General features: G+C 45.6%; 1 protein-coding gene across 1 annotated transcript; it reads left to right on the forward strand.

The window, feature by feature from the left end:
- The first annotated feature begins 4002 nt into the window (after window positions 1-4002).
- On the forward strand, window positions 4003-58427 carry LOC137426290 (protein shisa-4-like). The gene is made up of 5 exons (XM_068114945.2): window positions 4003-4151; window positions 18761-18950; window positions 20104-20231; window positions 22690-22821; window positions 57877-58427. The coding sequence occupies exons 1-5, from the start codon at window positions 4106-4108 to the stop codon at window positions 57888-57890; spliced, it is 510 nt and encodes a 169-aa protein (XP_067971046.1). The 5' UTR covers window positions 4003-4105; the 3' UTR covers window positions 57891-58427.
- The last annotated feature ends 13662 nt before the right edge of the window (window positions 58428-72089 follow it).

Below are 72089 nucleotides of genomic sequence, written 5' to 3' on the forward strand. Positions count from 1 at the left end.
GATGTCTTGGTTTTCCAGATGTGTTGGTTTGGCGGATGTGTTAGTTTTGCGAATGTGTAGGTTTGTCGGATATATTAGTAAAGTGGATGTCTTGGTTAGCCGGATGTGTTGGTTCCGTGCATGTGTTGGTTTGGCGGATGTGTTGGTTTGGCGGATGTGTTGGTGCGGCGGATGTTTTGCTGTGGTGGATGTGTTGGTTTGGCAGATGTATTGGTTTGGCGGATGTGTTGGTTTGACGGATGTGTTGGTTTGGCGGCTGTGTTGCTTTGGCGGATGTGTTGCTTTGGCGGATGTGTTGCTTTGCTGCATGATTTGGTTTGGTGGATGTGTTGGTTTGGCAGATGTGTTAGTTTGGCGAATGTGTTGGTTTCGCATTTGTGTTGTTTTCGCGGATGTGTTGGTTTGGCGGATGTAGTCATTGAGTGGATGTCTTGGTTTGCCAGATGTGTTGGTTTGGCGGATGTGTTGGTTTGGCGGATGTATTGGTTCCGCTCATGTGTTGCTTTGGTGAATGTGTTGGTTTGGCGGATGTGTTTGTGAGGCGGATGTTTTGGTTTGGCGGATGTGTTGGTTTGGCAGATGTGTTAGTTTGGCAGATGTGTTAGTTTCGCGATTTTGTTGGTTTGGTGGATGTGTTGGTTTGGTGGATGTGTTGGTTTGGTGGATGTGTTGGTTTGGTGGATGTGTTGTTTAATGCATGTGTTGGTTTGCCGGATGTATTTGTTTAGTGGATGTCTTGGTTTTCCGGATGTGTTGCTTTGGCGGATGTGTTTGTTTGGTGGATGTGTTGGTTTGGCGGATGTGTTGGTTTGATGGATGATTTGGTTTGGTGAATGTGTTGGTTTGTCCGATTTGTTGATTTGGTAGATGTGTTGGTTGGTGGATGTGTTGGTTTGTCTGATGTATTTGTTTGGCACATATGTTGGTTTGGCGGCTGGTTTAGGTTGGCAGTTGCGTTGTTTTGTCGAATGCATTGGTTTCGCGGATGTGTTGGGTTGGCGGATGTGTTGTTTTGGCGGATGTGTTAGTTTGGCGGATGTGTTAGTTTGGCGGATGTGTTGGTTTGGTGGATGTGTTGGTTTTGGTGGATGTGTTGGTTTGGTGGCTGTACTAGTTTGGCAGATGTTTTGGGTTGGTGGATGTGTTGGTTTGGTGCATATGTTGGTTTGGTGCACGTGTTGGTTTGGTGCATGTGTTGGTTTGGCGGATGTGTTGGTTTGGCGGATGTGTTGGTTTGGTGGATGTGTTGGTTGGTGGATGTATTGGTTTGGCGGCTGTATTAGTTTGGCAGATGTTTTGGTTTGGTGGATGTGTTAGTTTGGCGGATGTATTGGTTTGGTGGATGTGTTAGGTTGGCGTGGGTGTTGTTTTGGTCGATTTGTTAGTTTGGCGGATGTGTTGGTTTGGTGGATGTGTTGGTATGGCGGATGTATTGTTTTGGTGGATGTGTTGGTTTGGCTGATGTATTAGTTTTGCAGATGTATTGGTTCGGTGGATGTGTTAGTTTCACAGATGTATTAGTTTTTGTTGATGTGTTAGTTTGGTGGATGTGTTAGTTTAGCGGGTGTGTTGGTTTGGTGGATGTGTTAGTTTCGTGGAGGTTTTAGTTTGGTGGATGTGTTGGTTTGGTGGATGTGTTCGTTTGGCTGATGTGGTGGTTGGTGGATGTGTTAGTTTGGCAGATGTGTTGGTTTGGCAAATGTGTTGTTTTGGCAGACGTATTGGTTTCGCCATTGTGTTGGTTTGGTGGATGTGATGGTTTGGTGGATGTGTTGGTTTGGCGGATGTGTTGGTTTGGTGAATGATTTGGTTGGAGAATGTGTTGGTTTGTTGGATTTGTTGGTTTGGCGGATGTGTTGGTTTGGTGGATGTGTTGGTTTATCTGAACTATTTGTTTGGCAAATGTGTTGTTTTGCCGGATGTATTGGTTTGGCACATGCGTTGGTTTGGCGGCTGGTTTATGTTGGCAGTTGTGTTGTTTTGGCGAATGAATTGGTTTGGCGGATGTGTTGGTTTTGCGAATGTGGAGGTTTGTCGGATATATTAGTAAAGTGGATGTATTGGTTAGCCGGATGTGTTGGTTCCGTGCATGTGTTGCTTTGGCGCATGTGTTGGTTTGGTGCATGTGTTGGTTTGGCGCAAGTGTTGGTTTGGTGCATGTATTGGTTTTGCGCATGTGTTGGTTTGGCAGATGTGTTGCTTTGGCGCATGTGTTGGTTTAGCGAGTTCTTTGGTTTGGTTCATGTGTTGGTGTGGCGGATGTGTTGGTTTGGTGCATGTGTTGGTTTGGCGGATGTGTTGGTGAGGCGGATGTTTTGGTTTGGCGGATGTGTTGGTTTGGCAGATTTGTTGGTTTGGCACATGTGTAGGTTTGGCGCATGTGTTGGTTTGGCGCATGTGTTGGTTTGGCGCATGTGTTGGTTTGGCACATGTGTTGGTTTGGCGCATGTGGTGGTTTGGCGCATGTTTTGATTTGGCGCATGTGTTGATTTGGCGCATGTGTTGGTTTGGCGCATGTGTTGGTTTGGCGCATGTGCTGGTTTGGCCGATGTGTTTTTGTACAGTGTTTAAAATGTTTATTTTATTTTCAATTGAATTGAATGCTTGAACACTTTGGAACACAAATTGCCTTATTAGTCAGGTTCACTATGTTTTTTCGTTCAAAATCATGGTAGATTAGCAAACCTATACATTTTTGGAAACGTTATTACATGGAAAATCTGAAAATCAATGTTTACATTTGCCAATTCCGACCAACTCGAAATCGACCAATTCGACCAATCGACCAATTCCATTCGACCAATTTGACCATTCGACCAATCGCTTCGATCGACCATTCGACCATTCGACCAATTCGATTCGATTCGATCGACCATTCGACCAATTCGATTTGCCAATCAATTTGACCGACCTTTGCTTGTGTGGAACGGACTGTGAAAACGATGCGGACTATATTGTCGGATACGACACACAGGACAGTGATGACGAACTCTAAATGGCATATTCTGTAATCGTGTATGTTTGATGCCATTGACTGCCTGTGTATATTTTGTCATTGACTGCCTGTGTAGATGTGAAGTTATACTGACTGCATGTGTATACATGATTTTGCTGACTGCCTGTGTATGTTTGGTGATATGAATTATTGTGACACATTTTGATGTTATTAACTGCCTGTACAAAATGATAACATGTATTTGATTATGCAACTTATCGCGAATATAAAGACAGTATTTTGCAATTCAAAACCTTTGATTCGTGTCTTACCATTCCCCATAGCACTAATTTGATACTTTCATTGGATTCCTTGTCCCTGAAAATATAGGTTTAGTATATTTTTTTAAGTTTTTCGGGTAATTAGAGGCAGAAATAGAACAAAATATGTATTTTACAGTGGCCATTTTGAAAATCCAAAATGGCCGCCATACAGGTATCTCTCCAAATGTAAACATTGATTTTTAGTTTCCTTGTGCTACAACCTTTCCAAAAATGTATAGGTTTGCTAATCTACCATGATTTTGAACGAAATATAATTTATTGACATCGTGAACCTGACTATATTTGCACTTACAAAAAGCAGTACTTCAGAAAAATATTGTGCCATCTCAACCAATCAAATTTTCCGCTCATCGTGATTCATCCAAAATGGTGGTCATGCTTGGAAACGCAAATTAAAAGTTGAAAAGCTTCTTCCCATGCACTTTTCTCAATACTTTGTGTGGTAAGGTCTTCTGTAATGTCTCTGGTTTAATCTGGTGGTGATTCATGTGGCACAGGCATGAATCGGTGAATGGCCTTCTGCGTCAAATTTCCTTGTTATACCAAGACCACCTTCCAAAGGGGGCAAAGGCTGCCAAAATTGAAGTCAACCCCCTCACCGGCTCGGAAGGTGTTTCTGTGTTTGTTACTTTGACTGAGGAAAGGTAAAATTAATATTGTTTCAAAAACATGTGGTTTCCAAAGAAGCGGAGGCTCGAGTTACACAATCTCCGTGTCACCAAGGTGCCGCAAAGTGATGACACAAGGCCAGGGAGGAGGACACTGTCCAGTGACAACTTTCTGGGTGTTCTTCATGCAGACCAGTCTGACGAACCATTGATTGAACATGCGGATTTATCTTTGTCTCTTGCTGCTTATTCTGATCAGCTTTGGTAAGTCCGTGAGTTGTCATGCAATGTTACAATCATTACCTTCTGATTTTTTTAAGTCAAATTTAATTCCCTTTTTATATGTAGGAAAGAGCTTTGTCAGCAGTTGATATTTACTGATGTAACTTTGTGATCAACAATGTAAGTGCAGTCCTTAAAAGGTTGTGCGAACTCTTAAGATCTCGTGACGTATGATGTATCACCCGTATCATACCACAATCTTGTCTACTCTCGCCAATCCTGTTACCTCGACTGCATCTACCTGCAGCATACTAGATCCTCTCACCGATCTTTATTGGATGCGTGTGATCCATCCATTGACTGTATTCCCCATTGCATTGTCAGTACGGTCACCTTCTCCCATTCCTTGTGAAATATCTATTTAATGATCCTCAATCTCTGTTTTATACCCAAGTACTTAAGGTCCCAAATATTGTTCAAAAAGAGACTGTAAGACGTATAAGGCATTAAATTCGAACAGATATATTAATTAAATTCTGCAATAAATTCCATTTGGAGCTCAGGCGAAGTGGAAATTCTCAGGAAATCAGATTATTTTGGAGTCTCCCCAGAAATTTTTTAGAAACCTTGATCCTAGTGGGAAACAAACACCTCAAGATGGGGTCCCTTGAGCCGACTGTTCCATGTGCCTCTAGGTTGTGAACATCTCTTAGAAATTGTAGACCAGTGTGTGCCGGACACTCCGGCTAAAAATCCTTCTTGGGTACTAAAAATCCCAGCTTGGGTACTTAAAATCCCTGCTTGGGGACAAAAAATCCCTGCTTGAGGAATAAAAATCCCTGCTTGGGGACTAAAAATCCCAGCTTGGGTACTAAAAATCCCTGCTTGGGTACTAAAAATCCTAGCTTGGGTACTTAAAATCCCTGCTCGGGGACAAAAAATACCATGCTTGGGGAATAAAAATCCCTGCTTGGGGACTAAAAATCCCTGCTTGGGGACTAAAAATCCCTGCTTGGGGACTAAAAATCCCTGCTTGGGGACTAAAAATCCCTGCTTGGGTTCAAAAATCCCTGCTTGGGGACTAAAAATCCCTGCTTGGGGACTAAAAATCCCAGCTTGGGGACAAAAAATCCCTGCTTGGGGAATAAAAATCCCTGCTTGGGGACTAAAAATCCCTGCTTGGGGACTAAAAATCCCTGCTTGGGTACTAAAAATCCCCGCTTGGGTACTTAAAATCCCTGCTTGGGGACAAAAAATCCCTGCTTGGGGACTAAAAATCCCAGCTTGGGTACTAAAAATCCCAGCTTGGGTGCTTAAAATCCCTGCTTGGGGACAAAAAATCCCTGCTTGGGGACAAAAAATCCCTGCTTGGGGACTAAAAATCCCTGCTTGGGGACTAAAAATCCCTGCTTGGGTACTAAAAATCCCAGCTTGGGTAATAAAAATCCCTGCTTGGGTACTTAAAATCCCTGCTTGGGTCCTTAAAATCCCTGCTTGTGGACTAAAAATCCCTGCTTGGGTCCTAAAAATCCATGCTTGCGGACTAAAAATCCCAGCTTGGGTACTAACAATCCCTGCTTGGGTACTAAAAATCCCTGCTTGGGTACTAAAAATCCCTGCTTGGGTACTAAAAATCCTAGCTTGGGTACTTAAAATCCCTGCTTGGGGACAAAAAATACCGTGCTTGGGGAATAAAAATCCCTGCTTGGGGAATAAAAATCCCTGCTTGGGGAATAAAAATCCCTGCTTGGGGACTAAAAATCCCTGCTTGGGTTCTAAAAATCCCTGCTTGGGTAATAAAAATACCGTGCTTGGGGAATAAAAATCCCTGCTTGGGGACTAAAAATCCCTGCTTGGGGACTAAAAATCCCTGCTTGGGTTCTAAAAATCCCTGCTTGGGTACTAAAAATACCGTGCTTGGGGAATAAAAATCCCTGCTTGGGGAATAAAAATCCCTGCTTGGGTTCTAAAAATCCCTGCTTGGGTAATAAAAATACCTGCTTGGGGACTAAAAATCCCTGCTTGGGTTCTAAAAATCCCTGCTTGGGTACTTAAAATCCCTGCTTGGGTTCTAAAAATCCCTGCTTGGGTACTAAAAATCCCAGCTTGGGTACTAACAATCCCTGCTTGGGTCCTTAAAATCCCTTCTTGAGGACTAAAATTCTCGGCTTGGGTACTAAAAATCCCTGCTTGGGTACTAACAATCCCTGCTTGGGTACTTAAAATCCCTGCTTGGGGACTAAAAATCCCTGCTTGGGGACTAAAAATCCCTGCTTGGGTTCTAAAAATCCCTGCTTGGGTACTAAAAATCCCAGCTTGGGTACTAACAATCCCAGCTTGGGTACTAACAATCCCTGCTTGGGTACTTAAAATCCCTGCTTGGGGACTAAAAATCCTTGCTTGGGTTCTAAAAATCCCAGCTTGGGTACTAACAATCCCTGCTTGGGTACTTAAAATCCCTGCTTGGGGACTAAAAATCCCTGCTTGGGTACTAAAAATCCCTGCTTGGGTACTAAAAATCCCAGCTTGGGTACTAACAATCCCTGCTTGGGTACTTAAAATCCCTGCTTGGGGACTAAAAATCCCTGCTTGGGTACTAAAAATCCCTGCTTGGGTACTAAAAATCCCTGCTTTGGGACTAAAAATCCCTGCTTGGGTTCTAAAAATCCCTGCTTGGGTACTAAAAATCCCAGCTTGGGTACTAACAATCCCTGCTTGGGTACTTAAAATCCCTGCTTGGGGACTAAAAATCCCTGCTTGGGTACTAAAAATCCCTGCTTGGGTACTAAAAATCCCAGCTTGGGTACTAAAAATCCCTGCTTGGGTACTTAAAATCCCTGCTTGGGGACTAAAAATCCCTGCTTGGGTACTAAAAATCCCTGCTTGGGTACTAAAAATCCCAGCTTGGGTACTAACAATCCCTGCTTGGGTACTTAAAATCCCTGCTTGGGTACTTAAAATCCCTGCTTGGGGACAAAAAATCCCTGCTTGGGGACAAAAAATCCCTGCTTGGGGAATAAAAATCCCTTCTTGGGGACTAAAAATCCCTCCTTGGGTACTTAAAATCCCTGCTTGGGGACAAAAAATCCCTGCTTGGGGAATAAAAATCCCAGCTTGGGTACTAAAAATCCCAGCTTGGGGACTAAAAATCCCTGCTTGGGGACAAAAAATCCCTGCTTGGGGAATAAAAATCCCTTCTTGGGGACTAAAAATCCCTCCTTGGGTACTTAAAATCCCTGCTTGGGGACAAAAAATCCCTGCTTGGGGAATAAAAATCCCAGCTTGGGTACTAAAAATCCCTGCTTGGGGACAAAAAATCCCTGCTTGGGGAATAAAAATCCCTTCTTGGGGACTAAAAATCCCTCCTTGGGTACTTAAAATCCCTGCTTGGGGACAAAAAATCCCTGCTTGGGGACTAAAAATCCCTGCTTGGGGACTAAAAATCCCTGCTTGGGGACTAAAAATCCCAGCTTGGGTACTTAAAATCCCTGCTTGGGGACTAAAAATCCCTGCTTGGGGACTAAAAATCCCTGCTTGGGTACTTAAAATCCCTGCTTGGGGACTAAAAATCCCTGCTTGGGGACTAAAAATCCCTGCTTGGGGACTAAAAATCCCTGCTTGGGGACAAAAAATCCCTGCTTGGGGACAAAAAATCCCTGCTTGGGGACTAAAAATCCCTGCTTGGGTACTTAAAATCCCTGCTTGGGGACAAAAAATCCCTGCTTGGGGAATAAAAATCCATGCTTGGGGACTAAAAATCCCTGCTTCGGTACTTAAAATCCCTGCTTGGGGAATAAAAATGCCTCCTTGGGGACTAAAAATCCCAGCTTGGGTACTAAAAATCCCTGCTTGGGTACTAAAAATCCCTGCTTCGGTACTTAAAATCCCTGCTTGGGTTCTAAAAATCCCTGCTTGGGTACTAAAAATCCCTGCTTGGGTACTTAAAATCCCTGCTTGGGGAATAAAAATCCCTGCTTGGGGACTAAAAATCCCTGCTTGGGTACTAAAAATCCCTGCTTGGGTACTTAAAATCCCTGCTTGGGTCTTAAAAATCCCAGCTTGGGTACTAAAAATCCCTGCTTGGGTACTAAAAATCCCAGCTTGGGTACTAAAAATCCCTGCTTGGGTACTAAAAATCCCTGCTTGGGTACTAACAATCCCTGCTTGGGTACTTAAAATCCCTGCTTGGGTCTTAAAAATCCCAGCTTGGGTACTAAAAATCCCTGCTTGGGTACTTAAAATCCCTGCTTGGGGACTAAAAATCCCTGCTTGGGTACTAAAAATCCCTGCTTGGGGACTAAAAATCCCTGCTTGGGTACTTAAAATCCCTGCTTGGGGACTAAAAATCCCTGCTTGGGGACTAAAAATCCCTGCTTGGGGACTAAAAATCCCTGCTTGGGTACTAACAATCCCAGCTTGGGTACTAAAAATCCCTGCTTGGGTACTAACAATCCCTGCTTGGGTACTTAAAATCCCTGCTTGGGGACTAAAAATCCCTGCTTGGGTACTAAAAATCCCAGCTTGGGTACTAAAAATCCCTGCTTGGGGACTAAAAATCCCTGCTTGGGTACTTAAAATCCCTGCTTGGGGACTAAAAATCCCTGCTTGGGTACTAAAAATCCCAGCTTGGGTACTAAAAATCCCTGCTTGGGTACTAACAATCCCTGCTTGGGTACTTAAAATCCCTGCTTGGGTCTTAAAAATCCCTGCTTGGGTACTAAAAATCCCAGCTTGGGTACTAAAAATCCCTGCTTGGGGACTAAAAATCCCTGCTTGGGGACTAAAAATCCCTGCTTGGGGACAAAAAATCCCTGCTTGGGTACTAAAAATCCCTGCTTGGGGACTAAAAATCCATGCTTGGGTACTAAAAATCCCTGCTTGGGTCCTAAAAATCCATGCTTGCGGACTAAAAATCCCAGCTTGGGTACTAACAATCCCTGCTTGGGTACTAAAAATCCCTGCTTGGGTACTAAAAATCCCTGCTTGGGTACTAAAAATCCTAGCTTGGGTACTTAAAATCCCTGCTTGGGGACAAAAAATACCGTGCTTGGGGAATAAAAATCCCTGCTTGGGGAATAAAAATCCCTGCTTGGGGAATAAAAATCCCTGCTTGGGGACTAAAAATCCCTGCTTGGGTTCTAAAAATCCCTGCTTGGGTAATAAAAATACCGTGCTTGGGGAATAAAAATCCCTGCTTGGGGACTAAAAATCCCTGCTTGGGGACTAAAAATCCCTGCTTGGGTTCTAAAAATCCCTGCTTGGGTACTAAAAATACCGTGCTTGGGGAATAAAAATACCTGCTTGGGGACTAAAAATCCCTGCTTGGGTTCTAAAAATCCCTGCTTGGGTACTAAAAATCCCAGCTTGGGTACTAACAATCCCTGCTTGGGTCCTTAAAATCCCTTCTTGAGGACTAAAATTCTCGGCTTGGGTACTAAAAATCCCTGCTTGGGTACTAACAATCCCTGCTTGGGTACTTAAAATCCCTGCTTGGGGACTAAAAATCCCTGCTTGGGGACTAAAAATCCCTGCTTGGGTTCTAAAAATCCCTGCTTGGGTACTAAAAATCCCAGCTTGGGTACTAACAATCCCAGCTTGGGTACTAACAATCCCTGCTTGGGTACTTAAAATCCCTGCTTGGGGACTAAAAATCCTTGCTTGGGTTCTAAAAATCCCAGCTTGGGTACTAACAATCCCTGCTTGGGTACTTAAAATCCCTGCTTGGGGACTAAAAATCCCTGCTTGGGTACTAAAAATCCCTGCTTGGGTACTAAAAATCCCAGCTTGGGTACTAACAATCCCTGCTTGGGTACTTAAAATCCCTGCTTGGGGACTAAAAATCCCTGCTTGGGTACTAAAAATCCCTGCTTGGGTACTAAAAATCCCAGCTTGGGTACTAAAAATCCCTGCTTGGGTACTTAAAATCCCTGCTTGGGGACTAAAATCCTTGCTTGGGTACTAAAAATCCCTGCTTGGGTACTTAAAATCCCTGCTTGGGGACTAAAAATCCCTGCTTGGGTACTAAAAATCCCTGCTTGGGTACTAAAAATCCCAGCTTGGGTACTAACAATCCCTGCTTGGGTACTTAAAATCCCTGCTTGGGTACTTAAAATCCCTGCTTGGGGACAAAAAATCCCTGCTTGGGGACAAAAAATCCCTGCTTGGGGAATAAAAATCCCTTCTTGGGGACTAAAAATCCCTCCTTGGGTACTTAAAATCCCTGCTTGGGGACAAAAAATCCCTGCTTGGGGAATAAAAATCCCAGCTTGGGGACTAAAAATCCCTGCTTGGGGACAAAAAATCCCTTCTTGGGGACTAAAAATCCCTCCTTGGGTACTTAAAATCCCTGCTTGGGGACAAAAAATCCCTGCTTGGGGAATAAAAATCCCAGCTTGGGTACTAAAAATCCCTGCTTGGGGACAAAAAATCCCTGCTTGGGGAATAAAAATCCCTTCTTGGGGACTAAAAATCCCTCCTTGGGTACTTAAAATCCCTGCTTGGGGACAAAAAATCCCTGCTTGGGGACTAAAAATCCCTGCTTGGGGACTAAAAATCCCTACTTGGGGACTAAAAATCCCAGCTTGGGTACTTAAAATCCCTGCTTGGGGACTAAAAATCCCTGCTTGGGGACTAAAAATCCCTGCTTGGGTACTTAAAATCCCTGCTTGGGGACTAAAAATCCCTGCTTGGGGACTAAAAATCCCTGCTTGGGGACTAAAAATCCCTGCTTGGGGACAAAAAATCCCTGCTTGGGGACAAAAAATCCCTGCTTGGGGACTAAAAATCCCTGCTTGGGTACTTAAAATCCCTGCTTGGGGACAAAAAATCCCTGCTTGGGGAATAAAAATCCATGCTTGGGTACTAAAAATCCCTGCTTCGGTACTTAAAATCCCTGCTTGGGGAATAAAAATGCCTCCTTGGGGACTAAAAATCCCAGCTTGGGTACTAAAAATCCCTGCTTGGGTACTAAAAATCCCTGCTTCGGTACTTAAAATCCCTGCTTGGGTTCTAAAAATCCCTGCTTGGGTACTAAAAATCCCTGCTTGGGTACTTAAAATCCCTGCTTGGGGAATAAAAATCCCTGCTTGGGGACTAAAAATCCCTGCTTGGGTACTAAAAATCCCTGCTTGGGTACTTAAAATCCCTGCTTGGGTCTTAAAAATCCCAGCTTGGGTACTAAAAATCCCTGCTTGGGTACTAAAAATCCCAGCTTGGGTACTAAAAATCCCTGCTTGGGTACTAAAAATCCCTGCTTGGGTACTAACAATCCCTGCTTGGGTACTTAAAATCCCTGCTTGGGTACTAAAAATCCCTGCTTGGGTACTAACAATCCCTGCTTGGGTACTTAAAATCCCTGCTTGGGTCTTAAAAATCCCAGCTTGGGTACTAAAAATCCCTGCTTGGGTACTTAAAATCCCTGCTTGGGGACTAAAAATCCCTGCTTGGGTACTAACAATCCCAGCTTGGGTACTAAAAATCCCTGCTTGGGTACTAACAATCCCTGCTTGGGTACTAACAATCCCTGCTTGGGTACTTAAAATCCCTGCTTGGGGACTAAAAATCCCTGCTTGGGTACTAAAAATCCCAGCTTGGGTACTAAAAATCCCTGCTTGGGGACTAAAAATCCCTGCTTGGGTACTTAAAATCCCTGCTTGGGGACTAAAAATCCCTGCTTGGGTACTAAAAATCCCAGCTTGGGTACTAAAAATCCCTGCTTGGGTACTAACAATCCCTGCTTGGGTACTTAAAATCCCTGCTTGGGTCTTAAAAATCCCTGCTTGGGTACTAAAAATCCCAGCTTGGGTACTAAAAATCCCTGCTTGGGGACTAAAAATCCCTGCTTGGGGACTAAAAATCCATGCTTGGGTACTAAAAATCCCAGCTTGGGTACTAAAAATCCCTGCTTTGGGACTAAAAATCCCTGCTTGGGTACTTAAAATCCCTGCTTGGGTACTAACAATCCCTGCTTGGGTACTTAAAATCCCTGCTTGGGGACTAAAAATCCCTGCTTGGGGACTAAAAATCCCTGCTTGGGTACTAAAAATCCATGCTTGGGGTCTAAAAATCCCTGCTTGGGGACTAAAAATCCCTGCTTGGGGACTAAAAATCCCTGCTTGGGGTCTAAAAATCCCAGCTTTGGTCCTAAAAATCCCTACTTGGGGAATAAAAATCCCTGCTTTGGTCCTAAAAATCCCTGCTTGGGGACTAAAAATCCCTGCTTGGGGACAAAAAATACCATGCTTGGGTACTAAAAATCCCTGCTTGGGTACTTAAAATCCCTGCTTGGGGAATAAAAATCCCTGCTTGGGGACTAAAAATCCCTGCTTGGGTACTTAAAATCCCTGCTTGGGGAATAAAAATCCCTGCTTGGGGACTAAAAATCCCTGCTTGGGTACTTAAAATCCCTGCTTGGGGAATAAAAATCCCTGCTTGGGTACTAAAAATCCCTGCTTGGGGACTAAAAATCCCTGCTTGGGTACTTAAAATCCCTGCTTGGGGAATAAAAATTCCTGCTTGGGGACTAAAAATCCCTGCTTGGGTACTAAAAATCCCTGCTTGGGTACTTAAAATCCCTGCTTGGGTACTAACAATCCCTGCTTGGGTACTTAAAATCCCTGCTTGGGTACTTAAAATCCCTGCTTGGGTCTTAAAAATCCCAGCTTGGGTACTTAAAATCCCTGCTTTGGTCCTAAAAATCCCTGCTTGGGGACTAAAAATCCCTGCTTGGGGACAAAAAATACCTGCTTGGGGACTAAAAATCCCTGCTTGGGGACTAAAAATCCCTGCTTGGGTGCTAAAAATCCCTGCTTGGGTACTAAAAATCCCTGCTTGGGTACTTAAAATCCCTGCTTGGGGACTAAAAATCCCTGCTTGGGTGCTAAAAATCCCTGCTTGGGTACTTAAAATCCCTGCTTGGGGAATAAAAATCCCTGCTTGGGGACTAAAAATCCCTGCTTGGGTACTAAAAATCCCTGCTTGGGGAATAAAAATCCCTGCTTGGGGACTAAAAATCCCTGCTTGGGTACTAACAATCCCTGCTTGGGTACTTAAAATCCCTGCTTGGGGAATAAAAATCCCTGCTTGGGGACTAAAAATCCCTGCTTGGGTACTAAAAATCCCTGCTTGGGTACTTAAAATCCCTGCTTGGGTACTAACAATCCCTGCTTGGGTACTTAAAATCCCTGCTTGGGTCTTAAAAATCCCTGCTTGGGTACTAAAAATCCCAGCTTGGGTACTAAAAATCCCTGCTTGGGGACTAAAAATCCCTGCTTGGGGACTAAAAATCCCTGCTTGGGTACTTAAAATCCCTGCTTGGGGACTAAAAATCCATGCTTGGGTACTAAAAATCCCAGCTTGGGTACTAAAAATCCCTGCTTTGGGACTAAAAATCCCTGCTTGGGTACTTAAAATCCCTGCTTGGGGACTAAAAATCCCTGCTTGGGGACTAAAAATCCCTGCTTGGGGTCTAAAAATCCCTGCTTGGGGACTAAAAATCCCTGCTTGGGGACTAAAAATCCCTGCTTGGGGTCTAAAAATCCCTGCTTGGGGACTAAAAATCCCTGCTTGGGGACTAAAAATCCCTGCTTGGGTACTAAAAATCCCTGCTTGGGGACTAAAAATCCCTGCTTGGGGACTAAAAATCCCTGCTTGGGGACTAAAAATCCCTGCTTGGGGTCTAAAAATCCCTGCTTGGGGACTAAAAATCCCTGCTTGGGGACTAAAAATCCCTGCTTGGGTACTTAAAATCCCTGCTTGGGGACTAAAAATCCATGCTTGGGTACTAAAAATCCCAGCTTGGGTACTAAAAATCCCTGCTTTGGGACTAAAAATCCCTGCTTGGGTACTTAAAATCCCTGCTTGGGGACTAAAAATCCCTGCTTGGGGACTAAAAACCCCTGCTTGGGTACTAAAAATCCCTGCTTGGGGACTAAAAATCCCTGCTTGGGGTCTAAAAATCCCTGCTTGGGGACTAAAAATCCCTGCTTGGGGACTAAAAATCCCTGCTTGGGTACTAAAAATCCCTGCTTGGGGACTAAAAATCCCTGCTTGGGGACTAAAAATCCCTGCTTGGGTTCTAAAAATCCCTGCTTGGGGACTAAAAATCCCTGCTTGGGTTCTAAAAATCCCTGCTTGGGTACTAAAAATCCCTGCTTGGGTACTAAAAATCCCTGCTTGGGGACTAAAAATCCCTGCTTGGGGACTAAAAATCCCTGCTTGGGTACTTAAAATCCCTGCTTGGGGACTAAAAATCCCTGCTTGGGTACTAAAAATCCCAGCTTGGGTACTAAAAATCCCTGCTTGGGTACTAACAATCCCTGCTTGGGTACTTAAAATCCCTGCTTGGGTCTTAAAAATCCCTGCTTGGGTACTAAAAATCCCAGCTTGGGTACTAAAAATCCCTGCTTGGGGACTAAAAATCCCTGCTTGGGGACTAAAAATCCATGCTTGGGTACTAAAAATCCCTGCTTGGGGACTAAAAATCCCTGCTTGGGTACTAAAAATCCCTGCTTGGGGACTAACAATCCCTGCTTGGGTACTTAAAATCCCTGCTTGGGTCTTAAAAATCCCTGCTTGGGTACTAAAAATCCCAGCTTGGGTACTAAAAATCCCTGCTTGGGTACTAACAATCCCTGCTTGGGTACTTAAAATCCCTGCTTGGGTCTTAAAAATCCCTGCTTGGGTACTAAAAATCCCTGCTTGGGTACTAAAAATCCCTGCTTGGGGACTAAAAATCCCTGCTTGGGGACTAAAAATCCATGCTTGGGTACTAAAAATCCCAGCTTGGGTACTAAAAATCCCTGCTTTGGGACTAAAAATCCCTGCTTGGGTACTTAAAATCCCTGCTTGGGTACTAACAATCCCTGCTTGGGTACTTAAAATCCCTGCTTGGGTACTAAAAATCCCTGCTTGGGGACTAAAAATCCCTGCTTGGGGACTAAAAATCCATGCTTGGGTACTAAAAATCCCAGCTTGGGTACTAAAAATCCCTGCTTGGGGACTAAAAATCCATGCTTGGGTACTAAAAATCCCTGCTTGGGGACTAAAAATCCCTGCTTGGGGACTAAAAATCCATGCTTGGGTACTAAAAATCCCAGCTTGGGTACTAAAAATCCCTGCTTTGGGACTAAAAATCCCTGCTTGGGTACTTAAAATCCCTGCTTGGGTACTAACAATCCCTGCTTGGGTACTTAAAATCCCTGCTTGGGGACTAAAAATCCCTGCTTGGGGACTAAAAATCCCTGCTTGGGGACTAAAAATCCATGCTTGGGGTCTAAAAATCCCTGCTTGGGGACTAAAAATCCCTGCTTGGGGACTAAAAATCCCTGCTTGGGGTCTAAAAATCCCAGCTTTGGTCCTAAAAATCCCTACTTGGGGAATAAAAATCCCTGCTTTGGTCCTAAAAATCCCTGCTTGGGGACTAAAAATCCCTGCTTGGGGACAAAAAATACCATGCTTGGGTACTAAAAATCCCTGCTTGGGTACTTAAAATCCCTGCTTGGGGAATAAAAATTCCTGCTTGGGGACTAAAAATCCCTGCTTGGGTACTAAAAATCCCTGCTTGGGTACTTAAAATCCCTGCTTGGGTACTAACAATCCCTGCTTGGGTACTTAAAATCCCTGCTTGGGTACTTAAAATCCCTGCTTGGGTCTTAAAAATCCCAGCTTGGGTACTTAAAATCCCTGCTTTGGTCCTAAAAATCCCTGCTTGGGGACTAAAAATCCCTGCTTGGGGACAAAAAATACCATGCTTGGGTACTAAAAATCCCTGCTTGGGTACTTAAAATCCCTGCTTGGGGAATAAAAATTCCTGCTTGGGGACTAAAAATCCCTGCTTGGGTACTAAAAATCCCTGCTTGGGTACTTAAAATCCCTGCTTGGGTACTAACAATCCCTGCTTGGGTACTTAAAATCCCTGCTTGGGTACTTAAAATCCCTGCTTGGGTCTTAAAAATCCCAGCTTGGGTACTTAAAATCCCTGCTTTGGTCCTAAAAATCCATGCTTGGGGTCTAAAAATCCCTGCTTGGGGACTAAAAATCCCTGCTTGGGGACTAAAAATCCCTGCTTGGGGAATAAAAATCCCTGCTTTGGTCCTAAAAATCCCTGCTTGGGGACTAAAAATCCCTGCTTGGGGACAAAAAATCCCTGCTTGGGTACTTAAAATCCCTGCTTGGGTACTTAAAATCCCTGCTTGAGTCTTAAAAATCCCAGCTTGGGTACTTAAAATCCCTGCTTTGGTCCTAAAAATCCATGCTTGGGGTCTAAAAATCCCTGCTTGGGGACTAAAAATCCCTGCTTGGGGACTAAAAATCCCTGCTTGGGGAATAAAAATCCCTGCTTTGGTCCTAAAAATCCCTGCTTGGGTACTAAAAATCCCTGCTTGGGTACTTAAAATCCCTGCTTGGGGAATAAAAATTCCTGCTTGGGGACTAAAAATCCCTGCTTGGGTACTAAAAATCCCTGCTTGGGTACTTAAAATCCCTGCTTGGGTACTAACAATCCCTGCTTGGGTACTTAAAATCCCTGCTTGGGTACTTAAAATCCCTGCTTGGGTCTTAAAAATCCCAGCTTGGGTACTTAAAATCCCTGCTTTGGTCCTAAAAATCCCTGCTTGGGTACTAAAAATCCCTGCTTGGGTACTTAAAATCCCTGCTTGGGGAATAAAAATCCCTGCTTGGGGACTAAAAATCCCTGCTTGGGTACTAAAAATCCCTGCTTGGGTTCTAACAATCCCTGCTTGGGTACTTAAAATCCCTGCTTGGGGAATAAAAATCCCTGCTTGGGGACTAAAAATCCCTGCTTGGGTACTAAAAATCCCTGCTTGGGTACTTAAAATCCCTGCTTGGGGAATAAAAATCCCTGCTTGGGTACTAAAAATCCCTGCTTGGGTACTTAAAATCCCTGCTTGGGTACTAACAATCCCTGCTTGGGTACTTAAAATCCCTGCTTGGGTCTTAAAAATCCCTGCTTGGGTACTAAAAATCCCAGCTTGGGTACTAAAAATCCCTGCTTGGGGACTAAAAATCCCTGCTTGGGGACTAAAAATCCCTGCTTGGGTACTTAAAATCCCTGCTTGGGGACTAAAAATCCATGCTTGGGTACTAAAAATCCCAGCTTGGGTACTAAAAATCCCTGCTTTGGGACTAAAAATCCCTGCTTGGGTACTTAAAATCCCTGCTTGGGGACTAAAAATCCCTGCTTGGGGACTAAAAATCCCTGCTTGGGTACTAAAAATCCCTGCTTGGGGACTAAAAATCCCTGCTTGGGGTCTAAAAATCCCTGCTTGGGGACTAAAAATCCCTGCTTGGGGACTAAAAATCCCTGCTTGGGGTCTAAAAATCCCTGCTTGGGGACTAAAAATCCCTGCTTGGGGACTAAAAATCCCTGCTTGGGTACTAAAAATCCCTGCTTGGGGTCTAAAAATCCCTGCTTGGGGACTAAAAATCCCTGCTTGGGGACTAAAAATCCCTGCTTGGGTACTAAAAATCCCTGCTTGGGGACTAAAAATCCCTGCTTGGGGACTAAAAATCCCTGCTTGGGGACTAAAAATCCCTGCTTGGGGTCTAAAAATCCCTGCTTGGGGACTAAAAATCCCTGCTTGGGGACTAAAAATCCCTGCTTGGGTACTTAAAATCCCTGCTTGGGGACTAAAAATCCATGCTTGGGTACTAAAAATCCCAGCTTGGGTACTAAAAATCCCTGCTTTGGGACTAAAAATCCCTGCTTGGGTACTTAAAATCCCTGCTTGGGGACTAAAAATCCCTGCTTGGGGACTAAAAATCCCTGCTTGGGGTCTAAAAATCCCTGCTTGGGGATTAAAAATCCCTGCTTGGGGACTAAAAATCCCTGCTTGGGTACTAAAAATCCCTGCTTGGGGACTAAAAATCCCTGCTTGGGGACTAAAAATCCCTGCTTGGGGACTAAAAATCCCTGCTTGGGGACTAAAAATCCCTGCTTGGGGACTAAAAATCCATGCTTGTTGGCTAAAAATCCCTGCTTGGGTACTTAAAATCCCTGCTTGGGGACTAAAAATCCCTGCTTGGGGACTAAAAATCCCTGCTTGGGGACTAAAAATCCCTGCTTGGGGTCTAAAAATCCCTGCTTGGGGACTAAAAATCCCTGCTTGGGGACTAAAAATCCCTGCTTGGGGACTAAAAATCCCTGCTTGGGGACTAAAAATCCCTGCTTGGGGACTAAAAATCCATGCTTGTTGGCTAAAAATCCCTGCTTGGGTACTTAAAATCCCTGCTTGGGGACTAAAAATCCATGCTTGTGGACTAAAAATCCATGCTTGTGGACTAAAAATCCCAGCTTGTTGGCTAAAAATCCCTGCTTGTTGGCTAAAAATCCCTGCTTGGGTACTTAAAATCCCTGCTTGGGGACTAAAAATCCATGCTTGTGGACTAAAAATCCCTGCTTTGGTCCTAAAAATCCCTGCTTGGGGACTAAAAATCCCTGCTTTGGTCCTAAAAATCCCTGCCTTTTGTCCGTACGCGTGAAACCCGTTCGGAGTATGATATGTTTCAGACATTTTCTGGGACAAGCATCCGCAGTGCAAACACCACTCAAGGCAGGTAAGAATGTCACGGTTCCTCGGACAATGATTTCTTGTTTTCTTGCCCCAATAACATCTTTTTTTGCTGTCCTTCAGGATGGACGCCGACACGAGCAACAGAGAGTTGCCTATGGTACCGGAACCTCAATGGAATTGACATACCCACTCGCTCCTGTGGTCGTCTGGAGTTCTGCTGTGGGACGTGCCACCAACGATACTGCTGCACTACTCATGCCAGAAGGATCAAATGGATCACTCAGAGAGCGTGCAACTCGTCGGGCTTAAGGTGCACACTTTCACCTGTCCTAACTCTTGTATCTATTACAGCAACAACGTCTTTACGCACATCACACAAACATGTCTTTCCAAGTCAATTTTTTTTTGTTCCTGTTGTTCAAAAATATTGATCGATAACTTTGAAACTTGTTAAAGGAGGAAATCAAACAATTTCTGCTGCAATTTGGAACACCCAAACAAAACAAAACTCACGACCTCAAGCGAGCAGTAACACTGGCAGGGAATAGATAGTCTGGGTGGCTGTGGGTGGGCAACTGAATGGGTGAGATAACAAGGTTGGTTTACCACTTTAACCACTACCTCTGTGTCCTTGTTGAGAAAGTACATTTGGTAACAGAACATTTTTACCCTGCGCTCACAAAGCAAAAGGCAGGGTTGGGCAATCAGTTGCGTTTGTGTGGGGTACGTGTGGGGTACGTGTGGGGTACGTGTGGGCTGTGGGGTGTGTGCGTACGTGCGTGTATGCATTTTTAAAATTCATTTTCTTGACAACCGTTGTCAACCTTTATATCTCTGAAACTGCTCAATGGAGGAAATTGAAACAGGGCTCATTGTCAAGTACTCCCCATGGGGAATAAGACATGTTAATGATGATGTCATCATGCTTTCACGATGACGGTGCCTTCACTTCACTATGAAATATGACGTCATATTTCGATAAGTACAATGCTTGATCTGATCAGCATGAAAAATTATTTTCTCTGCAACTGTTAGTCCAATGGACACGAAATTTTGACCATAGCAGCGTCTCCTACGGTAGAATATTTTAATGATAATTATGACGTCATACCACCAGAGGCCTATTTCCTATTTTGTTTTTGTATTTCCTATTATTTGTATTTCCTTTCTGTTCTATTCCTGGTCTGGGCGTGTAATTTTCCCACATATATCAATTTAATTATCTATGATCCTGTTTATAAATGTAATTAATTAACTTCATGAAAACTTTGTGAAAACTTTTTGAAACTTGACTGAAAAATTTGCATTACCTTCATCATGTATCGTGGATGTAATAATACCTGCATGCATTATGACCATCATGGTACCTGCATATACCGTGGTCACTATGATACGTGCACGTATTATCACTGCAATGTTACCTGCTTGTAATCTCATCACACCTCCTGCCCCTCTCTTTGTAGCTTGCCAATGCTTGCTGGGGTCGTGGTTTCCATTCTGTCGTTCATTGTCGCCCTCATCGTTATTGGCTGCTGTTGCTGCTGTCCGGCCTGCTGTCTCTTCCGAGTCTGCCGTGACAAACCCACTAAGAGTATGTACACCAGAAGCAACTTACATTGCTGATACTTTTGGAGTTGATGGTGAAGGTTGTTGTTGCTACCTTCACCACCGAAGGTGGGAGGGAGGAGGTTATGTTTTTCCCCCTGTCTGTTTGTCTGTTTGTGAACAGGATAGCTCAAAGAGCTGTGGACGGATTCGGACGAAATTTTGTGGAGAGGTTGGGTTTTGGACAAGGACGAAATGATTAGATTTTGGTGAAGATCCAGATCCGGATACGGGAATTTTTTTTAATTCTTAAGTGATTTAGAAATCATAATATAAATTAAATATATCTCAAAAAGTTGTGGACGGATTCGGACGAAATTTTGTGGAGAGGTTGGGTTTGGGAAAAGGACAAATCGATTCGATTTTGGTGAAGATCCGAATACAGATGGAGATGCGAGATTTTAAAAATTATTTTCTCTGTGATTATTTACCATTGAGAAATGGGGCCAAAATAATATATAGCACGATATTTCAAAAAGTTGTGGACGGATTCGGACGAAATTTTGTGGAGAGGTTGGGTTTGGGAAAAGGACAAATCGATTCGATTTTGGTGAAGATCCGAATACAGATGGAGATACGAGATTTTAAAAATTATTTTCTCTGTGATTATTTACCATTGAGAAATGGGGCCAAAATAATATATGGCATGATATTTCAAAAAGTTGAGGACGGATTCGGACGAAATTTTGTGGAGAGGTTGGGCGTGTGACAAGGACAAATCCATTCGATTTTGGTGAAGATCCGAATACAGATGGAGATACGAGATTTTAAAAATTATTTTCTCTGATTATTTACCATTGAGAAATGGGGCCAAAATAATATATGGCATGATATTTCAAAAAGTTGAGGACGGATTCGGACGAAATTTGGTGGACAGGTTGGGCGTATGACAAGGACAAATCCATTCGATTTTGGTGAAGATCCGAATACAGATGGAGATACGAGATTTTAAAAATTATTTTCTCTGTGATTATTTACCATTGAGAAATGGGGCCAAAATAATATATGGCATGATATTTCAAAAAGTTGAGGACGGATTCGGACGAAATTTGGTGGACAGGTTGGGCGTGTGATAAGGACAAATCCATTCGATTTTGGTGAATATCCGAATACAAATGGAGATACGAGATTTTAAAAATTATTTTCTCTGTGATTATTTACCATTGACAAATGGGGCCAAAATAATATGTAGCATGATATTTCAAAAAGTTGAGGACGGATTCGGACAAAATTTGGTGGACAGGTTGGGCGTGTGATAAGGACAAATCGATTCGATTTTGGTGAATATCCGAATACAGATGCAGATACAAGATTTTAAAAATTATTTTCTCTGTGATTATTTACCATTGACAAATGGGGCCAAAATAATATATGGCATGATATTTCAAAAAGTTGAGGACGGATTCAGACGAAATTTGGTGGACAGGTTGGGCGTGTGACAAGGACAAATCGATTTGAATTTGATGAAACTGAATACAGATGGAGAAACGAGATTTAAAAAATTATTTTCTCTGTGATTATTTACCATTGAGAAATGGGGCCAAAATAATATAAAGCATGATATTTCAAAAGGTTGTCGGCGGATTCAGACGAAATTGGGTGGACAGGTCGGGCGTGTGACAAGGACAAATCGATTTGAATTTGGTGAAATTCTGAATACAGATGGAGAAACGAGATTTTAAAAATTATTTTCTCTGTGATTATTTACCATTGAGAAATGGGGCCAAAATAATATATAGCATGATATTTCTAAAAGTTGAGGACGGATTCGGACAAAATTTGGTGGACTAGTTGGGCGTATGACAAGGACAAATCGATTCGATTTTAGTGAATATCCGAAAACTAATGGAGATACGAGATTTAAAAAATATATTTTCTCTGTGATTATTTACCATTGAGAAATGGGGCCAAAATAATATATAGCATGATATTTCTAAAAGTTGTCGACGGATTTGGACGAAATTTGGTGGACAGGTTGGGCGTATGACAAGGACAAATCGATTCGATTTTGGTGAAACTCCGAATACAGATGGAGAAACGAGATTTAAAAAATTATTTTCTCAGTGATTATTTACCATTGAGAAATGGGGCCAAAATAATATATAGCATGATATTTCAAAAAGTTGTGGACGGATTCGGACGAAATTTGGTGGACGAGTTGGTTAGTTGTAACAATACGAAGCCGGTTAGATTTTGGTTCATGTCCGGATGCAGATCTGGCCTATCTATGGCCACCAGTATGGTACAAAACGTAAACTGTTCAGCGTGGAGGAGTATGTGCTCTCCCGAGTGCCGTTCTATATCGAGTGCACCGAGTGCCGTTCAAGCTTCAGATGTGATACCTCCTGTAGACTATATAACCTGTAGACCTGTAGACTATATGTAGATATAAGTAGACTTGTATGATCATAACATGCTACCTGCTACATGTATCGTGGATGCAGAGACTGCACCTCCAGATGCAGTTAGTGTTGCTATCTCCGAGGAAAAGACAGCAGCGGAAACAGAGGAAGCAGACCCACAAACCTCAAAACCAGTGCCTGATGCAGATCCTCCTCCTCAGGTCTCAACCCAAGGTATAAATAGATAAGTGAAACATTTCCAAAACAGTGGTGATACCATGGCATTTTGGTGGGGCAGATGGGTATACCATTTAGTTTAGGATTGTTACTGATTGCTGGATTACTCAATGAATATCTAATATCTGAATATCTGAATATGAATATCTGAATATCGCAAGACCACCCAAGGACTTTGCTGATGACTCCACTCTCTGCAGATCCATACCTCATCCCTCAGATCGGCTGTCTGCAGCCTCCTCACTCTCTGCAGACCTGAACAAAATCACAGACTGGTCAAACAAGTGGAACATGTCTTTCAATCCTGACAAATCTCACACTCTTACGATGTCTATTCTAAAAGACCGACTGGCCAACCCTCCCATCTACTTTCTGAACAAACCTCTCTAAGAAGTTCTGTCACTGAAGCTTTTGGGTCTCACTATCTGCCATGATCTTTCCTGGGAAAACCGCATTTCCAAGCTGGCCTCCAAAGCCAGTCGCCGACTGGCCATCCTCCGTCATGCGAAGTCCTTCCTTGGCACACCTGAGCTCCTCACCATATACAAAGTTTCATCCACAGCTTGATGAAATACTGCTCTCCCCTCTGGGCTGGTGCTCCTGCCTCACACCTAGCTCGGCTTCACGGTGTTGAAACCAAAGCTTTCAGAATCATTGGAATCTCCCGCGATGAAGCTGATTCTGAGGGCCTTTCACTCACTCACCACAGCAGGTTGGTGGTCTTTCTGTCTTCTACCAACTCCTCTCCGGCCTTGCTCCACCAGCTCTCTCTGTGCTCTGTCCCCCAAATATTCCTACAGGTCGCACAAGATCTGCCAGCAACCCTCTTCTGGTGAAACTGCAAAATCTAGGCTCTCTGCTCACCTTCACTCTTTCATTCCTCTTTTCTCCCGCCTCTGGAACAAACTCCCTCACTCTTCAATCCCACTCCTCCCTCCAGGTCTTTAAAACACCTGATCACCATCATCTCTTGTCTTCCCCCATCCAAAACCTTGATCTTTTCTACCCCCGTTAATTCACACCAGATCCACTTTTTTGAAATACCGACTTCTTTCCTGGAAGTCCAAGCAGTGTCCATGTGGTTTATACCTCTCCCACCCCCTCCCCCCTTCCCGTGCCTCCTCCCCCCAAGCTCTCTCCTTCCCACAGATCTCCCGATGTCCCTGTTCTCTACTGTTGTACTTGTGTGCTTCCCTCTCTCTCCCCATTTTGTCTCCCGCTCCCTTTATCTTATGTTTTATGTGTCAGTTTGTCTTTTTGTGATGAATGTTAACTCTTACACGAGCCTCGATCTTGTATACAAAATTATTTTTTGTCTCTACAGAACTGTACCAACCATGGCTAAGCTTGAGCTTTTCTCAAAAGCCATTTGTTTTTGTCGTCCAGAAATCAGTTAAGATGTCATTCTGAAAGGTGTCCATTGGAATTTTTTATGAACCACCAGCAGGTGCTGAACTTGTAAAGTTACCCCCCAGAAAAACCTGGTAGCGACATTATCTGATGGGTTTTGTCAAGGTCCAAAGTTTTGACCACTGGTGACCCTCAGCTGGGACCTGGTTGATCCCTCCCTTGAAATATGGTCTAAATCACAGCATCTTGGTCCGTCTGCATTTCTTTGTGCAATCTTACAAATGGCTGTGGTTTTGTTTGGAAAAGAAAACATTTCACACGAAGTCGTGGAAGCACTGGTGAAAGTTTTATTGATTAGAGATGGAGGAAGCAAGTCATCTGTTTGTGAGCATATCGGGAGTAAGACACTCTGTGTCCTGTATATGGACCTTGATAGATCTTATTGAGGAATATAAGAGTGACAGCAGCACGACAGGTGTTTGTGAAGGTACAAGTGACCAGGTGAACATGCAATTCATGAAGAGTGTGTCATCGCTCTTACAATGTGTCATCAGGTGAAGCCAGATAATTCTCACATCCTGGAGAGCAAGCACCTGGTACATCCTTAAACGTTTCTGCACCTTTCCCCTTTCTCTCTTCAAATTCCCATTTCCCTGTAAACCTCACCAACCACCCTGTTTGAAAATCTCAAAATAGACCAATCAAAATACCCCTCCCCTCTCCACCTTCTTTCCCACTGGCCAAGGTTGATTTTTAAATGTTCCTTCCCCTTTCTCTATTTTTACCATTCCCTCCTTCCTGAGTTGAACTTTCTCACTTCTAATCCATCACTGCCTCCTCCCTCCCCCCGCTCTTCACCACCACATCTTCCCTTTCCTCTCTTTTGTCGCCTGCTCCGAAAATCACATCTTTCATCCGATCGTGTTGATACAGCAGTTTCTTTTCACCATCTCCCCCTCTGTCCTGGCCATGGAGTGTCCACAGGTGTCTGGGATCATGATTCTGAGCTGAATCCTATTATCAGTGAGTGGAGACACATTGGGCCCAATTTAAGAAAGACAAAGGGAGAATCGCTAATCGTGCCATGATCACCCGTTCAGTTAGTTACCTATCAGCAGAAGAGTGATTGTTATCTAATGTGGATCAAAACCTTATTACAATCGTTTAAACAACAAATAAACTTTTACACATCAGTGAGGGCATGTTTAAGAGTATGTTTAAATACCCAAAACACATTTACATGCCGAAAACTACCGTATATATGAATATATGTAAATGAATAAATATATATATTGCTTTGGGGCAAAACACCTTTGCACAATATACAGTGCATTCAGAAAGTATTCAGACCCCGACACTTTTTTCACATTTTGTTATGTTGCAGCCTTATGCTGAAATCATTTAAATTCATTTTTTCCCTCATCAATCTACACTCAATACCCCATAATGACAAAGAGAAAACAGGATTTTAGAAAGTTTTGCAAATTTATTAAAAAGAAAAACCTGAAAAAAAGAAAATATAACTCCTCCCCCGGGAGAAATATCACATTTACATAAGTATTCAGACCCTTTGCTATGACACTTGAAATTTAGCTCAAGTGCCTCCCATTTCTCTTGATCATATTTGAGATGTTTCTACACCTTGATTGGAGTCTACCTGTGGTAAATTCAATTGATTGGACATGATTTGGAAAGGCACACACCTGTCTATAAAAGGTCTCACAGCTGACAATGCATATCAGAGCAAAAACCAAGCCATGGGGTCGAAGGAACTGCCTGCAGAGCTCAGAGACAGGATTGTGTCGAGGCACAGATTTGGGGAAGCCTACAAAAAAAAATTCTGCTGCATTGAAGGTTCCCAAGAGCACAGTGGCCTCCAGAATTCTTAAATGGAAGAAGTTTGGAACAACCAGGACTCTTCCTAGAGCTGGCCCCCCGGCCCAACTGAGCAATCGGGGGAGAAGGGCCTTGGTAAGAGAGGTGACCAAGAACCCGATGGTCACTCTGGCTGAGCTCCAGAGATGATGTGTGTTGTGTGGAGATGGGAGAAACTTCCAGAAGGACATGCATCACTGCAACACATCACCGATCTGGCCTTTATGGCAGAGTGGCCAGACGGAAGCCTCTCCTCAGTGAAAGACACACGAAAGTCCACAGAATCTTGTTTCTCACAGTCTGAGAGTCCTTTAGGTGCTTTTTTCCAAACTCCAAGCGGGCTTTGGATTATTCTTAAGCTGCCACCACCATGCTTACACACTTAATTACACACTGGGGATTATTCTTAAGCTGCCACCACCATGCTTACACACTTAATTACACACTGGGGATTATTCTTAAGCCCTACCAAATTATCATAGTTCCCTTGTATGGAGACACACAAACGCTAATACGGACATTCGGCCTAATGGCTTCCCTACTTCGTTACATGAATGTGGGCTTCTTCTTCTTCGGATCATCGGAGCATTCTAAACCTACACAATTCTATATCGACTAGGGTTTTCATTACGTACCCCCACACACGTAACAATATATATATATATATATATATCTATATATATATATATATATATATATATATATATATATATATATATATATATATACATATATGTGTACATACAGTCATGTGAAACAGTAAGTACACCCCCTGAAAAGTTTTGACTTTTTCATCATATTTCAACATACAGCTATTTGATCTTCATTTCAACAATATTGACAGATAAAGGTGATATAATATAACAAATATCATGAAACATTTACATTTTGTAGTCCATTGTATAATTTAAATAAACATAAATGCAAATTTCGCATGTGGAAAAAGTAAGTACACCCCTACATTTATCACTAATTCAAATACCTAAAATTATAAACAGGTGCACCAGCTCAGGTGCAAATGAGTAGAACATCATTAGAGAGGATCTTGGAGGAACCTGTCTTATTTAAACCTCAGACATTTCGTTTGGTTTGCTCTTTGTTGTTGAAAGGTGCGGCGTCACCATGCCGAGATCAAAAGAGCTCTCTGAGGCCTTCAGAAAGAAGGTTATAGATGCCTACGAGTCTGGGAAATGATTTAAAAAGATCTCCAAAACAATTTTAAATCAATCATTCGACTGTCCGGAAGATCATCTACAAGTGGAGAAGATTCCAAACAACTGCCAACTTGTTCAGGCCAGGCCGCCCCAGCAAGTTCAGCCCGAGAGCAGACCGCAAGATGCTGAAAGAAGTCTCTAAGAACCCCCAGAATGTCATCACGGGACCTACAGGTAGCTCTTGCCACTGTTGATGTCAAAGTGCACGAGTCTACCATTAGAAAGAGGCTGCACAAATTTGATCTATACACAAAGAATTAAGTTAAGCACCCCCCCCCCCCCCCCGTTTTTTTACAACCTCGCACATTACAAGTTTGTTGTCGTCAAAACAGTGTAATATACCCATGTTATTGCTATATTTTCTGGAGAAGTGATATTATGGTCACATAAAAACATAACAATCATGCCGTTTTCAATATTTTATTCTGAATAATTTAAGGTGAAATTTTTTGGGAATTTTAGGCATATTTTCACCTCAATTTAAGTATGGAGCTATAGGTCCATCACGGACAGTGTGGATGACGTTTATGTTTTCTAACGTACAGTCATTGTTCTGAGAAGACCTCTAGCGATCTTTGCGTCAATAACGTGTGTAGGACCCACGTGATCGGATCACTGACTCAACCCTACGTCTCATAGACCCTGTAAGCCGTCGTATGCGTTGCTGTGGCAGGTTGTTCCATTCCCGATGTAATGCACGTTCGGGACATGTTGGGACGACAAATTGCGAAGATGGTCCCTCCAATAGCCAATCTGGATGAATTGGAACGTGCATTACATCGGGAATGGAACAACCTGCCACAGCAACGCATACGACGGCTTACAGGGTCTATGAGACGTAGGGTTGAGTCAGTGATCCGATCACGTGGGTCCTACACACGTTATTGACGCAAAGATCGCTAGAGGTCTTCTCAGAACAATGACTGTACGTTAGAAAACATAAACGTCATCCACACTGTCCGTGATGGACCTATAGCTCCATACTTAAATTGAGGTGAAAATATGCCTAAAATTCCCAAAAAATTTCACCTTAAATTATTCAGAATAAAATATTGAAAACGGCATGATTGTTATGTTTTTATGTGACCATAATATCACTTCTCCAGAAAATATAGCAATATCATGGGTATATTACACTGTTTTGACGACAACAAACTTGTAATGTGCGAGGTTGTAAAAAAACGGGGGGGGGTGCTTAACTTAATTCTTTGTGTATACATGGGAGGTGTGCCAGGAGGAAACCTTTTCTGTCCAGAAAGAACATCAGGGCACGACTAAAGTTTGCCAATGAACACCAAGGCAAAGACCAGCACTTCTGGAACAATGTGCTCTGGACAGATGAGTCAAAGGTAGAGCTATTTGGCCACAGTACCAGAAGACACGTTTGGCGAAAACCAAATATAGCATTTGAACACAATAACCTGATACCAACTGTAAAGCATGGTGGTGGAAATATTATGGTTTGGGGCAACTTTGCTGCATCAGGGCCTGGGCAGCTCACCATCATGGAATCCACAATGAATTCTTCATTGTACCAGAGGGTGCTTGAGGATAATGTGAGGCCATCTGTCGGAAAGTTGAAGCTCAACCGAAAGTGGACCTTGCAACATGACAATGACCCTAAACATACCAGTAAATCCACCAAGGAATGGCTGAAAAGAAAGAAATGGAGGGTTCTGTAATGGCCAAGTCAAAGCCCGGATCTAAATCCAATCGAGATGTTGTGGGGGGATTTTAAACGAGCTGTGCATGCAAGAAACCCCTAAAACATCGCACAGCTGAAAGAATTCTGCATGGAGGAGTGGGCCAAAATTTCTCCCAGTCGATGTCAGAGACTGGTAGACAGTTATAAGAAACGCCTACTTGAGGTTGTTTCTGCCAAAGGGGGCAATACCACCTATTGGAGCCAAGGGTGTACTTACTTTTTCCACATGCGAAATTTGCATTTATGTTTATTTAAATTATACAATGGACTACAAAATGTAAATGTTTCATGATATTTGATATATTATATCACCTTGATCTATCAATATTGTTGAAATGAAGATCAAATAGCTGTATGTTGAAATATGTTGAAAAAGTCAAAACTTTACATGGGGTGTACTTACTTTTTCACGTGACTGTATACAGTATACAAACAAAAACAACAACATGCATTTTAAAGGCCATTTTCCCTACTAGAGCATTTCCCTACTTTTCACAACATTTTCCCTAATAATGTAGACCACTACATTTTTGATGAACCCACTCAGCGCACATTGTACATTGAATGGAGTTCACTCCGACACCCTTCCTACACACAGCACAGGGCCACTTCCCAGTTATTTCCACCTCCCCACATGCTTTACCACTTGCCATCACCTTCGTCTTTCCGATATTCACCTTCAGGCCTTTTGTCTCCATACATTCCTTCCACTTGTTCATCTTTTCCTTCAGTCCATCCATACTTTCAGCAATCAACACCAGGTCACCTGCATACAACAACTCCCACGGTAAACCCTCCTTTACGTTCTGAGCCAGCACCTCCATCACAGCTACAAATAGTAGTGGACTTAGTAGCGACCCCTGATGCACTCCCACCTTCACCTCAAACTCACCACTGTTCCCGTCCTTCGTCCTTACAGCTGTGCGCGTTCTTTTGTACATTGCCATCACGACTCTGATCAACCATTCCTCCACTCCTAATTTCCTCAATGCCCATGTCAAATCTTTGCGAGGAACCCCATCGAATGCTTTCTCCAGATCAACAAACCCAAGAAACAACTTCTTCATCTTCTCCATGTACTTCTCCTGCAACTGCCTCACAATGAAAAGCGCGTCTGTCGTTCCTCTTCCTGGCATAAATCCAAACTGCATTTCGTCGAGCTTCACTTTCTTCCTTATCCTCCTCTCCAACACCCTTTCCAATACCTTCATTCCATGCTCCAATAACTTTATCGCTCGGTACGAGCCACACTCCAGAGGGTCACCTTTCCCCTTGTATAAAGGGACGAGGGTGCTCAGTTCCCAATCCACTGGAATGCGGCCCTCTTTCACCACCAGATTACAGATCTCTGTCATTCTCTTCACACCCCAACTTCCTGCTGCCTTCAACATATCTCCCACAACTCCCGTCGGCCCTCTCGCTTTTCTACCCTTCATTGCTTTTATCGCTTCCTCAACTTCCTTCCTTCTCAGTTATCCTCTCTGCCGGTCCTAAAACTGGGTTACTCTCTATGTTGCCATCCCATTCATTCTCTGTATTCAACAGCATTTCCATATATCTTTTCCATCTTCCTTTAATTCCATCTGGGTCGACAACGATTTGTCCCACTTCATCCTTCAAGCAACTCACCCCCATCACATCACACCTCTCTTTCGCTATCTGCTTTGCAATCCTGAATACTGCTTTCTGACCCTCTTCCGAATCCAAGTGTTCTCCGAACATTTTCCGACATGCCTCCTGCGCCTTTGCTACCTCTTTCTTTGCAGCCTTCCTGGCTGCCTTATAACTTTCATGCTCTGCTGTTTCTGCTCCCGTACCCTTCGCCTTCTGCCACTCCTTGAACTTCTTCCTCTTCTCGTCAATCCTCTTTCCAACTTCATCATCCCACCACCATGTTTCCGAGTGCCTCCGTGGTCCTTTTGTCCATCCACATACCTCACCAACAGCTCCCAACAGACTAGCTTTCATTGACATCCAACCACTTTCAATCTCAACCACATCATCCTCGACCCTCCTCAGCCTCTCTTTTCATGCCTCCCTTACTGTCACCTCTTTCAACCTCCACACCTTCATTCTCGGTTGGTACTTCACCCGCCAAGCTCTCGTCGCACCTTTCACCCTTATGTCGCAGACAACCAAGTGGTGCTGTGAAACAGCCTCCTCCCCCGGGATCACCTTTGTGTCCCGGAGGTGCCCCCTATCTCGCCTACGCACCATCAGGTAGTCAACGGTTGTCGTCGACCCACCTGACGTGTATGTAACAAGCTTATTATCCTCTTTCTGGAACTGAGTATTACAAATCAACAAATCAGCTCCATCAGAAAACTCCAAAATCCTTTCACCTTCTCCATTTCTCACACCATATCCGTAACCCCCATGAACTCTGTCAAAACCATCCATACTCCTTCCCACATGTCCATTTAGGTCTCCTCCGACCACAACAACTTCCTCATCTTTCACGTTTTCCATCAGCTTCTCTATCGCACACCAGAACTTGTCCTTCTCTTCATCGCTCCGACCAACCTGCGGAGCATATCCCGAGATGATGTTCACCAAGAGCTTTCCAATCATCATTTTCACCATCATCAACCTATCACTCACTCTAGTCACACTCACCACACTGTCTACAAACTCCTCAGAAAATAGGACACCAACACCATTCACGCCCTCCAGGCACCCTTGCCACACAAACTTGTATTTCTGTCCCTGCCTACCCTTCACCATTCTCACACCACTTCCCTTCCATCTCGTCTCTTGCACACAACATATGTCCACTCTTCTTCTGACCAATACTTCCACCACTTCTCCTGATCTCCCTGTCATTGTCCCTACATTCCATATCCCAAACCTCAGAAACCGATCTCCACTTCGGGCTGTACCCTGCCCATATGTAGTTGTAATTGTCATGGTTCTCTTTTTGAGGCAATGTTTTTTATGGCCGGATGCCCTTCCTGACGCCAACCCTCTTAGTCGTCTCTTACGACACGCAGGGATACGGTGTACCTATTCTAATCCAGGGTACACACTGTGAAACGTTCAAAACATGGAAATTCTGGGGAGGGGGGAGGGTGGCGTCAGCATCATGGCTGTGGTTTAAACATATTTAAATAATATTTAAACAAAACAATGAAAAACAATCTGGGAAAAGTCTCTAAGTGAGAATGTGGATTTGAGAAAGCAGGAGCAGAGGTGGAAGAAAAACGAGATATAGGGGGCGGGGCACAAGTCGAGACGAGGAGGAGAGCGAACAAGCACGTGTCCGGGAGGAGAGAAATAATTAATATAGAATTTTTTTGTTTGTTTATTTGTTTGTTCTGTTTTCAAAACGCTGGACAAAGGGTAAGATGTTCGTGAGAGGGAGGGGGGAGAAAAGAAAATCAAAGAAACAAGCAAATACTATGAAGGAAAGAACCCATATTCACAAAACACTGATGGGGGGGAGGGAGCCTGGAGAGACCAGGCCGCGCACGCGGCGCGAACAAAAAAAACGACTAATTACACACAAATTTGCAAAAACTACAAAACCAAAACCAAATAGAAACACACAATAACACATACACAACAAAATACCCAGCGGAAATTTGACAAAGAGACGAACGGGAAAACACAAACTTTGATGCCGTGGAGAGATCGAAGCAAGCCTCGTCGCTCGAGGGACCGCGACTGCATACAGTATACATATTATATATCAATATATCAATATATATATATCAATATATCAATATATATATATATCAATATATATATATATATCTATATATATATATATCAATATATATATATAAAACACAGTTTGTGTGTGTGTGTGTGTGTGTGTGTGTGTGTGTGTGTGTGTGTGTGTGTGTGTGTGTGTGTGTGTAATGTTACCGATAGACTCCTAAACGGAGAGGCTCACGTGCTTGATATTTGGCATAGACATGGCCATTGAGCCTGGGAAGAACATGGCCTACCTCAAAATATTTGACGAGATCCATATTTTTGATTCATACAGACTTGGCATTTAATATGGAATATTTTTTCTTGACTTGGGTTTACTTTCTGAACTCGGTATATCAATCTGGTGAGTTTCTTTTACGCTTCGGTGATTTCTTTGTTAAAAGAACCATGTCACTGATTGTCTGTCACAGCAAGAAGTCAATAACAGGATTATATCACAGGTGGCATGACAAAATGTACGGACAGGTACATTTTACGATTGGCTTCACAATCGGGTATATAAGGGTTGTTGCATTCTGTATTAGTGGAAAACAACTGCTGCACATCTACAAAAGTTATTGCCGCTTCCCCTGGAGATGGTCCGTCAACTCGACAATGCTGTTTGTCATTTAGTGGTGGCTTTACGAAATTCCGGCATGAAACAGCGTGCTCTTGCTCGGCAGTATGGCATCACTCAAGGTCAGGTGTCAAAGATCCTGAAACGAAATGCTCAGAGGGGTGTCCCTACTCCAATACCGAGGCCAGGACGTCCCCGCAGAAACACAAGGAGGGATGATCGCCAGCTGCACCGGTTTGTCCGCAATGGCCGTACCAAGTCAGCTAATCGGCTTAGGGCTGAGTGGCAGCAACTGACAAATGTGCCTGTATCCAGAAGGCTAGTCAACCAACGACTGGTTCAGGCAGGCTATCGTGCCAGGCGTCCCCTGAGAAAGCCACGTCTGACCAGACAACACCACCAGCGCCTATTGCAGTGGGCCAGAGAGCACCGTCAATGGCAGCCAGGACACTGGAATCATGTGATCTTCAGTGACGAGTCTCGATTTCTGGGCTATCGTCAAGATGGCCACGTCGGAGTGCGCAGACAAGTGCATGAAGCCTACAACGAAGATTGTATAGTGCCAAGAGTCCAAGCTGGAGGTGGTGGGGTGACCGTTTGGGCTGCTTTTCATGCAGGGGGCCAAACTGACCTGGTTGTTCTGAATGGAAACCTGAACCAGTTCAAGCACAGGGCCATTCTGGGAGAAACATTGCTTCCATTTGTTCGTGCAGCCTTTCGAGGAAATTTTGTCTTCCAAGATGACAATGCACGGCCTCATCGTGCTCGCATGATCCAACACTTTCTTGCTGACCGTGGTGTAGAGCATATGGAGTGGCCTGCCATGTCCCCGGATATGAATCTGATAGGGAACTTGTGGGCAGAATTAACGCGTCAAATCGACAACTTGGACCAGCATCCTGCCTCTATGCGTGAATTGCAGCAGGCTATTCTAACTGCATGGCAAGCAATTCCTGTCCAAACCTTGGCAAATCTCGTGAACAGCATGCCTCAACGTGTACATGCTCTCCTGAATGCTCGTGGGGGTTACACGAAGTACTGAACTGTAATTTTACTCTCCGTAATCCCAGTCGTAATTTAACTTTTGTTTTTGTTAAAAAAATTTGGGCTGATGTGCAAAATAAAAAGATACTTCTGGAAAACGCACAGAAGTTTAACACAGTACTGTTCGTGAATTGAGTTTGATATGAGTTTACATGACTTTCAAGGATCAATTTATTTGCTTCGAAATGTAAAATGTGGTTTTTGTTTCTTTTAAAGGTCACATTAACAAAATCTAGAATAATTTCAACATAATTCCAATGAACTTTTGGTTCTAAGTCATCTTGAAAAGTAAGTTCACCCCCACAAAAAAAATATTCCATATTAAATGCCAAGTCTGTATTTACCTCAGCGCATTTCAGCGAGGAATATTATACATGGAATCTGAGCCAGTGGCAGAGCAGCGCGCTGATTCGCTCAGAGCGATCACGTGATGTTCCAACCTTGCCGCCATAATCTCAGTAAAGCCATCGCACGTAATTCAGAGTGAAAAGCGACTGCGTTTTTTCACATTTCAGCGAGGAACATTGCCATTCACACCACATAGGTTTTTTTTTCTTTCTTCTTTCGATCCATATTTTTTGCCATAACGTAGCGCATTATGGCTCGCTCGAGCTCGAGTTAGCCAATCACCTGGGAGCATGAGGCCACGTTGGCCACGCCCACGACACGACGCAGAGTTGCAATCTTGACGAAGACTGACTGTGATAAAGGCAATGACACCGAAGAAAAGAAATGTGTCGCGTTCAACCTCCCGAGCAAGGAAAATCGCTGATCGGAGACTCCATGAAACCGATGGATACTTTTCACCATCGACAAGCCAATCAAGAACGTGTCTCTAGATTCAGACAGCAAGAGACAGAAGATGAGAGAACGGCACGTCTAAACGCCAATCAAAAACGTCTGGCGAGGGCCAGACAGCGAGAGACAGAAGCTGAGACAAACTGTATTTCAAACTGTATTTCAAACAAACTGTATTTCCCATCTACACGGCCATGTATTGCTATTAACGTTATGTAAAGTACATAAATTGTGTGGATTACATCATTTGTGGATGTGATCAATTGCCAGTAACCATCTATATCCCTCCCCTCCCATTCCCTCCTCCCCCTCCTTCCCCCTCCCTACCCCTCCCTTTCCCCCATACCCCTTCCCCTTCCCCCTTCCCCTCCCCCACCCCTCCTCCTCCCTTTCCCCCCTCCTACCTCCCCCTCCCTCATCTTCCCCTCCCCCCTCTTCTCCCCTCCCCCTCCCCCTCTCCTCCCCCCCGTTCCCCTCCCCTCCCCTTCCCTCCTCCCCCTCCCTCCCCTCCCTTTCCCCCCGACCCCCTCCCTTTACCCCCTACCCCTTATCTTTCCCCCTCCCATCACCTCCCCCTTCCCCCTCCCTCTCCCCCTCCTCCTCCCCCCTCCCCTTCCCACCTCCCCCTTCTTCTCCCCTCCCCCCCGTTCCCCTCCCCTCCTCCCCCTTCCTCCCCCTCACCCCTCCCTTTCCCCCCTACCCCTTCCCCTCCCCCCCCCCTTCCTTTCCCCCCTCTCCTTCAACCTCCACCTCCCCCTCCCCTCCCCCCCTTTCCCCCTCCCTTTCCCCTCCACCATACCCTCTCCCCTTCTCTCCTCCCCTTCTCTCCTCCCCCTCCCCTCCCCCCGTTCCCATCCCCTCCCCTTCCCCCTCCCCTCCCGGCAATGCCGGTACTTCTGCTCGTATATATATTTATATATATATATTTTTTTTTTTTATATATATATATATATATATATATATATATATATATATATATTAGGGTGGTGCTCAAAATAATTTTTTTAAATATTTACTGGGACATGGCTTTATGTTGTTCCTTTTGTTCCAAAATGAAAAGACACCAAATATGAAAGCAATCTGATTTTATTTAGGGGTGCCACATCAGCCTTCAAACTAAAGGTGTCTACAAAACTTTTCTATATATGGATCGAAAGCAAAACCAGAAGTTTGTTTTATGAAAATCCACCCTCCACTCACTTTCTATGTATTCTAGCAAACACAAGTTACAATAGCTGCACAAATAGCACTATATTGCTATGAAAACTCAAATTCAATGATAACAATCCAAATGTTCAGTTCATAAAATGACGAGACACCATATCACATAATATTAAAAAACCCAAATATAATGAGAAATGTAACTCCTATTTCTGGGCCTGTTTCACCACTGTTGCCTTCTTGGCATCGGGGTACATCTTCCTGTGAGCAGCAACAACTTGGAGCAGAGCTTGCTTTTGCTCTTCATCCTTTGTAAGGAGCTTATTGTAGTCTTGTATCAATGCGACACCCCTTTCTGCCCTGTCGTTCACCACGACTAAGCCACTGGCGGCTTTCTTTGCTTCCTGAAAGCTGGTTTCTTGCTCCCATGAACCAGGATCCTTATCCATCCAATCAGTTGGGGTCCCTAGGATGCTGAAGAAATGCTTGGTGTGTTTTGTTATGAGGCCAGCGATTGACAGGGCGGTTCCTCGTTTGATAGCTGGTCTCTTTGGAGAGGGGTTTTCACCGTCATTTTTCAATGCTTCAATCATATTGATCTTGCTTTCTTTGTCAATTCTGGTGTCAAAGAATGCAAATGCCACTAGTACTGGGCTCATGTACCACGTGTGGCGGCCAAGTGCCTTCAAGGCTGCCTGAGCCATCTTCTGATTGGTTTGTTCAAACTTTTCCAACTTCTTGAAGAGGTTAATGTCATTCAGGGGAGCCTCAATAGCTTGTGGAGCCCGAAACCAAGCCTGTACATACACAAGGCAGACAAAAATGTTGAAGGCTCGGAGTTCTCTCGCCTCTCGAAGTGTCAAGTGGAACTCTGACCGAAACATGAACACCTGTAGTGAATATAGTGCTTTTGCCATCCATCTGGCTCTGTGCATTGCTTCTGGAGCCATGATCCGGATTCCACGAGGTGGGATTCCTCTTATGTAGATGACAGTCAGTTCTAGGAGTTCACGATAATCATCTCGTGGCTGCTGATCTTTCAAACACACAAGAGCAAATTCCAGAGCTTCATCCATCATGTCATTGTTCTGTGCAAACTCAGCTGCCGTATCAGGATCTGTGAATCCATTTTTTGGTTGGTGATGGGCAATGGACGGCCACTTCGCCTGAAACCGCTTAAAAAGCTGGATGTCAGGGCCTGATGAAGGACCGAAAAGAGTGGTGAAAACATCTCCCAGAATGATTTCGTGCGCATGATGGCGGCAAGCCAAATGAATTAGTTCAGTCTGTAGCTTCTTTTCAATGAGGACAGCAGCCCCTCCAAGAACACCTGAATTGCTGGCCGTTGTGTCAAAAGACAAAGCCTTCACCTTGCCCACAAGGTTCCAGCTCTTCAGTGTGTCCACTACAGCGGTTGCCATAGCTTCTCCTCCCCGTCAGGTAACTTGGGAACATTCAACAGCTGCTCCATTCCATGGTACTGGTTGGACACAAGGATTGGAAGACGATCCACCTTCACATGCACAAAATCTCCAGTGACATCGGGAAGAAGCTTTCCATCCCAATGGACCACTAAAGGACCCTGCACATTATGATGAAATGCTTCTTTTATTTCGTCCATGGTTTTGCATCGATGCATCATGCGATTCCGCCGCACTGTCCATCGGTTCAGTGCCAGCTCTGCAGGATCCCATCCTACTGCTCTACAAATGGATGCCAAGTTGTGGACAGCCATTCGGTCACTTGTTTTCGTACGATCCAAAGAAGCTGCGACTTCAGGAGTGACAATGTTGATAGGCCTTCTTTTCTTGGGACGAGATATCCCACCATCAGATGATGAAGAACCAGCCTGTGCCGTGGTCTCAGAGTCAGAGTCTGAGTCTGTGACTTCCATAGCAGTAGCACCCTTCATGACCATTTCCTGTCTCTTATTTTCCTTCTCTGCCTTAGTCTTCTCCTTTTCTTCCCTTTCTTTCTTTCGCTTCGTTTTTGCTTCCAACACAGTGTCTACAGATCCCATTGAAGCCTTCCTCTCTGAGAATTGATCGTGAAGAAACTTCCTGTCCTCAGGGTTGGTGATAATAATAATAATAATAATTCATTTATTTTGTATAGCGCTTTTCCAGAAGCCCAAAGGCGCTTTGACAGAGTGGAAAACATAATGCATAACAATACATGAAAACAACAATTGCAAAAAGACAAGAATCAAGAAAACAAACAGCAGCGATATACGGCATATATATAAGACAAGAATCAAAAAGACAAGACAAGAATCAATAGGGAAATATTTAAAGCAAAAGGAGGGAGAAGGAGAAGAGATAGTCAGGGGTTAAATGCTGTGGGTTGAATGTTGAATGCAGCGTTGAACAGGTGGGTCTTTAGTGATGTTTTGAATGTGGTGAGTGAGGAGGAGTCTCTGATGGTGTGAGGTAGTGAGTTCCAGAGGGTGGGAGCAGCGATGGAGAAGGCCCTGTCCCCCCAGGATCTGAATTTGGTCCGGATGGAGGGGGTCAGGAGGTTGGTACCAGCAGAGCGGAGGTTGCGGGTGGGAGTGTGTCTGGAGAGGAGGTCAGCCAGATAGGATGGGGCCAGGTTATGGAGGGCTTTGTATGTCAAGAGGAGGATTTTGTACTGGATTCTCTGGGGGATGGGGAGCCAGTGAAGCTTGTAAAGGACGGGGGTGATGTGGTCACGGGTCCGGGAATGAGTGAGTAGACGGGCAGCGGAGTTCTGAATGTATTGGAGTTTATTGGTGATTTTTGAGGGTGAACCATAGAGGAGGCTATTGCAGTAGTCCAGACGGGAGGTGATGAAGGCGTGGATGAGGGTTTCTGCAGCCGTGGAGGAGAGGGATGAGCGGAGACGGGCAATGTTTTTCAGGTGAAAGAAGGCTGACTTTGTGATCTGTTTAGTGTATTTGTCGAAGGAAAGGGTTTGGTCAAAGATGACGCCAAGATTCCGGATGTGAGGGGAGGTGGATACTGGGATACCGTCGATGTTGAGGGCAAAGTTATGGGTGGATTTTGTGAGCGTTTTTGGGCCAATGATGATTATTTCAGATTTATCACAGTTAAGCTTGAGGAAGTTGATTTGAAGCCAGGATTTTATTTCAGTGATGCAGTTTGTCAGGATAGAGTGGGTGTCGGTGGAGACGGACTTGGTGGAGATGAAAAGCTGGATGTCATCGGCGAAGCAGTGGAATTGGAGACCATGACGGCGGATTAAGTGACCGAGCGGGGACAGGTAAAGGATGAAGAGGAGGGGGCCAAGAACTGAACCTTGGGGGACACCTTGGGGGAGGGGAGCAGTGGGGGATTTGCAGTTATTGATGGAGATGAACTGGCATCTGTCAGAGAGGTATGATTTAATCCAAGAGAGGGCAGTGCCGGTGACGTTAAAGGTGGATTCAAGTCGGGTGAGGAGGATAGTGTGATCGATGGTGTCAAAGGCAGCGCTGAGGTCGAGGAGGACGAGAATGTTGAGGTTGCCAGCGTCAGAGGAGAGGAGAAGGTCGTTGGTGATTTTGAGGAGAGCAGTTTCAGTACTGTGGTTGGAGCGGAATCCGGATTGGAATGTTTCATACAAGTTATTGGCAGAGAGATGATGTTTGAGTTGAGTGGCTACAGCGCGTTCCAAAACTTTTGACAGAAAGGGTAGGTTGGAGATGGGTCTGAAGTTGTTTAGGGTGTCAGGGTTTAGACCAGGTTTTTTTAGAATGGGGGTAACAGCAGCAATTTTGAGGGAAGGTGGGACGATGCCTGTAGACAGGGAGGAGTTTATTGTTGCAATGATAAGTGGAGAGAGAGCAGGGAGGGAGGCTTTGACAAAGCTGGAGGGGATGGGGTCAAGAGTGCAGGTGGCAGTTTTCATTCCTATGAGGAGTTCAGAGAGGTCAGTAGGAGAGATTGGGGAGAACCGAGACAGGGGATGGCAGGACAAGGGGGGGCAGGTGGTTGGAGGGGGAGCGGGTGCGGCGGTGGTCAAGCTGTTGTAGATGTTGTCAATTTTGCGTTGGAAGAAAGAGAGGAAGGAGATGCAGTTGTCTACTGTGAATGACTGGGTGGTGGTGTTCAGGGGGCGGAGGAGTTTGTTTATTGTCGAGAAGAGTGCTTTTGGGTTTCCGGAGCCAGAGTGGATAATTTGAGAGTAGTAGGCAGAGCGGGCGCGGGAGAGGGCATCTTTGTAGTGTTGTATGTGGTCCTTGTAGGCTTGGGAGTGAACTGTGAGACCCGTTTTATTGCGGAGTCTTTCAAGTTGGCGAGCACGAGTTTTCATCAGGTGGAGTTCAGGGGTAAACCAGGGAGCAGAATGGGTGAAAGAAACTGTTTTGGTTTTTACAGGCGCAAGCTGGTCAAGGCAGGAGGAGAGAGTGTGGTTGTAGTAGTCAGTGAGGTCGGAAGGGGTGTGGAGGTCAATGAAGGGAGAAGTGGACATTTTTTCAGAGAGGGTGGATGAGAATGAGGTAGGTGAAAGAGCGTTTAGCTTACGGAAGTTGATTGTGCGATAATGCCTTGGTGTTGGGGCGGGGATGTTGATGGTCAGAGTGATGGCTAAGTGGTCAGAGAGGGTGAGGTCGGAGCCATAGAGATGGTGCAAATTTAATCCAGTGGAGCAGACAAGGTCCAAAATGTGACCACGGATATGGGTAGGAAAGTCGACATGTTGAGTGAGGTTAAAGCAGGTGAGTAAATCAGTGAAGTCAGTGGTTATTGTGGAGTCAGTGGAGTCCATGTGGATATTGAAATCACCAAGGAGGAGGATTGAGGGGGAGAGGGAACATAGCTGGGTCAGAAAGTAGGAGAAGTCAGACAGGAATGATGGGTGTGGTTTGGGAGGGCGGTAGACGACAGCCATGACTGACTGCGTGTGACCAGAGAGTTTTAAAGCCAGGTGTTCAAATGATGGAGCAGATGAGATGGAGATGAGGTTGGTCTTGATGTCTTGACGGTGGATAACGGCAATTCCACCACCTCGGCCCTCCGAGCGTGGTTTATTGACGTAGGAATATCCATTGGGTGTGGTGAGGTTGAGTGTGTAGTAGTCCAGAGGTTGTTGCCAGGTTTCGGTGAGACAGAGAAAGTCCAGTTTGTTATCCAGGATGTATTCGTTCAGGATGAGGCATTTATTGTTGAGGGACCGGGTGTTGAACAGGGTGAGCTTGATGTTGTTTTGAACAGCAGGGATGAATTCAGGTGATTTAGCCAGGGTTCGTAGGCAAGAGGTGCGATCGTGTGGGTTGCTGTGACCAGGTGCGCTGGGACGAAGAGTGAGAGTGCGCTGAGCCGACCAGAGGACGGGGATGGAGTGACCTGATTGCAAATAAACAAACTTGCGACCGGAGCCACGGTGAATGTACCTGGGTCGTCGGAGGAGTCCATTTGATTTGATGGCAGAGATGCATGATGGGGTGGAGCGGGTATTGAGCAGAAGAAGCCTTGCGGCGGAGTACTTCAGAGCCATGCCAGGCAGGAGCGAAGGGACGAGTACGAGGCCAAGGTCGAGGAGGCAAAGCGGCAAACGCAGCGGCAAACGCAGCGGCAAACGACTGCAGCCGCTAATCAAGACCACAGCGGCAAACAAGGCCACAAGGCCACCGGCAAACAAGGCCACGGCCACAATCAACGGGAGCGGGCCTTTCGATTATGGCCTCCGAATCTGCATGCCTAAGATCAAACGTCTTCTCCAAGGAGGCCTTGAAGGATGCTTCCTTTTTCTCTTGGGTCGCACCACCCCGCTTGCAAGACCACATAAGCAAGAATGTGGGTAAAATCCTGTTAATTCTTACTCCACAGGGTCACTCTCTACAAAAGAGCCACAGTCAATAAGTTAGGCCTACATATTACACACTAAAAAAGCGTACCCCTGACCCCGGGAACCTGTACAAAACATGCATGAAAATTGCCCAGATAGTGATCATAGGAAGTCTCAAAACTGTATGTATAATATATTGTATATAACTATATATATAATGTATAATGTGTATTTATGTATATTTATTATTTAATGTATATTTACTATATATTTATTTTTAATATTATATTTAATGTATATATATAATTATGTATTTATTTTGTGTATATACAGCCCAAAAAATGGGAATTCCTATTTTTGCATGGGGGAAAATTCATCACTGATGTGGCACCCCTAAATATTATTGGATTCCATTCAAATTTGGTGTGGTTTCCTTTGACACCTAAAGGAACAAAAATAGACCATGTCCCGGAGAGAATCTGCATTTAGATTTTTTGAAGCCCATCCTAATATATATATATATATATATATATATATATATATATATATACCGCCCCCATGCCAATAATTCAATATCGTACAGCGCGGCATTGCCGGGGTGCCCCTGGCGCCCGGCAATACCGCAGTGCAGCTCATAGAGACTGCATTGGGAGGGAGAGGTGTACAATAATTGATTGATTAATTGTATAAATAAAATCAAGAAAAGATTATCATAAAATATTTTCTTAATCAATTGGCTAATAGCATAAGTAAACCACTAGTGCTTCATCCGAAGATGTATCTTTTAGAAATTTAATTAAATAAGTCATTAATAAAAAATTAAATAATTAATTGATTAATAAATAAATAATTAATCGATTAAATGGTTAATCAATCAATCAAAAATATCCTTGATAGCCAAATCGCCTGGTCATTGGCATGTTCAAATATCAGCTTCCTAACTCAAAAGGTGCCTGAGATAATGGCCAGAAGAGAAAGTGAATTTCATTAATTAAATAAGTACTTAATCAATCGCTAATAATTAAATAACTCCTCAATTAATTGATTAATCCCCCAAAAATACCGTTTTTGACAAAGTACTTGCTCAGTATTGTGCCAAAATTTCAGCTTCCCAGCTCAAAGGATGGCTGAGATATCGCCCGGACAACCAAGAAAACAACCAAGTAAACAAACAAGTAAAGATACATTCAAAGTACACCGCCCCCATGCCAAATAATTAAATACCCACAGCGTGGCATTGCCAGGGTGCCTCTGGCGCCCGGCAATACCGCAGTGCAGCTCCTAGAGAGTGCATTGGGAGGGAGAGGTGTACAATAATTGATTGATTAATTGCATAAATAAAATCAATAAAAGACTATCAGAAAATATTTTCTTAATCAATTGGCTAATAGCATAACTAAACCACTCGTGCTTCATCCGAAGATGTATCTTTTAGAAATTTAATTTAACGAGTCATTAATAAAAAATTAAATAATTAATTGATTAATCAATAAATAATGAATCAATGAAATGATTAATCAATAAATCAAAAATATCCTTTATGGCCACATCACCTGGTCACTGTCATGTCCAAATATTAGCTTCCTAGCTCAAACGGTGCCTGAGATATTGCCCAGATGAGAAAGAAAATAAATAAATAATTAATAATGAAGATAAATAAATAATAATCATTAAAAAAATTAAATTGTTAATCAATTGGCTAATAGAATACATAAACCACCCCCATTTCATCAGAATCTGTAACTTTAAAAAAAAAAAATTACCGGTAGTCCTTAAATCGAATAATTAAATAATTAATCGATTAAATAATTAATTGATTAATCAATAAATCAAAAGTAGCCTTTGCAGCCAAATCACTTGGTCATTGGCATGTCCAAATGTCAGCTTCCTAACTCAAAAGGTGCCTCAGATAATGCCCAGAAGAGAAAGGAAATATACAAGTACTTAATTAATCGCCAATAATTAAATAACTCCTCAATTCATTGATTATTCAAAAAACGAAAAATATCGTTTTTGACAAAGGACTTGCTCACTATTGTGCCGAAATTTCAGCTTCCGAGCTCAAAGGATGGCTGAGATATCGCCCGGACAAACAAACAAACAAGAAACCAAGAAAGCAAAAAAAAAAACAACCAGAGTGAAAACTGAGTACTCCCTTTCAGCGTGCGTCATTGCCGAGCCCCCTTCGGTGCCCGGCAATGACGCTATGCAGTGCCTGGAGATGGCATAGGAAAGGTGCGGTGTACAACAAACAAACAAGAAAACAAACAAGTACACATACATTCAAAGTACACCGCCCCCATGCCAAATAATTAAATATCCTACAGCGCGGCATTGCCGGGGCACCTCAGGCGCCCGGCAATACTGCAGTGCACCTCATCGAGGCTGCATTGGGAGGGAGAGGTATACGCTAATTGATTGATTAATTGTAGAATTAAAATCAATAAAAGATTATCACAAATTATTTTCTTAATCAATTGGCTAATAGCATAACTAAACCACTCATGCTTCATCCAAAGATGTATCTTTTAGAAATGTAATTAAATAAGTCATTAATAAAAAATTAAATAATTAATTGATTAATCAATAAATAATTAATCGATTAAATGGTTAATCAATCAATGAAAAATGTCCTTGATAGCCAAATCGCCTGGTCATTGGCATGTTCAAATATCAGCTTCTAACTCAAAAGGTGCCTGAGATAATGGCCAGAAGAGAAAGTGAATTTCATTAACTAAATAAGTACTTAATTAATCGCTAATAATTAAATAACTCCTCAATTAATTGATTAATCCCCCAAAAATATCGTTTTTGACAAAGTACTTGCTCAGTATTGTGCCAAAATTTCAGCTTCCCAGCTCAAAGGATGGCTGAGATATCGCCCGGACAACCAAGAAAACAACCAAGTAAACAAACAAGTAAAGATACATTCAAAGTACACCCGCCTCCATGCCAAATAATTAAATACCCACAGCGCAGCATTGCCAGGGCGCCTCTGGCGCCCGGCAATATCGCAGTGCAGCTCCGAGAGAGTGCATTGGGAGGGAGAGGTGTACAATAATTGATTGATTAATTGCATAATTAAAATCAATAAAAGACTATCATAAAATATTTTCTTAATCAATTGGCTAATAGCATAACTAAACCACTTGTGCTTCATACGAAGATGTATATTTTAGAAATTTAATTAAATAAGTCATTAATAAAAAATATATAATTAATTGATTAATCAATAAATAATTGATCGATTAAATGATTAATCAATAAATCAAAAATATCGTTGATAGCCACATCACTTGGTCACTGTCATGTCCAAATATTAGCTTCCCAGCTCAAAAGGTGCCTGAGATATTGGCCAAATGAGAAAGAAAATAAATAAATGATTAATAACGAAAATAAATAAATAATAATCATTACAAAATTAAATTATCAATCAATTCGGTCACAGCACACATAAACCACCACCATTTCATCAGAATCTGTAACTGGGGATTTTTTTTTTTTTTTAGTAATTAAACGAATAATTAAATAATTAATCGATTCATTGATTAATTGATTAATCAATAAATCAAAAATATCCTTGATAGCCACATCACTTGGTCACTCATGTCCAAGTATTAGCTTCCCAGCTCAAAAGGTGCCTGAGATATTGGCCAAATGAGAAAGAAGATAAATAAATGATTAATAATGAAAATAAAAAAATTATAATCATAAAAAAATTAAATTATTAATCAATTCGGTCAGAGAACACATAAACCACCATCATTTCATCAGAATCTGTAACTTAAAAAAAATAAAAAAAATTGTCTTTAATCAAATAATTAAATAATTAATCGATTAATTGATTAATTAATAAATCAAAAATAGCCTTTGCAGCCAAATCACCTGGTCATTGGCATGTCCAAATATCAGCTTCCTAACTCAAAAGGTGCCTGAGTTAATGGTCAGAAGAGAAAGGAAATTTGATTAAATAAATAAGTACTTAATTAATCGCTAATAATTAAATAACTCCTCAATTAATTGATTAATCAAAAAACAAAAAATACCATTTTTGAGAAAGGTCTTACTCACTACTGTGCCGAAATTTCAGCTTCCTAGCTCAAAGGATGGCTGAGATATCGTCCGGACAAACAAACAAACAAACAAACAAGAAAACAAACAAGAAAGAAAACAAGAAAGAAAACAAACAGAGTGAAAACTGAGTACTCCCTTTCAGCGTGCGTCACTGCCGAGCCCCCTTCGGTGCCCAGCAATGACGATTTGCAAAGCCTGGAGATGGCATAGGAAAGGTGCGCTGTACAACAAGTAGAGATACATTCAAAGTACACCACCCCCATGCCAAATAATTAAATATCCTACAGCGCGGCATTGCTGGGGCGCCCCCGGCGCCTGGCAATACCGCAGTGCAGCTCACAGAGACTGCATTGGGAGGGAGACGTGTACAATAATTGATTGATTAATTGTATAATTAAAATCACTAAAAGATTATCACAAAATATTTTCTTAATCAATTGGCTAATAGCATAACTAAACCACTTGTGCTTCATACGAAGATGTATATTTTAGAAATTTAATTAAATAAGTCATTAATAAAAAATATATAATTAATTGATTAATCAATAAATAATTGATCGATTAAATGATTAATCAATAAATCAAAAATATCCTTGATAGCCACATCACTTGTGGTCACTGTCATGTCCAAATATTAGCTTCCTAGCTCAAAAGGTGCCTGAGATATTGGCCAAATGAGAAAGAAAATAATTAAATGATTAATAATGAAAATAAATAAATATTTAATAAATTTGAAAATAAATAAAATAAATGATTAATAATTTAATTTTTTAATGATTATAATCATTAAAAAATTAAATTATTAATCAATTCGGTCACAGAACACATAAACCACCACCATTTCATCAGAATCTGTAACTTAAAAAAAAAAATTTTTAGTCATGAATAGAATAATGAAATAAATAATTAATCGATTAATTGATTCATTAATAAATCAAAAATAGCCTTTGCAGCCAAATCACCTGGTCATTGGCATGTCCAAATATCAGCTTCCTAACTGAAAAGGTGCCTGAGTTAATGGCCAGAAGAGAAAGGAAATTTAATTTATTAAATAAGTAGTTAATTAATAGCTAATAATTAAATAACTCTTCAACAACAACAACAACAGGCATTTTAAGGCCATTATCCCTGCAAGGGTGGGGGTTAGCCTTGCGGTCCCCATGACAATCTTCTCCATTTTGCCCTATTTTTTTTTTTTTTTGAATACTGAATCGAGGCTCGTGAAAGAGCTGACATTTACTTCACAAACAAATCAACCAGACAAACAAAATATATAAAAAGAGGGAGCGGAAGACAAGATGGGGAGAGAAGGGGAAGCACACAAACACTTGAGAACACACAACATTTGAGAGCAGGGAGATGTGTGGGAGGGAGAGGGCTTGGGGGGAGGAGGCATGGGAAGGGGGGGGGGGGGGGGGAGTGGGAGTGGGAGAAGTATAAAACACAAGGACACCAAGGACTTCCAGAACAGAAGTTGGTATTTCAAAAAAGTGGAATTGGGGTGAAATTAGCGGGGGTAGAAAAGATCAAGGTTTTGGATGGGGGAAGATAAGAGATGGTGGTGAACAGCTGTTTTAAAGACCTGGAGGGAGGAGTGGGATTGAAGGGAGTGAGGGAGTTTGTTCCAGAGGTGGGAGAAAAGAGTAATGAAAGAGTGAAGGTGAGCAGAGAGTCTTGATTTTGGCAGTTTAACCATAAGAGGGTTGCAGGCAGATCTTGTGCGACCTGTAGGAATATTTGCGGGACAGAGCCCAGAGAGAGTTGGGGGGGGCAAGGCCATAGAGGAGTCGGTAGAAGACGGAAAGACCACTAACCTGCCTGCGGTGAGTGAGTGAGAGGCCCTTGGAGTTAGCTTCATCGCGGGAGATTCCAATGATTCTGAATGCTTTGGTTTCAACAGCGTGAAGACGAGCTAGGTGTGAGGCAGGAGCACCAGCCCAGAGGGGAGAGCAGTATTCCATTGAGCTGCAGATGAAAGCCTTGTATGTGGTGAGGAGCTCAGGTGTGCCAAGGAAGGACTTCGCACGACGGAGGATGCCCAGTCGGCGACTGGCTTTGGAGGCCAGATTTGAAATGTGGTTTTCCGAGGAAAGATCATGGCAGATAGTGAGACCCAAAACCTTAAGTGACAGAACTTCTTGGAGAGAATTATTCAGAAAGAGGATGGGAGGTCAGAAAGAGAAAGAGGAAAAGTCCAGTCGGTCTTTTCGGAGAGACATCATAAGAGTGTGAGATTTGTCAGGATTGAAAGACATGTTCCACTTGTTTGCCCAGTCTGTGATTTTGTCCAGGTCTGCAGAGAGTGAGGAGGCTGCAGACTGCCGATCTGAGGGATGAAGAATGGAGCGACAGAGAGTAAAGTCATCAGCAAAGAGATAGAGAGGATTTTCAAGAGAGTCAGAGAGATCATTGATGAAGACCAGAAAAAGCACAGGGCCCAGAACACTGCCTTGGGGAACTCCAGCCTGAACAGGAAGAGGAGATGAGAGAAACCCATTCAGGGCCATACGTTGACTATGACTAGAGAGGAAGTCCGCCAGCCATGCGTGGAGATTTCCATGGACACCAAAAGAGGAGAGTTTGGTGAGCAGAGCGGGGTGTCAGACCGTATCGAACACACGTCATATGTCAAGGGAGACAGCTCTAATTTCCTGTTTGGCATTGAGGACCTCCATCCATTGTTGAGAAAGCAGAAGCAGCATGTCCAGAGTAGAGTGACCAGGTCTGAAACCAAATTGATGATCAGAGATCATCAGATCAGAGACCATTGGAGAAGAGGAAAGATTTCATATCTGAAGCAATGATGGATTCCATGACTTTGCTGATAAATTGGGAGAAGGCTGATTGGTCTGTAGTTGCTGGGATCTGTTTTTGCACCTTTTTTGTGCAAAGCGGTGATGTTGGCAGATTTCCAAGCAGATGGCAGATGACCTTGAGCAAAAGAGAGGGAGAAGAGAACAGAGAGAGGGAGTGAAAGAGCGGAAGAACAGGATTTTAGGACCCGTGGGCTGATGCCGTCAGGTCCAGTTGCAGAATCAGAGTCGAGGGTTGACATAAACTTTTCCACCTTGTCAGGAGGAAAGGACACAGAGTCCAGGAGCAGCTGGGTATGACTGGGTACGGTGGGTACAGAGAGGGATGGGTTTGGGACACAAGATTTAGAGGCAAACACAGAGTTGAGGCATTCAGCTTTTTCATGTGCAGAGTCAGCCGTGTGGCCGTTTGAGGTGAGGGAGGGGATTGGAGTGGGAACAAACACCAGAAACAGATTTGACCAGACGCCACCAGGATTTGGAAGAGGGAGACAGCTAAGAGAGTTCTGTCCTGAGAATGGAGAGATATTGTTTCCTGGCTCTCCTGAGGGTGGACACACACCTGTTTCGGGCTTTGTGAAAGGAAATGAGATTTCCTTCCGTTGGATTTGCTTTCCAGGAGACGAAAGCAAGTTGTTTCTGGGAAATAGCCTCACCACAAGATTCCATGTACCATGGACGGGAGGAAGGGTATGACAACTGAAGACGAGATGGGATAAATCTGTGCATGAGAGAGAGCAATTTACTTTGGAAGAATTCCCAGGATGAGTTGATGTCAGAGGCGGTAGAGATGGGAGACCAGTCCAGATGATTGATGGCTGCTTGAAGACCGTGCCAGTTGGCCTGAGTGAAATGCCAGACTCGTCGACGCTGAGGAGGCTCTCTGAGAATGGTCAGAGATACGTCCACTTGAACAAGCAATTTTCTGCATCTCCCCTTGTTAACCCCCTTACCCGCATTTCTTCTTCGACCATCTTTAGCCAAGTCTTTCTCGGTCTTCCCCGTCCTCTACTTCCTTCTACATTCATTTCCATCACTCTTCTCAACCAGTCACTTTCATCCTTCCTCAACACATGACCAAACCATCTCAACCTGTTCCTCTTTACAGCATCAATCACAGGCTCTATTCCCATCATCTTTCGCAATTCATCATTTGTCTTCCTCTCTCTCAACGATACTCCACACATCCACCGAACCATTCGCATTTCCACCCTTTCCAGCCTTCGTTGCTGCTCTTTGTTCATTACCCATGTCTCACTCCCATAAATCATAACACTTCTCACACATGCAGCATACACCTTTCCCTTCAGCTTCAACGACACTCCCCTCCTCATCAGCATGCCACTCAGTTCCCGAAACTTCTTCCATTAACATCTCACTCGAGCAACCGTTGCCGAGTCTGATCCACCTTCTCCATTCAGCACGTCTCCTAGGTAACTAAATGTTTTCACACCTTCCAGCTTCACGCTGTCTCCAAGATCCAACTCAACATTTCTGCCATCTGCAGCTCCCTCTGTGCACACCATACACTTGAATGTAGCTGCCACACTGGTTAATGACCCTCTCAGACCACTACATTTTTGATGAACCCACTCAGCGCACATTGTACATTGAATGGAGTTCACTCCACCACCCTTCCTGCACACAGCACACGGCCACATCCCAGTTCTTTCCACCTCACCACATGCTTTACCACTTGCCATCACCTTCGTTTTTCCGATATACTCAATTGATAAATAACTCCTCAATTAATTGATTATTCAAAAAACAAATAAATACCGTTTTTGACAAAGGACTTGCTCACTATTGTGCCGAAAATTCAACTTCCTAGCTCAAAGGATGGCTGAGATATCGCCCAGACAACCAAGAAAACAAGAAAGAAAGCAAGAAAGAAAACAAACAAACAACCAGAATGAAAACTGAGTACTCCCATTCAGCGTGCGTCACTGCCGAGCCCCCTTCGGTGCCCGGCAATGACGTTTTGCAATGCCTGGAGATGACACAGGAAAGGAGCGGTGTAAAACAATTATTTTGCACAAATGTATTTGTAGTGTTTGTGATATTACATTTTTATAGGCAATTTAGGTTGAAAAAATATATATAATTCAAAAAAGAACCCCTTAGCACATACATACGGGAGGGGTCGGTGCAGCCTGGAAGTTTGGGACGATTACACCTCACCACCACATAATTCAAAACACCTCACAGCCACGAAACACGAAATTAAGAACGCCTCACCACCACGAAATGAAAAACACCTCACAGCCACGAAACACGAAATTAAGAACGCCTCACCACCACGAAATGAAAAACACCTCACAGCCACGAAATTGAAAACACCTCACTACCACGAAACACGAAATTAAAAACACCTCACCACCACGAAATCAAAAACACCTCACCACCACGAAATTGAAAACACCTCACTACCACGAAACACGAAATTAAAAACACCTCACAACCACGAAATTGAAAGCACCTCACAGCCATAAAACACGTAATAAAAACAACTCACCACCACGAAATCGAAAGTACCTCACAGCCATAAAACACGTAATAAAAACACCTCACAACCACGTGATTCAAAACCACCACCACGTTATTAAAAACACTTCACAACCACGGAAACAAAAGTTTCAGGGAGTTGTTCAATGACAACAGACAGTCCAGATATCTAGATATCTATCTATAATTCCAGTAATCTCTGTGTGTGTGTATGTGTGTGTGTCTGTGACCGCTGTTTCTCGACAACCACGGGTCCGATATACTTGAAACTTGCCAGGTATATTGCTGGGGACCTGAGGATGTGCCTTTTCAAGGTTTCATATTAATCGGAGAAGTAGTTACCGAGCTATGTCCAAAAAACGATTCAACCAATCAGAGAGCAGCGAGCTATCACGTGTGCCGAACGTGGCGAACAGACTCTGCCTCGGACGGCACATTTGAGAGCGTATTCATTTATTTCCCGTTGGCAAACTATGTTGGCGCTATGTTGGCGTTAAACTATGTTTTAAAACTAATTAAAACTAATTTGCGATTCTTTCGCTTTGCGATGCGATTTGCGATTGCGAATATGTTCATTTTTTTTTCTCTTCTCTTTCTACTTTTCCTTGCGATTAAATTGCAAAAAGCCAAAATACGTTGGCGCTAATTGAATAATTGGGCATTAACACTTTTTGGCAAGGAACGGGCACCCACGTACGGGCACGTCCTAGTATAGATAAATGGCTGTCCCTGAGTTGCTGTTTTGTCATGGTTTACACCAATCATAATTCAAACAATCATAATGCACAAATGTATTTGTAATATACGTGATATCACATTTTATAAACAACTGAAGTTGAAAAAAAAAAATTCCCCCAAACAAAAAAAAAATTGGGAAATTTTTCAAAACAAAATACCCTTAGGACATACTGACGGGAGAGGTAGGTGCATACCAGAAGTTTGGTACAATTTCAAAAAAGTTTGAGGGAGTAGTTCAGTGACAACACAGGACAGACACTGCACAGATATATATATATAGATATAATAATATATATAATAATAATATATATAATATATAATAATATATAATAATAATATATATAATATATAATGATATATATATAATAATATATATATATATAATATATATATATTATAATAATAATAATAATAATTCATTTATTTTGTATAGCGCTTTTCCAGAAGCCCAAAGGCGCTTTGACAGAGTGGAAAACATAATGCATAACAATACATGAAAACAACAATTGCAAAAAGACAAGAATCAAGAAAACAAACAGCAGCGATATACGGCATATATATAAGACAAGAATCAAAAAGACAAGACAAGAATCAATAGGGAAATATTTAAAGCAAAAGGAGGGAGAAGGAGAAGAGATAGTCAGGGGTTAAATGCTGTGGGTTGAATGTTGAATGCAGCGTTGAACAGGTGGGTCTTTAGTGATGTTTTGAATGTGGTGAGTGAGGAGGAGTCTCTGATGGTGTGAGGTAGTGAGTTCCAGAGGGTGGGAGCAGCGATGGAGAAGGCCCTGTCCCCCCAGGATCTGAATTTGGTCCGGATGGAGGGGGTCAGGAGGTTGGTACCAGCAGAGCGGAGGTTGCGGGTGGGAGTGTGTCTGGAGAGGAGGTCAGCCAGGTAGGATGGGGCCAGGTTATGGAGGGCTTTGTATGTCAAGAGGAGGATTTTGTACTGGATTCTCTGGGGGATGGGGAGCCAGTGAAGCTTGTAAAGGACGGGGGTGATGTGGTCACGGGTCCGGGAATGAGTGAGTAGACGGGCAGCGGAGTTCTGAATGTATTGGAGTTTATTGGTGATTTTTGAGGGTGAACCATAGAGGAGGCTATTGCAGTAGTCCAGACGGGAGGTGATGAAGGCGTGGATGAGGGTTTCTGCAGCCGTGGAGGAGAGGGATGAGCGGAGACGGGCAATGTTTTTCAGGTGAAAGAAGGCTGACTTTGTGATCTGTTTAGTGTATTTGTCGAAGGAAAGGGTTTGGTCAAAGATGACGCCAAGATTCCGGATGTGAGGGGAGGTGGATACTGGGATACCGTCGATGTTGAGGGCAAAGTTATGGGTGGATTTTGTGAGCGTTTTTGGGCCAATGATGATTATTTCAGATTTATCACAGTTAAGCTTGAGGAAGTTGATTTGAAGCCAGGATTTTATTTCAGTGATGCAGTTTGTCAGGATAGAGTGGGTGTCGGTGGAGACGGACTTGGTGGAGATGAAAAGCTGGATGTCATCGGCGAAGCAGTGGAATTGGAGACCATGACGGCGGATTAAGTGACCGAGCGGGGACAGGTAAAGGATGAAGAGGAGGGGGCCAAGAACTGAACCTTGGGGGACACCTTGGGGGAGGGGAGCAGTGGGGGATTTGCAGTTATTGATGGAGATGAACTGGCATCTGTCAGAGAGGTATGATTTAATCCAAGAGAGGGCAGTGCCGGTGACGTTAAAGGTGGATTCAAGTCGGGTGAGGAGGATAGTGTGATCGATGGTGTCAAAGGCAGCGCTGAGGTCGAGGAGGACGAGAATGTTGAGGTTGCCAGCGTCAGAGGAGAGGAGAAGGTCGTTGGTGATTTTGAGGAGAGCAGTTTCAGTACTGTGGTTGGAGCGGAATCCGGATTGGAATGTTTCATACAAGTTATTGGCAGAGAGATGATGTTTGAGTTGAGTGGCTACAGCGCGTTCCAAAACTTTTGACAGAAAGGGTAGGTTGGAGATGGGTCTGAAGTTGTTTAGGGTGTCAGGGTTTAGACCAGGTTTTTTTAGAATGGGGGTAACAGCAGCAATTTTGAGGGAAGGTGGGACGATGCCTGTAGACAGGGAGGAGTTTATTGTTGCAATGATAAGTGGAGAGAGAGCAGGGAGGGAGGCTTTGACAAAGCTGGAGGGGATGGGGTCAAGAGTGCAGGTGGCAGTTTTCATTCCTATGAGGAGTTCAGAGAGGTCAGTAGGAGAGATTGGGGAGAACCGAGATATAATAATATATATATTATATATATATATATATATACACATACACGCACACACATATATACACACTCAGTACCTATAGAAAGTCTACTCCCCTTTTCAAAATTTTCATCTTTTGTAGCCTTATAGCCTGGAATTAAATTGCATTAAATCAGACTTTTTCCACCTTTATTTTCACATTGTAGCCAACATCTTCCAAGTGAAAAACAAATTCTACAAATTTCAGGAAATTAATTAAAAATACAAAACCAGAATATCTTGGTTGGATAGATGTCCACCCCACTTATAATAGCAATAGTAAATTTGCTCAGTTGTAATCACTCAGCTTCAGAATCCTGTGTTAAAATGTAGTTATTCTGATTATTTCAGAATAAAATCAGCTGTTCATGGAAGTTTCCTCTGCTGGGTAGTGCATTTCACAGCAAAGACTCAACCATCAGCACCAAGGAGCTTTCAAAAGATCTCCAGGGTAAAGTTGTGCAAAGGCACAGATCATGGGATGGGTATAAAAATATTTCAAAGGCCTTGAATATCCTTTGGAGCACAGTCAATACAATCATTAAGAAGGGGAAGTGTATGGTACGACCAACACTCTGCCTAGATCAGGTCGCCCCCCCCCCCCCCCCCAAGCAAGGAGGAGACCGATCAGACAGGCCACCAAGAGGCCAATAGCAACATTCAAAGAGCTACAGTCCTTTGTGGCAAACAATATCCCGAGCACTGCACAAGTCTGGCCTGTATGGTAGGGTGCCAAAAAGGAAACCATTACTCAAAAAGCCCACCTCAGTCCCGTTTGAGGTATGCACAAAACCACTCCAGAGATTCTGAAGCCATGTGGCAAAAAGTTTTGTGGTCTTTGGCCTAAATGCACAACATTACGTTTGCCACAACCCCAACACAGCACATCACCCATATAACACCATCCCTACTGTGAAGCATGGTGGTGGCAGCATCATGTTATGGGGATGTTTCTCATCAGCAGGGACTGGGGCACTTGTCAGGATAGAAGGGATAATGGATGGAGCAAAACACAGGAAAATCGTAGAGGAAAACCTGCTGCCCTCTGCAAGAAAGCTGAAATTGGGACGGAAGTTCACCTTTCAACATGACAATGACCTGAAGCACACAGCCAAAGCTACACTGGAGTACCTAAGGAACAAACAGATAAATGTCCTTGAGTGGCCCAGTCAGAGTCCCGACCTAAATCCAATCAAAAATCGGTGGCATGACTTGAAGATTGCTGTCCATTAACGCTCACCACCCTACGCAACTGGACTGAGCTTGAACAGTTTTGTACAGAAGAATGGACAAATATTGCTCAATGAAGGTGTGCAAACTTGATAGAGACCTATCCCAACAGACTCAACTGTAATTGCTATTAAAGACGCTTCCACAAAGTATTAACTCAGGGGGGTGGACACTTATCCAACCAAGATATTCTAGGTTTGTATTTATATTGCATAAATTTTCTGAAACTCGTAGAATTTGTTTTTCACTTGGAATTTGTGGTTTACAATGTGAAAATAAAGGTGGAAAAGTCTAATTTAATGCTATTTAATTCCAGCTATAAAGCAACAAAAGATGAAAATTTGGAAAGGGGGTGTAGACTTTCTATAAGCATTCTACATAATACATATTATATATGTCAAGTCAAAATCAGAACTCATTACTCTAGTGGATACGAGAAAGCAAGTGTCACACTAGCTATTGCTGCTGCATGCATTCTGACCAACAGGAAATGCCTGTGCCACACATTACCCTGTCTTCCGTATACTAAACAGTGCCGGTCAATTTAAATTTTAACAAGGAGCTGATACTCTCGGTTTCCCACCTTTTTGGTGGTATGAGAAATAGATCTTTGTAATACAAAGGCTAATTTATTGATCTATGTAATATATTTTGATCTGTGTGACTGATGGACAGACGGACTGACTGACTGACGGACGGACAGGCTGACAGATGGACGGACGGACAGATGTGTGGACTGACGGATGGACTGATGGACTTACGGACGGACAGACTGACGGATGGACAGACTGACGGACTGATGGACAGACTGGTGGATGGACGGACTGACTGACGGACTGACGGACAGACTCACGGACGGACAGACTGACGGATGGACGGACGGACAGATATGCGGACTGACGGACAGACTGATGGACTTACGGACGGACAGACTGACGGACGGACAGACTGACGGATGGACGGACGGGCAGATGTGCGGACTGATGGACTGACTGATGGACTTATGGACGGACAGACTGACGGACGGACAGACTGACGGATGGACAGACTGACGGACTGATGGACAGACTGGTGGACGGACGGACTGACTGACGGACGGACTGACGGACAGACTGAGGGATGGACGGACGGGCAGATGTGCGGACTGATGGACTGACTGATGGACGGACAGACTGATGGACTTACGGACGGACAGACTGACGGACGGACAGACTGACTGACGGACTGATGGACAGACCGGTGGATGGACGGACTGACTGACTGACGGACTGACGGACAGATTGAGGGATGGACGGACGGGCAGATGTGCGGACTGATGGACTGACTGATGGACTTATGGACGGACAGACTGACGGACGGACAGACTGACGGATGGACGGACTGATGGACAGACTGGTGGACGGACGGACTGACTGACGGACGGACAGACTGACGGATATAATATATGTTGATCTGAGCTTTTGATAAGATGTGTGTACACAAGCCAAGTTACCGAGATGGTTGCCATGGCAATATAATTCAGCCGATCTTAGTCGTGATCTAATCAGGTTGAGATAATGTCATGCAGAATAGATATCTGCAATATGAAAGTTAAATGCTCAACGGTTTTTGAATACGCAGGTACACAAAGGTACATGGATGGATGAACCGCCTGACGGAGCTAATTTTAAGGCGTCCACCCTCGTAATGAATGAGATGTGTTGAAAATGTATCAGTAATCGTACGACCGCAGGTGGTTTTACCCAACGCAGAAGAGGTCTCGTTGATGCCAAAAATGAAATAGGTATTTTGTCCTGTGACAATTGTGACGTCACATTTAAACTGAGATGCAGTTTAAAACGTAAAGGGAAATCAAGAGACCAAGAGAAGACGTAACTTCAATCAAGTATTTGCCGATGATTATCTTACCGAAGTGCAAGTGAACATAGGAGAGTCTCCGGATTCTTTCCTTCCTTGGGATTCCGGAAATCGTCAGCAGATTGATATCAGACCTAATGAGAAATCATAGGAGAATGGTTATGTCAGGGTCATGACGAAATGGAAATACAAGGTGCTTCTAAAAAACCAACTACATCGCTTGCCTTTTGGTCATGAATCTAAACTTTCACAACATTCATGATTAGCTAAAGGCCCTTGGGACTGAGCTTTTGACATCTTATTGAAATTGCAGCTTGGAGTTGTTGGTATCGATTGCTAGTGCAAGTCACAATGTCCGAGATTGAATGAATCCTAATAAGAACACCTTTAAATGTTGTTCTTTCATACAGGGCCAGAAGAGTGAGGACCAAGACTGGATCCCAAGATACTGCTTCAACCATTCCCAAGCCCATCTCTTTCCAAATTCCCTTCCTGAGAATTTGCAGCAACTGCATCCGTCTTGTCCACTCCGTGTCCTCCCCTCACCCTTATTTATCCATCTGTATTCTCCCTCTTTCTCTTTCCCTACCCCTACTTCCCTTTCTCCCCACCCTCCCTCTTTTCAAACCTATCCCCTTCTCCCTCCCTCTCCTCTCCCTTTCCATCTCTCCCTCCTCCTCCACCTCTCCCCTTCCCCTTCTCCCTCCCTCACTCTCCCACCTCATTTCTACTCTTCCTTTTGTTCTGCTACTTCTTGATCTATTCGATGTTCTAGCTCCTCCATGAGCCTAAACATTGTGTAGAATAACAAGAGTGAGAATTGCTTTGCAATAGATGTCCTCTACCGATGTGATATTTTCAAAGTCCAAAAAGGGCATAACTCTGTGAAAAATTGGCAAAACGCCATGAAATTCGAACTTGCTCTGCAACTTACCATAATAAAGCAATTTACCAAGTTTCAGTTCAATATGTTAAATGGTATGGGGGAAAAGGCTGCAAAACTACAGGAGTGACGGAAGGATGGACAGAGCATACCTTTAGTCCCCAGCATTGAAACCAGTAGCAGACCAATAAAACATAGGGGCAATACCCTTGGCACTCACCTGGTAGAATAAACAGTATACTGAACCGACTAAGGGTATTTCAAACCAATTTCAATGGTTGCTAGAACTTTTGCAGCAGGTATAATCATACAAACATAATCATAAAACTTTAAACAAACAAAGAAAATAATACTTATTTTGGGGGGCAACCCCTCCTTCCCCCAACCCCATATACCTCACCAAGACCCCAATTTTTCTAATGCCTTGAACAAACATTGGTACATCATTGGTAATTAAGGTTCTGGTGAAGTATCATTGAAATTGCATGTGTAGCTTCTGAGAAGAAAGAAAATACCTATTTTGGGGGACAACCCCCCCCCCCCCACACACACACCCAACCATAGACCCCGAAAGGGGCAGAATTTTTTAATATAACAACATGAACCAACTTCTACCCACTCATCCCAACTCTCTCTTCCTCATATGTGGTGATTTCAATTGTCATCATGCCAGCAGGCCAGGTGTGGGTTCCTCTCTCACCAGTCATGGCTCCTCAGCAAACGACTTCTGCGACTCACTGGGACTGACGCAATCTGTCAATTTCCCGACCCGGGTCTCAGTCAATGGAGCATCTTCTCTTCTAGACTTGGTTATGACAAACTTCCCTGCAAATGTCTGCTGCTCTTCTTCTGGTCCAATCGGTTCTTCTGATCATTTCCTTGTTAAAGTGGACATCTCTCTGGCCATTCTCAGAGAGCCTCCTCAGTGTCGACGAGTCTGGCATTTCACTCAGGCCAACTGGCACCCCAGATCTGTTCTCCAAACTCTCATCCTATGGTATCCATGGAAATCTCCACACATGGCTGGCGGACTTCCTCTCTAGTCGTAGTCAACGTGTGGCCCTGAATGGGTTTCTCTCATCTCCTCTTCCTGTTCAGGCTGGAGTTCCCCAAGGCAGTGTTCTGGGCCCTGTGCTTTTTTTGGTCTTCTTCAATGATCTCTCTGACTCTCTGGAAAATCCTCTCTATCTCTTTGCTGACGACTCTACTCTCTGCCGCTCCATTCCTCATCCCTCAGATCGGCAGTCTGCAGCCTCCTCACTCTCTGCAGACATGGACAAAATCACAGACTGGTCAAACAAGTAGAACATGTCTTTCAATCCTGACAAATCTCACTTTTTTTTCTTTTTTTTTTGTATACAGAGTCGAGGCTCATGAAAGAGCTAACATTTATCAAACAAACAAATCAAACAAACAAGCAAGCAAAGTATATAAAAAGGGGAGCGGTCGACAAGATGGGGAGAGAAGGGGAGGAAGCACACAAACACAACATTTGAGAGCAGGGACATCGGGAGATGTTTTTGGAGGGAGAGGGCCTGGGGGGAGGCAGGATAGGTATAAAACGCAAGGACACCAAGGACTTCCAGGAAAGAGGTCAAAAGTCACCTCAAAAAGTGGATTTGGGGTGAAATTAGCGGGGGTAGAACAGATCAAGGTTTTGGATTGGGGAAGATAAGAGATGGTGGTGAACAGCCGTTTTAAAGACCTGGAGGGAGGAGTGGGATTGAAGAGAGTGAGGGAGTTTGTTCCAGAGGCGGGAGAAAAGAGGAATGAAGGAGTGAAGGTGAGCAGAGAGTCTTGATTTTGGCAGTTTAACCATAAGAGGGTTGCAGGCAGATCTTGTGCGACCGGTAGGAATAATTGGGGGACAGAGTACAGACAGAGCTGGAGGAGCAAGGCCAGAGAGGAGTCAGTAGAAGACAGAAAGACCACCAACCTGCCTGGGGTGATTAAGTGAAAGGCCCTCGGAGATAGCGTCATCGCGAGAGATTCCAATGATTCTGGACGCTTTGGTTTCAACAGCGTGACGATTTCACGCTGTTGACTTGATTGTACTCTGTTGATTTCACTCTGTTGTACAGACATAGACTCTGACTATGTCTCTCCGAAAAGACCGACTGGACAACCCTCCCATCTACTTTCTCAGCAATCCTCTCCAAGAAGTTCTGCCACTCAAGCTTTTGGGTCTCACTATCTGCCATGATCTTTCCTGGGAAAACCATATTTCCAAGCTGGCCTCCAAAGCCAGTCGCCGACTGGGCATCCTCCGTCGTGCGAAGTCCTTCCTAGGCACACCTGAGCTCCTCACCACATACAAGGCTTTCATCCGCAGCTCAATGGATACCGCTCTCTCCTCTGGGCTAGGCTCCTGCCTCACACCTAGCTCGTATTCACGCTGTTGAAACCAAAGCTTTCAGAATCATTGGAATCTCCTGTGATGAAGCTAACTCCGAGGACCTTTAACTCACTGCAGGCAGGTCGATGGTCTTTCTGTCTTCTACCGAATCCTATCCGGCCTTCCTCCTCCAGCTCTGTCTGTGCTCTGTCCCCCCCAGTATTCCTTCAGGTCGCACAAGATCTGCCTGCAACCCTCTTATGGTTAAATTGCCAAAATCAAGACTCTCTGCTCACCTTCACTTTTTCATTCCTCACTCCCGCCTCTGGAACAAACTCCCTCACTCTCTTCAATCCCACTCCTCCCTCCAGGTCTTTAAAAAATCTGTTCACTACCATCTCTTATCTTCCCCCATCCAAAACCTTCACCTTTTCTATCCCCGTTAATTCACCCCAGATCCACTTTTTTGAAATACCGACTTCTTTCCTGGAAGTCCTAGCATTGTCCATGTGTTTTATGCCTCTCCCACCCCTCCCCCCCTTCCCATGCCTCCTCCCCCCCAAGCCCTCTCCCTCCCACAGATCTCCCGATGTCCCTGTTCTCTACTGTTGTACTTGTGTGCTTCCCTCTCCCTCCCCATCTTGTCTCCCGCTGCAATTATTATATATGCTTTATGTGTCCTTTTTTTTTAGTGATTCACATTAGCTCTTACATGAGCCACGATCTTGTATACAAAAACAAACAAAAAAAATGCTGTGAACATACTTTGGTACATCACGGGTGATGAAATTTGTGGTCAAGTGTCATCGAAATTGTGTGTGCAGTATCTGAGAAGAAAGCAAATATCTATTTTGGGGGGCAACCCCCCCACCCCCCCCCCCCCCCCATAACCCCTAAAGGGGTTAATGCCGTCAACAAACTGGTACAGCACGGGTGGTGAAGGTTGTGTCAAGTTTCATCGAATTAGTGTGTGTAGTTTCAGAGAAAAAAAGCAAATACCTATTTTGGGGGGTCAAACCTGGATCCACTTTGACCCCCGGTAAACCCTTAGACCACGATTTTTTTTATGCCGTGAACAAACTTTAGTCACAACACAACAGATATAATTTGTGCCAAATTTGGTCGCAATCCCATCAGCGGTTTCGGAGAAGAAGCTTCAAGTGTTTACGGACTGACGGACTGACGGACGGATGGACCCTCACTTCCCAAGAAATGGATGACAGAACGTTGCTCCTCTCTGGTGCATGCTTCTAAGGGAGCCGCCATCTTGGTCCTGCTCTACTGACCATACGCTCAATGTTGCCAGATCGAAAACAGGCAAAACATGACTCTTACCCATAGATATAACATATGTCATCTACAACAACACACATTGAATTCTCGAATTTATATCGCCATTTTAAGGTTACTTATTGACTGGTCCTCGTATTTTGTTGCGGCCCCGTGTTTGGGTCTACTACGAGGGAGTTATGCTCAGTTCCCTCCCGAGGTTACCAGGCCTGAGGCTACCACACACGAATAACCTCGTGCCATAGCAGGTTGTTAATCAACCGCATGTGCAACCAGTTAGTCACTTGCTTCAGTTTCCGCCGTCTGATACCGTTTAACTTACCGCTATGACCTCCTGGACAGGGGCCACTTTGACCGCTACGACCTCATGGACGGGACTTTGAGGAGGGGGGAGAAGGGGGGAGGGGGGGAGGGGGGGAGAAGGGGGGGAGGGGGGAGGGGGAGGGGAGAGGGGGGGGGGTGAAGGGCGTGACCTTGTGTACTCCTGGAAGGTGCACGTAAAGGGAACAATGGGCGAAGGTGAATCAAAATGTACAAACGGTCGCTGCAATAAAGGGTGCAGCGAAATTTATAAACAGGAAAGAAAATGGACAAGAGAGGGACTCTCAACCTATGCCTTATTTATTGCTATTAAACACAACAGGGCGCCCGTCAGACATTCACGGAGGGGGGAAAAAGAGTGTTAGAGATGGAGATTATGTGGGGATCACAACCTCCCGCTTACCTGATGGAACTCGTTGTGGTTCCGCAACCCAACGCTAAAGGAGGGAGTAAAGGGGATCAAAATACTGTGGTGTCTAAGGGTGTTTGAGTGTGGAGGTGTGATGTGTGTGTGGCTTGGCCCCAATCGGTTCTTTGCTCCGCCACCCCAAGGCTTTCAGCTCAAATCGCAATGTGGGTGCCACTCTTCAAGCTCCAATTGATCACCAATGCACAGGCATGCAGGCAGGCAGGAGGAGAGCAAGAGCCTTTGCGCATGACGCTTTTAGAATCCCCTGGCAGGGGTGAAGCCAGGAAGCGGTTCTAGAAAGTTTCTGGGAGGACTCTGGGATTCTGATTGGTGCACCGCTGCCTTGCCCAGCCCCCAACCGGCCTTCTAGAAAGTTATTGGGTGAAATCCGGAACTCTGATTGGCACACCGCTGCCTTGCCCAGCCCCCACCGGCCTTCTAGAAAGTTATTGGGTGAAATCCGGAACTCTGATTGGCGCACCGCTGCCTTGCCCAGCCCCCAACCGGCCTTCTAGAAAGTTATTGGGTGAAATCCGGAACTCTGATTGGCGCACCGCTGCCTTGCCCAGCCCCCACCGGCCTTCTAGAAAGTTATTGGGTGAAATCCGGAACTCTGATTGGCGCACCGCTGCCTTGCCCAGCCCCCAACCGGCCTTCTAGAAAGGTATTGGGTATCGCGCTCTGCATGACGTCTTCTTATTTTTTCATTGTTATTTTTGAATTTTAATTTTTACCCTGGAAAATTGAGATGCCTCAAAAACCAAGGCCACCTAAGTTGAACAGAGAGCGAGCAATGTTACCAAAGGAAATTAGCAAGAAATCCAAGTCAAATCAGTTGTGTCAGCCAAAAATATTCTCAACAAGAGATGGCAGAAAAATGTGTTGCACACTTGGAACATGATCACCCGTACGGCGAGTACTCTGCTAGTCTTATACTATGGAAATAACTACTTTAAGGGATCTGTATGGTGGTTGCCATTGTGTCTGAGCGGTTTCCCAAAACCACAACAATATCATATCTCAAAAAGTTGTGGACGGGTTATGACAAAACTTGGTGGACAGTTTCGGAGACGCTTATTGATCACCATTGAACACACCATCAATAGGCATCGTACATAGCCATATTGGAGGCCACTTCTTCACCCCGACATTGCAACTTCTCATATGCCATACCCTCTCAGGCTATATAATTATATATAGCATGGTCATAGGAGGTATTATGAAGGCAATTTGTGTTGTACAGTGTTCAAGTATATAATTTTATTTAAATAAAGGTTTAAAGGCACATAAATGGCCTATGGTTACTGGACATGGACAATGGTTACTGGACAACCCTCCCATCTACTTTTGCAACAATCCTCTCCAAGAAGTTCTGTCGCTCAAGCTTTTGGGTCTCACTATCTGCCATGATCTTTCTTGGGAAAACCACATTTCCAAGCTGGCCTCCAAAGCCAGTCGCCGACTGGGCAGTGGGCATCCTCCGTCGTGCGAAGTCCTTCCACGGCACACCTGAGCTCCTCACCACACACAAGGCTTTCATCCGCAGCTCAATGGAATACTGTTCTCCCCTATGGGCCGGTGCTCCTGCCTCACACCTAGCTCGGCTTCACGCTGTTGAAACCAAAGCTTTCAGAATCATTGGAATCTCCCGTAATGAAGCTATCTCCGAGGGCCTTTCACTCACTCACATCAGGCAGGTTGGTGGTCTTTCTGTCTTCTACCGACTCCTCTCCGGCCTTGCTCCCCCAGCTCTCTCTGCGCTTTGTCCCCCAAATATTCCTACAGGTCGCACAAGATCTGCCAGCAACCCTCTGATGGTTAAACTGCCGAAATCTCGGCTCTCTGCTCACCTTCACTCTTTCATTCCTCTTTTCTCCCGCCTCTGGAACAAACTCCCACACTCCCTTCAATCCCACTCCTCCCTCCAGGTCTTTAAAACAGCTGTTCACCACCATCTCTTATCTTTCCCCATCCAAAACCTTGATCTTTTCTACCCCCACTAATTCACCCCAGACCCACCTCGTTTAAAATTCCAACTTCTTTCCTGGAAGTCCCGGCAGTGTCAATATGTTTTATACCTCTCGCACCCCGCACCCCCTTCCCATGTCTCCCCCCCCCCCAAAGCCCTCTCCCTCCCAAAGCTCTCTCGATGTCCCTGCTCTCAGATGTTGTGTTTGTGTTCCTCCCCTCTCGCCCCATCTTGACTACCGCTCCCCATGTTATATGTTTTATGTGTCGGTTTGTCTTTCTGTGTGATTAATGTTAGCTCTTTCACGAGCCTCGATCTTGTATTCAAAAAAAAGGAAAAAAAGGGGTGGATTTTTTTTTTTTTTTTTTAATACTGAATCGAGGCTCGTGAAAGAGCTGACAACCGCGAGGGAAAGACAGCACAGGGGGACCGCGAGGGAAAGACAGCACAGGGGGCCCCGCGAGGGAAAGACAGCACAGGGGGACCGCGAGGGAAAGACAGCACAGGGGGACCGCGAGGGAAAGACAGCACAGGGGGACCGCGAGGGAAAGACAGCACAGGGGGACCGCGAGGGAAAGACAGCACAGTGGGACCGCGAGGGAAAGACAGCACAGGGGGACCACGAGGGAAAGACAGCACAGGGGGACCGGACCGCGAGGGAAAGACAGCACAGGGGGACCGCGAGGGAAAGACAGCACAGGGGGACCGCGAGGGAAAGACAGCACAGTGGGACCGCGAGGGAAGGACAGCACAAAGGGACCCCGAGGGAGGGGGACGGACAGGGGGACAGACAGGGGGACAGACAGGGGGACAGACAGGGGGACAGACAGGGGGACAGACAGGGGGACAGACAGGGGGACAGACAGGGGGACAGACAGGGGGACCACGAGGGAAAGACAGCACAGAGGGACCGCGAGGGAAAGACAGCACAGAGGGACCGCGAGGGAAAGACAGCACAGAGGGACCGCGAGGGAAAGACAGCACAGAGGGACCGCGAGGGAAAGACAGCACAGAGGGACCGCGAGGGAAAGACAGCACAGAGGGACCGCGAGGGAAAGACAGCACAGAGGGACCGCGAGGGAAAGACAGCACAGAGGGACCGCGAGGGAAAGACAGCACAGAGGGACCGTGAGGGAAAGACAGCAGCACAAGGGCACCACGAGGGAAAGACAGCACAGAGGGACCGCGAGGGAAAGACAGCACAGAGGGACCGCGAGGAAAAGACAGCACAGTGGGACCGCGAGGGAAAGACAGCACAGAGGGACCGCGAGGAAAAGACAGCACAGTGGGACCGCGAGGGAAAGACAGCACAGTGGGACCGCGAGGGAAAGACAGCACAGAGGGACCACGAGGGAAAGACAGCACAGAGGGACCACGAGGGAAAGACAGCACAGAGGGACCGCGAGGGAAAGACAGTACAGAGGGACCGCGAGGAAAAGACAGCACAGTGGGACCTCGAGGGAAAGACAGCACAGTGGGACCGCGAGGGAAAGACAGCACAGAGGGACCGCGAGGAAAAGACAGCACAGTGGGACCGCGAGGGAAAGACAGCACAGTGGGACCGCGAGGTAAAGACAGCACAGTGGGACCGCGAGGGAAAGACAGCACAGTGGGACCGCGAGGGAAAGACAGCACAAAGGGACCACGAGGGAAAGACAGCACAGAGGGACCGCGAGGGAAAGACAGTACAGAGGGACCGCGAGGGAAAGACAGCACAGAGGGACCGCGAGGGAAAGACAGTACAGAGGGACCGCGAGGAAAAGACAGCACAGCGGGACCGCGAGGGAAAGACAGCACAGGGGGACCACGAGGGAAAGACAGCACAGAGGGACCACGAGGAAAAGACAGCACAAATGGACCGTGAGGGAAAGACAGTACAGTTGGGACCGCGAGGGAAAGACAGTACAGAGGGACCGCGAGGGAAAGACAGTACAGAGGAACCGCGAGGAAAAGACAGCACAGAGGGACCGCGAGGAAAAGACAGCACAGAGGGACCGCAACCGGAAAGACAGCACAGAGGGACCGCAACCGGAAAGACAGCACAGAGGGACCGCGAGGGAAAGAGAGTACAGAGGGACAACGAGGGAAAGACAGTACAGTTGGGACCGCGAGGGAAAGACAGCACAGAGGGACCGCGAGGGAAAGACAGCACAGAGGGACCGCAACCGGAAAGACAGCACAGAGGGACCGCGAGGGAAAGAGAGTACAGAGGGACCGCGAGGGAAAGACAGCACAGAGGGACCACGAGGGAAAGACAGCACAAAGGGACCGCGAGGGAAAGACAGCACAGGGGTACCGCGAGGGAAAGACAGCACAGTGGGACCGCGAGGGAAAGACAGCACAGTGGGACCGCGAGGGAAAGACAGCACAGAGGGACCGCGAGGGAAAGACAGCACAGGGGGACCGCGAGGAAAAGACAGCACAGAGGGACCGCAACCGGAAAGACAGCACAGAGGGACCGCAACCGGAAAGACAGCACAGAGGGACCGCGAGGGAAAGACAGCACAGTGGGACCGCGAGGGAAAGACAGCACAGAGGGACCGCGAGGAAAAGACAGCACAGAGGGACCGCGAGGGAAAGACAGCACAGGGGGACCGCGAGGAAAAGACAGCACAGAGGGACCGCAACCGGAAAGACAGCACAGAGGGACCGCAACCGGAAAGACAGCACAGAGGGACCGCGAAGGAAAGAGAGTACAGAGGGACAACGAGGGAAAGACAGTACAGTTGGACCGCGAGGGAAAGACAGCACAGAGGGACCGCGAGGGAAAGACAGCACAGAGGGACCGCGAGGGAAAGACAGCAGAGAGGGACCGCGAGGGAAAGAGAGTACAGAGGGACCGCGAGGGAAAGACAGCACAGAGGGACCACGAGGGAAAGACAGCACAGTGGGACCGCGAGGGAAAGACAGCACAGTGGGACCGCGAGGGAAAGACAGCACAGAGGGACCACGAGGGAAAGACAGCACAGAGGGACCGCGAGGGAAAGACAGCACAGGGGGACCGCGAGGGAAAGACAGCACAGTGGGACCGCGAGGAAAAGACAGCACAGTGGGACCGCGAGGGAAAGACAGCACAGAGGGACCGCGAGGAAAAGACAGCACAGTGGGACCGCGAGGGAAAGACAGCACAGTGGGACCGCGAGGGAAAGACAGCACAAAGGGACCACGAGGGAAAGACAGCACAGAGGGACCACGAGGGAAAGACAGCACAGAGGGACCGCGAGGGAAAGACAGCACAGAGGGACCGCGAGGAAAAGACAGCACAGTGGGACCGCGAGGGAAAGACAGCACAGTGGGACCGCGAGGGAAAGACAGCACAGAGGGACCGCGAGGAAAAGACAGCACAGTGGGACCGCGAGGGAAAGACAGCACAGTGGGACCATGAGGGAAAGACAGCACAGAGGGACCGCGAGGGAAAGACAGCACAGTGGGACCGCGAGGGAAAGACAGCACAGTGGGACCGCGAGGGAAAGACAGCACAGAGGGACCGCGAGGAAAAGACAGCACAGTGGGACCGCGAGGGAAAGACAGCACAGTGGGACCGCGAGGGAAAGACAGCACAAAGGGACCACGAGGGAAAGACAGCACAGAGGGACCGCGAGGGAAAGACAGTACAGAGGGACCGCGAGGAAAAGACAGCACAGCGGGACCGCGAGGGAAAGACAGTACAGAGGAACCGCGAGGGAAAGACAGCACAGAGGGACCGCGAGGAAAAGACAGCACAGAGGGACCGCGAGGAAAAGACAGCACAGAGGGACCGCGAGGAAAAGACAGCACAGAGGGACCGCAACCGGAAAGACAGCACAGAGGGACCGCAACCGGAAAGACAGCACAGAGGGACCGCGAGGGAAAGAGAGTACAGAGGGACAACGAGGGAAAGACAGTACAGTTGGGACCGCGAGGGAAAGACAGCACAGAGGGACCGCGAGGGAAAGACAGCACAGAGGGACCGCAACCGGAAAGACAGCACAGAGGGACCGCAACCGGAAAGAGAGTACAGAGGGACCGCGAGGGAAAGACAGCACAGAGGGACCACGAGGGAAAGACAGCACAGTGGGACCGCGAGGGAAAGACAGCACAGGGGGACCGCGAGGGAAAGACAGCACAGTGGGACCGCGAGGGAAAGACAGCACAGGGGGACCGCGAGGGAAAGACAGCACAGAGAGACCGCAAGGGAAAGACAGCACAGAGGGACCGTGAGGGAAAGACAGCACAAAGGGACCGCGAGGGAAAGACAGCACAAAGGGACCGTGAGGGAAAGACAGTACAGGGGGACCACGAGGGAAAGACAGCACAGAGGCACCGCGAGGGAAAGACAGCACAGAGGGACCGCAACCGGAAAGACAGCAGAGAGGGACCGCGAGGGAAAGAGAGTACAGAGGGACCGCGAGGGAAAGACAGCACAGAGGGACCACGAGGGAAAGACAGCACAGTGGGACCGCGAGGGAAAGACAGCACAGTGGGACCGCGAGGGAAAGACAGCACAGAGGGACCACGAGGGAAAGACAGCACAGAGGGACCGCGAGGGAAAGACAGCACAGGGGGACCGCGAGGGAAAGACAGCACAGTGGGACCGCGAGGAAAAGACAGCACAGTGGGACCGCGAGGGAAAGACAGCACAGAGGGACCGCGAGGAAAAGACAGCACAGTGGGACCGCGAGGGAAAGACAGCACAGTGGGACCGCGAGGGAAAGACAGCACAAAGGGACCACGAGGGAAAGACAGCACAGAGGGACCACGAGGGAAAGACAGCACAGAGGGACCGCGAGGGAAAGACAGCACAGAGGGACCGCGAGGAAAAGACAGCACAGTGGGACCGCGAGGGAAAGACAGCACAGTGGGACCGCGAGGGAAAGACAGCACAGAGGGACCGCGAGGAAAAGACAGCACAGTGGGACCGCGAGGGAAAGACAGCACAGTGGGACCATGAGGGAAAGACAGCACAGAGGGACCGCGAGGGAAAGACAGCACAGTGGGACCGCGAGGGAAAGACAGCACAGTGGGACCGCGAGGGAAAGACAGCACAGAGGGACCGCGAGGAAAAGACAGCACAGTGGGACCGCGAGGGAAAGACAGCACAGTGGGACCGCGAGGGAAAGACAGCACAAAGGGACCACGAGGGAAAGACAGCACAGAGGGACCGCGAGGGAAAGACAGTACAGAGGGACTGCGAGGAAAAGACAGCACAGCGGGACCGCGAGGGAAAGACAGTACAGAGGAACCGCGAGGGAAAGACAGCACAGAGGGACCGCGAGGAAAAGACAGCACAGAGGGACCGCGAGGAAAAGACAGCACAGAGGGACCGCGAGGAAAAGACAGCACAGAGGGACCGCAACCGGAAAGACAGCACAGAGGGACCGCAACCGGAAAGACAGCACAGAGGGACCGCGAGGGAAAGAGAGTACAGAGGGACAACGAGGGAAAGACAGTACAGTTGGGACCGCGAGGGAAAGACAGCACAGAGGGACCGCGAGGGAAAGACAGCACAGAGGGACCGCAACCGGAAAGACAGCACAGAGGGACCGCGAGGGAAAGAGAGTACAGAGGGACCGCGAGGGAAAGACAGCACAGAGGGACCACGAGGGAAAGACAGCACAGAGGGACCGCGAGGGAAAGACAGCACAGGGGGACCGCGAGGGAAAGACAGCACAGTGGGACCGCGAGGGAAAGACAGCAAAGTGGGACCGCGAGGGAAAGACAGCACAGAGAGACCGCAAGGGAAAGACAGCACAGAGGGACCGTGAGGGAAAGACAGCACAAAGGGACCGCGAGGGAAAGACAGCACAAAGGGACCGTGAGGGAAAGACAGTACAGGGGGACCACGAGGGAAAGACAGCACAGGGGCACCGCGAGGGAAAGACAGTACAGGGGGACCGCGAGGGAAAGACAGCACAGGGGCACCGCGAGGGAAAGACAGTGCAAAGGGACCGCGAGGGAAAGACAGTACAGGGGGACCACGAGGGAAAGACAGCACAGGGGCACCGCGAGGGAAAGACAGCACAGGGGCACCGCGAGGGAAAGACAGCACAGGGGCACCGCGAGGGAAAGCCAGCACAAGGGCACCGCGAGGGAAAGACAGCACAGGGGGACCGCGAGGGAAAGACAGCACAGGGGGACCACGAGGGAAAGACAGCACAGTGGGACCGCGAGGGAAAGACAGCACAGTGGGACCGCGAGGGAAAGACAGCACAGAGGGACCGCGAGGGAAAGACAGTACAGTGGGACCGCGAGGGAAAGACAGCACAGAGGGACCACGAGGGAAAGACAGCACAAAGGGACCGCGAGGGAAAGACAGCACAGTGGGACCGCGAGGGAAAGACAGCACAAAGGGACCACGAGGGAAAGACAGTACAGTGGACCCGCGAGGGAAAGACAGTACAGGGGGACCGCGAGGGGAAGACAGCACAGGGGCACCACGAGGGAAAGACAGCGCAAAGGGACCGCGAGGGAAAGACAGTACAGGGGGCCCGCGAGGGAAAGCCAGCACAGGGGCACCGCGAGGGAAAGACAGTACAGGGGGACCGCGAGGGAAAGACAGCACAGGGGCACCGCGAGGGAAAGACAGCACACGGGGACCGCGAGGGAAAGACAGCACAGGGGGACCGCGAGGGAAAGACAGCACAGTGGGACCGCGAGGGAAAGACAGCACAGTGGGACCGCGAGGGAAAGACAGCACAGAGGGACCGCGAGGGAAAGACAGCACAGTGGGACCGCAAGGGAAAGACAGCACAGAGGGACCGCGAGGGAAAGACAGCACAGTGGGACCATGAGGGAAAGACAGCACAGTGGGACCGCGAGGGAAAGACAGCACAAAGGGACCGCGAGGGAAAGACAGCACAGTGGGACCACGAGGGAAAGACAGTACAGGGGGACCGTGAGGGAAAGACAGCGCAAGGGCACCGCGAGGGAAAGACAGCACAGGGGGACCGCGAGGGAAAGACAGCACAGGGGGACCGCGAGGGAAAGACAGCACAGGGGCACCGCGAGGGAAAGACAGCACAGGGGCACCGCGAGGGAAAGACAGCACAGGGGGACCGCGAGGGAAAGACAGCACAGGGGGACCGCGAGGGAAAGACAGTACAGAGGGACCGCGAGGGAAAGACAGTACAGAGGGATCGCGAGGGAAAGACAGTACAGAGGGACCGCGAGGGAAAGACAGCACAGAGGGACCGCGAGGAAAAGACAGCACAGGGGGACCGCGAGGGAAAGACAGCACAGGGGGACCGCGAGGGAAAGACAGCACAGGGGGCCCACGAGGGAAAGACAGCACAGAGGGACCGCGAGGGAAAGAGAGCACAGAAGGACCCCGAGGAAAAGAGTACAGAGGGACCGCGAGGGAAAGACAGTACAGTTGGGACCGCGAGGGAAAGACAGTACAGAGGGACCGCGAGGGAAAGACAGTACAGTTGGGACCAC

Source organism: Myxine glutinosa, chromosome 4 (assembly GCF_964187855.1).
Source record: "Myxine glutinosa chromosome 4, kmMyxGlut1.1, whole genome shotgun sequence".
In the NCBI taxonomy this organism is placed as follows: Eukaryota; Metazoa; Chordata; class Myxini; order Myxiniformes; family Myxinidae; genus Myxine; species Myxine glutinosa.

What these genes read in the sequence shown, in the direction of transcription:
- LOC137426290 (XM_068114945.2), top strand. Translation starts at nt 4,106, where the DNA reads ATGCGGATTTATCTTTGTCTCTTGCTGCTTATTCTGATCAGCTTTG. An exon ending in TGCAACTCGTCGGGCTTAAG is followed by an intron (nt 18,951 to 20,103) that starts GTGCACACTTTC and finishes CTCTCTTTGTAG; the next exon opens with CTTGCCAATGCTTGCTGGGG. An exon ending in CCGTGACAAACCCACTAAGA is followed by an intron (nt 20,232 to 22,689) that starts GTATGTACACCA and finishes TCGTGGATGCAG; the next exon opens with AGACTGCACCTCCAGATGCA.